The sequence below is a fragment of the Pinus tabuliformis genome, chromosome Q (assembly GCF_031772625.1).
Source record: "Pinus tabuliformis cultivar Carrire ecotype Pingquan chromosome Q, CPIR1, whole genome shotgun sequence".
NCBI classification, from domain to species: domain Eukaryota; kingdom Viridiplantae; phylum Streptophyta; class Pinopsida; order Pinales; family Pinaceae; genus Pinus; species Pinus tabuliformis.
This window is the reverse complement of record NC_142296.1, coordinates 623,304,071-623,376,159: the sequence shown is the minus strand read 5'-3', so window position 1 is coordinate 623,376,159 and position 72,089 is coordinate 623,304,071. Positions and strand designations below refer to the sequence as shown.

Genomic DNA, 72,089 nt, shown 5'->3' with positions numbered 1-72,089 from the left:
TTTGCAGAAGTTGCAAAACAATTGTTGTGGTGTCTGCACAAACTTTTGTAGCAAATGACAGTTGTCTGTTACATGTTTCCCAGCTACTTGACAAATAGCCCACCATAGCATGGGCACTGCACTTGGTCCTACTAGACCTTCCTGCCTTAGGGGCATAGCCCCCTCCTGTGATGTAATGGCGAAGACAGAGAAGTGATCTTTATCATGCCCCAGGTTTTTACACTTGAGACAACAAACTTCTTCATGTACCTCCAGCCAAGATGCTTTTTCCTTTTTCAAGCTCTACAATGCCAAGCAAAGGGTCTACAACTCCATGTGAATATCTTGAACTCCCAAAGAAGCATCCTGAATAGATGGTTCATGCAATCACATCACAATTTCCAAGGCTTCTGCCTAAGTCCCTATCTTTTGTTGTGATAAAGATACCCTTAGGTGGGGAAGGAGTGAGGCTACAAACCATTCGTGGTGCTGACTATCTGTGAGATTCATATTAGCTTCACAGGTATGGCACTTGAATCTTTGATCTAATTCCCAAGGCATTTCATCGAGCCTCGTCATGATTTCGTTGAATCCAATTACTGAATGCGATTCATACTTAAGCTTACCAAATTCTTTGTTCAGAGTGGTCTGTGTTGGGTCCCTATAATACTAGTGATTAACCCATTACTATTGTAGTTATACCCCTTATTTATATTGTTGTGCCCCCATTACCCCCATATTGTTATTAATGTGCCCATAAAATCCCTCTATTGTTATTTTTGTGGCTTTATATTATTATTGTTAGGTCGGCTGGATTATATTGTGACTCCATAGACTCCTATATATAGAAAGGAGGTTTTGTTATTTGAATCATCCAAGAATTGTTCATTTATGTAATGTAAAGGAGGTTTCCCCCTCGAAGAGGCTAAATTCTAAGGCGTGGATCTCTCTTTTCTATCTTTTTGTGAGCTGGTTTCATAACATTTGGTATCGGAGCTTTGGATTCTAGGGTTTCGCTGCTCCAAACAGGTCATCGTGCCAGTTTCGTTATAACTTTTTTTTTGTGACGTTTCAGAAGTCACAAAAAAAACCCATTTGAGACAAAATCGCACTGAACCTTGAGTCTAAATTTCAGATCTTTTCGCGCGATATTTTCGGAGATATGATCTCAGGAAGTTGGTCTTTTTGCAGACTCCTGAATTACACTCAAAACAGGTGACCTGGGGAAAATCGTCATAACTTTCTTCCTGAGCATCGGATTGAAATTCTGTAAGAAGTTACAGAAAGAGGACAGACTTTAGTTTTATTTTATATATTTTTCAGAGTCAAAGGTTGAAACAGTGACACGTGGCACTTCATACAAGTTTGCTCTACTGAACCAGTCTATAATCAGGTCACCGCGGGAGATTGTGCATAACTCTTTCTTGGAGAATCCAATTGGGTTCAAACTAGTGGCATTGGAAAGAGAACACATAAGGCTACTACAGGTCACAATTTCAGAATTGGATGATTCGAAATTACAGAGGTACATCAGATTCAATATCAGGCTTCTACAAAGTAAAAAAAGGCGTGTAGTTTTTATTTTTTATTTTTGCATAAGCTTGGTTTGAAGGAATTCAAAGGGCCTAGTAAAGCATTATTATCGGTAAATGATGCCCCAAGGAAAGAAAATGCAAACACCTAGTAAGGAACCTGAAAGCTCTAGCATGACTCATGAAGAAGAAGAAGAAATGCTACATGATATATCAAAATTACAAGAACAAGTACAACAAATGTCACGCTCACAAAAGCTAACAGATGCTAAGATAAACGGCATGGAATCTAAGATAAAAGGCATGGAAGCTAAGATGGACGATTTGAAGATAGATTTGAAGACAGATTTGAAGAAAGACATGGCAAGTTTGAAGACAGATTTGAAGACAGAAATGGCAGATTTGAAGACAGATTTGACAAATTTTCTACAAGAGATACTTACTAATGGTGAAAAGGTTGTAAAGGAAACTCATGATGTGAACAAAAGTAATGTTAATCATGATTCCATAGATTCTAATGTTGGATCGAAGACCCACCATATTCCAAAAATTGATATGAGGAAGTTTGATGGCAAGGATCCCGCCACATGGATATTACAGATGGAGCAGTTCTTCGATCTCAATAATGTGCAAAACACACAAAAGGTACGTATGGCAACTTTATATTTGGAACCAAATCAATTTGTATGGTATCAATGGCTTTGCTCTCGTAAACAATTTATCACTTGGGCAATTTTTACGGAAGAATTGATAGCACATTATGAGGATACAAAAAGCAACACTTTTTTTAGCCAATTGATAAGTCTCAAACAAAAGGGTTCAATAATGGAGCACATTGAGGAGTTCCAAAAATTGAACATAAGGGTAAAAGATATTCCAGAGGAGCATAGGATTGATGTGTTCATAGGGTCTTTAAAGGATAATATCCAACATGATCTTTGACTTTGGGAACCTGATTCATTAGAGAAGGCATTCAGGTTAGCAAGAAAAATGGAAAGCAAAATTATGGCAACCAGGAAGCATACCACTCACAACTATAAAGACGGAACTGCACTTGCCCCTAGTCTTCCACAACCTATAAGGTTGACACCACAACAATTGGAAGAAAAAAGAGCAAAAGGGCTTTGTTATAGTTGTGATAGCAAATACACTAAAGGTCATAAGTGTGCTGAGAAGAAATTATTCTACATAGATTGTGAAGAGGAAGAAGAAAAGGAGCAAGAAAGGTCAAAAGAAGAAGATATACTCCAGGAACAAAGCCTAGATGAAGAACAAATAAATCCAACCATATCTTGTAATGCATTGGCGGGAATTACCACTCCTCAAACCATCAAGATAGAAGGAAAAATCAAGAAGAAAAAGGTGATAGTGTTGATTGATTCAGGAAGCACCCACAATTTTATTCATTGTAGGGTAGCAAAAGAATTGAATTGCTTCCTATATCCAGCACCAGAGTGTCAAGTGATGATTGCAAATGGAGGAACAATAAATTGCTCTAGAAAGTGCCATAATATCAAGCTATCCATGGGAGAATATGTATTGACTAGCCCAATGCTTTCCATTCCAATGGGAGGTGCTGATGTTGTACTAGGAGTCCAATGGCTACAATCCTTGGGTACAATAGCTTTTAATTTTCAAGAACTTTTCATGAAATTTTCTGTGGAAGGAAAGGAAGTTGAATTAAGGGGTATTGCAGGGAAACCAGGAAAGATAATCAGCTCTAATGGTATGACAAAGCTTCTAAAAAAGGAGCAAAGGGGTGTAATTGCACAATTATGTTCGCTAGATGTTTCCACATTAGAATCATCTATTTCTCCAGATCTCCAAAAAGTCCTGGACAATCATTCCAAGGTATTTGAGACTCCCAAAGGTCTCCCACCTATGCGTGATCATGATCATGCTATTCATCTGATTCCAGGAAGTGTTCCTCCAAACATCAGGCCGTACAGATATCCCTATGTCCAAAAAAGTGAAATTGAACGTATGGTTGCAAAAATGCTAGAGGCTGGTATAATTCAACCGAGTCAAAGTTCTTTCTCTGCTCCAGTAGTATTGGTGCACAAGAAGGATGGATCATGGCGCATGTGTCCGGATTATAGGGAGCTCAACAAGCTCACTATTAAAGATAAGTTCCCCATTCCTGTCATTGATGAATTACTAGATGAATTGCATGGATCAATTTACTTCACCAAGTTGGATCTTCGTTCAGGATATCATCAAATCAGAATGAAGATTGAAGACATTCCGAAAACGGCATTTAGAACTCATGAGGGTCATTATGAATTTTTGGTCATGCCTTTTGGCCTTACCAATGCACCTTCAACATTTCAAGGTTTGATGAATTCAATTTTCAAACCATTCCTTAGAAAATTTGTGTTAGTATTTTTTGATGATATACTTATCTACAGCAAGTCTTGGAAGGATCATGTTGAACATGTTGACAGGGTGCTACAACTATTGGAAGAGAAACAATTATATGCCAAAAGATCCAAATGTTTCTTTGGAGTCCAGGAGGTGGAATATTTGGGTCATATTGTATCTCATGAAGGAGTTAAGGTAGACCCTACCAAAATTAAAGCCATTAAGGAATGGAAAATCCCCACATCCATAAAGCATTTGCGTGGATTTCTTGGGTTGACAGGGTATTATCGCAAGTTTGTTAAGAATTATGGGAGAATAGCAGCACCTCTAACAACATTATTGAAGAAAGATGCATTTTCATGGACTCCGGAAGCAACAAAGGCCTTTGAACATCTTAAAGAGGCAATGTGCCAAGCACTAGTCTTAGCTACACCGGACTTCACAAAAACCTTTATTGTGGAATGTGATGCTTCAGGAAATGGAATTGGTGTTGTTCTAATGCAAGATGAAAGACCCATTGCTTTTGAAAGTCGTCCAATCAAAGGAAAGTTTTTAAGCAAAGCTATTTATGAGAAGGAAATGTTGGCAATACTCCATGCACTTAAGAAATGGCAACCCTACCTAATGGGAAGACACTTCAAGGTAAAAACAGATCATGATAGCCTTAAATACTTTTTAGAACAAAGATTATCCTCTGAAGAGCAACAAAAGTGGGTCACAAAGATGTTGGGTTATGACTTTGAAATCATCTACAAAAAAGGGAAGCAAAATGTGGTGGCAGATGCACTCTCAAGGAAGGATGAGGATGTGGAAGCATTGTTGTGCGCTATTTCTATCATCCAACCAGATTGGATAAATGAAGCAAGGGAGGAATGGAAGAATGATGAAGAAGTGTGGGCACTTATTCGAAAGCTACAACAAGATTCCAGTACGTCTGATACATTTAGCTGGAAAAATGATTCGTTATGGTACAAAGATCGCTTATACCTCTGTAAGAATTCCCAGCTAAAACAAAAGATTCTTATGGAATTGCACACTTTTCCCTTAGGAGGGCACTCAGGATTTTTAAAAACTTACCACAGGGTTAAGAAGGAATTTTTTTGGGATGGCCTTAAATCAGATATTCAAAAGTTTGTGGGAGAATGTTTGGTTTGCCAACAAAATAAAGTTGAAACAATTAAGACACCGGGTCTATTACAACCTTTATCCATTCCAAGCCAACATTGGGAGGAGGTATCAATGGATTTTATCACAGGTTTACCCAAGTCTGAGGGAAAGAGTGTCATCATGGTGGTAGTTGACAGACTTACCAAGTATGCACACTTTTGTGCATTATCACATCCATTTAAAGCCAGTACAATTTCTACTGCATTTATGGAAACAATTCAAAAGCTACATGGAAACCCAAAGATTATTGTAAGTGACAGAGATCCCATTTTCACTAGAAATTTTTGGACACAATTATTTTCTTGTCTTGGTACTCAGTTAGCTCATAGCTCATCTTATCATCCTCAATCTGATGGGCAAACTGAGATAGTAAACAAATGTTTGGAAGGATATCTTCGTTGCTTTGTATCTGATAAACAGACACAAAGGGTCAAATGGTTGCCTCTTGCTGAATGGTGGTATAACACTTCCTTTCATACAGCAACAAAAATGACCCCATTTATGGCACTTTATGGGTATCAACCACCATCCATCACATCATATTTAAGAGAAAATTCTAAGGTTCAGGCAGTGGAACATCACATCTAACATCAACAACAAGTCCTCCAACTCTTAAAGGATAACCTCGTGTTGGCACAGAATAGAATGAAACAACAGGCAGATCAACATCGCAGTGAAAGAAGTTTTGATGTAGGTGATTGGGTATTCCTACGGCTACAACCATATAAGAAAATGTCCCTCAAGCAAGCTAAGAAGGATAATAAATTATCACCAAAGTATTATGGTCCGTACAAGGTGTTGGAAAAGATTGGTACTATGGCATACAAATTGGAGCTTCCTGCAATTTCTCGATTGCACCCAGTTTTCCATGTTTCATGCTTAAAGAAGGTTATAGGTGACAAGCTCCCAGTTCAAACAATATTTCCAGAACTTGACGAGGAAGGAAAAATTATATTGGAACCAGAATCAGTTATAGAAACAAGAACTCGACGGCTACGAAATCGATCAATTTCAAAGTACCTTATCAAGTGGAAGAACTTATCCGCTGAAGGTTCCACATGGGAGGATGAGAATTTTATGCAGAAGTATCCTGAACTACTCAAGCGTTGAGGACAACACTTTTTTGAAGGAGAGGGGCATGTTGGGTCCCTATAATACTAGTGATTACCCCATTACTATTGTAGTTATACCCCTTATTTATATTGTTGTGCCCCCATTACCCCCATATTGTTATTAATGTGCCCATAGAATCCCTCTATTGTTATTTTTGTGGCTTTATATTATTATTGTTAGGTCGGCTGGATTATATTGTGACTCCATAGACTCCTATATATAGAAATGAGGTTTTGTTATTTGAATCATCCAAGAATTGTTCATTTATGTAATGTAAAGGAGGTTGCCCCCTCGAAGAGGCTGAATTCTAAGGCGTGGATCTCTCTTTTCTATCTTTTTGTGAGCTGGTTTCATAACAGTTTGAGTGTCAGCTAATGATGCCAGCGGGTTATTGGTGTAGTACTTAATGTACCATGTCAATGTGCGATCCTACAGAGTAGTAACCAATTGTGCCTTCTTTATATTATCATTCGTAATTTGTTGTATTGTCCATACAAACTTCACAACAAACCAAAAATTATCTGTATCCTCACTTCCTGAGCCTTTCAAAACTAGAAACTTCATTGTATTTGACATGTTGAGTAGCATTGGAGGTGGCGGCGATGTGCGTGAAGGTGTATGTTGTGGAGGTGCCGGTGGAGGTGGTGGGGAAGGATGAGGTATCCATTGAAAATCATGCCTTATCAACTAGACAATGCTTTGCAGTGAAGCCTGTGCTGCTCCCTCGTCGTCACTTGAAGGAGGTCCAATCAATAGAGTATATTCAAGACCTGTTTTTCCTTAATTTCTAAAGCTTTTCCCTCTTCCCTTAGATCCAAACATGAAGGCAATGGCATAACCCACTTTTCATACAAGAGCATCTTAATCCAAGTATTCAAATATCTCAAGTACTTACCTCGTGGTCCCTTGAAGAACCGTCATTCTACTTCATTGTAACTTACTGAGGTATCATCTGTGAACTCTGTAACAAATCCTCTGATGACTCAATCAAGCGAGTAATCAATTACATGTGTGATCTTATCTTCAGAAGATTCCAAGCTTTGCACGAACTCCGAGGTCCACACTATTGGACCGTCAAGCCTCCACCTTCCTTGGTTGTCTCCCAATTTAGCGATGCACTCATATAGTTCAATCGAGAAGGTGCAAAAGAATATTTCATGTATTTTTGTATATAGATATTTGTTCAATCATTATTCCTTTGTCAGGTGTGGATTCTTGTTTTCTTGTGCTGCGAATTCATGGATCTTTCTATCCAACGACTTCTCAATTTCCTTGTTAGTCAGATTCTAGTGATGGGACATCACACCTCTTTATGTAGATCTCGATCCCGACAACAGAACCATTTGTTGGCTTAGGGGGTCCTAACCCAAGTTAAGGTTTAGTTGCGCCAAATAAATCCCTACACTACTGGCCCTTTCGGCATCAATTTGCGGTGTGCAAACTGAAGTGTAACCCAAAGCAATATGGGGGGATGTTGGAACCAAGTTTCCGCATCGAGATACCAATGTGATGTCCTTTTGGCAACCTGGATCTGCCTTCACGCAGACCTCTATGCTCCTACATCCTATTGCTATTACCTCCTCTAATCGTCCTCTAGACCTCCACGAAGGTCTACGGTTAGCTTTTTTGGACCCTAAATAGGAAAATTAGCTACTTGAGCGAACGATAGATTACTCTTAGACCATTATTTGCTCAGATCTACTCAAGTGTTCGATAACTTCAAAAAAATGCATTACAATCCTCATGTAATCACTTAACCTTAGTTTCATTTAGATAATAATGTAGAATAAGTAAAGTCGTGCATCAATACATCATTATTTCATAAAACCATTATTCATCACAGCATAAAGTGCATTGATACATAGAAACATTTAATACATAAAACACACGAATTTATGTAATAATCTTCTTTATTGATATCCAATTAAGCTTACAAACTAAAGACTTCCCTTCACACTCAGTTGCTAGACTTCTTCTCTCATACCCATAGACTTATTCTTACTTACTTGCCTTAGACATCCCTAAGACACACCTATTTATACAATTTCATGTTCCGCGGACCATGGGTAGCTCTTCAAAATCCTACTCAAATTACATAAAAAATAAGGTTAAAACCCTTTTTGACTCATAACTAGCTATGCGCTCTGCGACCACAATTTGCGGATACTTTACATCTTCTTACATCAAAAATTGGGCTTTTGCCCCAAAACTGACCCGGGGGACCCCATCCCAACATAACTATTAGAGGAAGCAACCCTCCTTCACCTAGTTGAAAAAAAAGGAAAGAGATAGGAGGGGGATTTAATAGAAGGGAGCCTACAGACACTAAAATAATTCATCGTCACCCTCACGTATTAGACATTTTCAAAAGACATCAATGGTTAGGGTTCTTTGAGCTATTGGATAAATATGATGATGACATTACATATGGATTTCTAATGGCCCTAAATCTCAGACAAGAGTCAGTGCCACAACTGTGGTGAGGGGATTAGTTATTTCAACTAGTATTGAGCTAATTACAAGGGTGATAACCCTTCTCCTAGGGATCCAATGGAGAAGAGAAGACAAGAATAGCAATATCATTGCCAAAAATTACTTCTTCATTTTTGATGAGAAACCTATTGAAGAAAAAAAAGGAGTTAGGAGGGAAAGACTACCCTATCCCTGGGATGTCGTCGCCTACCATACCCTGAAATGCATCTCCTAAGAAGGAAGGCTGAGTGTAGTCTATGGCTACCATTTTAGAATTCTCCATAAAATAAGGTTTCAAGAAGAATATCCCTTATCCCAAAGACTCAATGTACCCTATTTCCTCTTACATTCCATTAGGGACATGAGACAAAAGGCGAGAAAGGGAAAGCTCCAACACCTAGGCCACCATGGCCTCATCAAACTGATAGTGGTATATGATTTGAATAAATTAAGGATCTATGTCCTCTAGTCAAAATTCATGAATATGGATAGAGAGACCTTCATTGACCCTCAAACCTTCACACAAGGTGAGACCCTGACCTCTAGTGCTGGAGGAAGAGAGGGGAACGAAGAAGAGGAAGAGGCAGAGGCAGAAGAGGAATAAGAGGTAGAGGTAGAAGTGGAAAGAGAGATGGAGGCTGAGAAAACAGAGGAAGAACAAGAGGAATATGAAGAATTAGGGAAAGGGAAAGATGAAGAAGAAGAGGAGGAGCGAGAGGAAGAACGAAGCCCCGAGAAAACTACAACATCTAGAGATGAAGGGGTATCCCTAGAGAAAATAAGTTTGTCTCCAATACCCACTGAAAAAGAGGTAGCTGCCACCATGGTTACCTTGAGCACCCTAGTCAAACCGAAGAAAAAAGGCAAAGGAAAACTCCCCTCTATTTTAAAACCAAGAAAATCACAAGGATTAAGCATGGAAGGCTTCAAACTCCCACAAAGGCCCCTATCACAATTGAAGAGTCCCCGTGTAAAAAAGAGGAGGTAGGGCTCACTGAAAGGAAATTTGAGGAGGTCACCTCTCCAGAAACCATATCAAAGACTCCCATAGCATATGTAAGGAGACCCATCACTAAATCAATCTCATCTAAACAACGCAAGACACCTACCACAGTCCAAAAAAAAAAGGAAAAGGGAAGCTACAAGAAAAACAAAGGATGCTACAAGAAAAATAAAGTGTGCTACAGGAAGAACAAAAGGTGCTACATGAAGAGTAGAATGAGCAACACGAAGAGAAAAATGCAACACAATAGTTATAGGAGGGGCCAATTTTGTAGGTTTTAACCCCGTATAGAAATTACCTGCATAAGAATCCTAAAACACAGAAAATAAACAATACAAGAGCATAACACATAAAACACATATACAGAGAGATTTCCCCTAGATCCAAAAACTGAGACTACCAGCTTGATTTTTCATTATGTTCCTTTCAATGTTAAAATACATATTTATACATGTCGAAGCATCCAATACCATGGACCAAAAACCATAACGTACAAAACCATGGACTGAAAACCATTGCGTCCAAAACCATGCGTGAAAACCATGCACAAAGCCATAAGTAGATCTGCCAACCTATTATAGGGTCCAAAAAAAAATTCCCCGGGCTGCTGCCCTGGACCGCAATGAGGGGGGCTACTTGTCCCCCTCAAACTCCCTGTCACCACCCTGCCACGTAATCGGCGCAATGAATGGGGGGCTCCGCCTGCCCTCTAACACCCCAGATAACTACGTTGGCTAGTCGCGGAAAGAATAACACAAACCAACATTCTCCCACTTGTTGTTTTCTTTCCACAAGGGGCCACAATAGAGCTTATTCATTTATCCAGCCCTGGAATGCCCATCATTTGTCTACACCAAGAGAGATTCTCAGAGCTCACAAATTTTTTCAATACATCTGCAATATTCTTCAAAGTGTCCACCTTTACCAACATCACCTTTTCGTCTTCTACCATATCCCTCACAAAGTGATACTGAACATCAATGTTTTTTGTTTTTGAATGGTAAGCAGGGTTCTTTTCTAGGAAGATTGCACTTTGGCTATCATAGTCTATCGTTATAGCTCCCTGCACTAACCCCATACTTGAGCACAATCTCTCCAACCAAACTGCTTCCTTGCTTGCATGAGTGGCTGAAATGTATTATGCCTTTGTAGTTGATAGTGCCGCTACAGATTGTTTCTTACTCAGCCAACTGACTGCACCTCCAAATAGGTTAAACACATACCCACTTGTAGATCTTCTCTGATCCAGATCTCCAACCCAGTCTGCATCAACAAAGCCATGGATATCCAAAACTTTGTCCAATCCTAGTCTTCCTTGGTAGCACAAACCATAATCACTAGTGCGACGCAAATACCTGAAAACCCGCTTCACTGTTGTCTAATGATCCTTCCCTGTTTTTGACATAAACCTGCTCAATACTCCCACTCCATATGCAATGTCTGGTCTAGCACAAATCATCACATACATCATGCTACCGACTGCACTTGCATATGGAACATGGGACATATCCTCTTCCTCATCTTGTGCCTTGGGAAACTGTTCAGCAGATAACTTTACACCTACAGGAATAGGAACCTTCAATGGTTTACTATCCTGCATATTAAACCTCTATAGTATTGTCTCGACATACTTCCTCTGGTTTAACTAGAGCTTCCTCTTTGCCCGATTTCTTTTAATTTCCATGCCCAAAATATAGTTTGCAACAGCAAGAAATTTCATGGCGAATTTGGAGGACAATTGGATCTTCAAATCCAGCATAATTTCTTTGTCATTTCCAACCAACAAAATATCATCCACATACAAGAAGAGATAAATAACACGGTCACCAATTAATTTAAAATACACACAGTGGTCTGCTTTGCTTCTGGTGAAGCCATGTCCATGTATAAATGTATCAAATTCTTGATACCACATCCTTGGTGACTATTCTAACCCATACAAAGACTTCTTTAACTTGCATACCAGTTCTTTCTTACCCTTCACCGCAAAACCTTCAGCTTGCTTCATGTAGATCTCCTCTTCCAGATCCCCGTGATGAAATGTTGTCTTCTCATACATCTGTTCTACCTCAAAATCAAAAGTAGAAGCAATAGATAAAAGTAATCTAATAGAAGCTACCTTGACAACAGGAGAAAAAATATCACCAAACTCAATTCCCAGCACCTGGGAATAACCTTTTGCTACCAACTGAGATTTGTATTTCTCCACCTTTCCTTCTGTATTTGTCTTCTTCTTGAACACCCATTTGATGCTAATGGGTTTCCTTCCAGCCAGAAACTCCACCAGATCGCAAGCCTCATTCTTGTGCAAAGATGCCATTTCATCAACCATGGCCTCTTACCAGAGTTTTCCATCCTCTGAATCTACTGCTTCCTTCACAGTTCTGGGATCATCATCAGTAATAGATAAAGAAAAATTTGAATAGAAAGCATATGGAATATACCTTTCTGGCTTCCTTCTTTCTCAAACTGATCTTCTCATAACCAGAGTTTTTGACTCTTCATCTTATGATTCCTCTTCTGCTGTAGAGTCTGATTCTTCCTCCTTTCTCTCAAACTCTATCTTCTTAGGTTACTTTGATGGGACTTCATGTTTAATAACATTTTTTACCTCTTTGAATACCACATCTTGGATGTACACAACCTTCCTTGTTACTACGTTCCAAAGTTTATAACCCTTTAAACCATCCTTATACCCAATAAAGATGCACTTTTCAGATTTACTATCCAACTTGGTTCTTTTCTCCTTTGGAACATGCACATATGCATCACATCCAAATACCCTCAGATGTGAAAGAGAGGGTTTCTTACTAGACCATACCTCTTGTGGAGTCTTATCCTCCAATGCAGAAGAAGGTGACCTGTTGACCAGGTAACATGATTTCTCCACTATCTCTGCCCAAAATTCCTGTCCTAACCTGACACCACTGATCATGCTTCTTGCCCTTTCCATCAATGTCTTGTTCATTCTTTCTGCAACTCCATTTTTCTTAGGTGTGTATGGAGTAGTATTATGTCGTGCTATACCACACTTCTTATAGAATTATTCAAATTCCTTACTGCAAAACTCTCCACCATTATCTGACCTCAACACCTTTATTTTCTTCTCTCTCTAGTTTTCCACTGGAGTGCTAAATTCTTTAAACCTGTCAAAGACTTCAGATTTCTTCTTAAGGAAATATATCCATGTATTTCTTGAGAAGTCATATATAAATGATACATAGTACATAGAATTACCTAGTGATGGAACCTTCACAGGTCCAAAAACATCACTGTGATCAAGCTCTAATATATGTTTTTCCCTCTTACCACCAGAGGGGAAACTCACCCGATTCTGCTTCCCATATACACAATTTTCACAGAAATCAAAATCCAAAGATATATTACTCATTCCTTCTACCATACCTTTACCATGAAGTATTTGAAGGCCCTTCTATCCAATATGTCCAAGCCTTTGATGCCACAACATGGTCTTCTCTCCAGAGACCACTATATTTTCTGCTCCACTTTCAAGAACCACAGAACTATTGCACCCATAAACAATAGTGCTACCTTGTAGCTTGTACAGAGTTCCAATCCAAACTCCCCACATCAATACCAGTGCTCCCTAAACCATCTTGCAAGTATCCTTCTTGAACACTATTTTTGCACTTGCATCATCCAGCTTGCTTACAGAAATCATATTTCTAGACAATGTAGGAATATGGAGAACACTCGGAAGTGTTCTAACCCTTCCACCTTACAACTTCAACTTTACTTTTCCGCGACCAACGATTCTAGCTTTCCTATCATCCCTTAAGAAGACATCACCACCATCATATTTCTCATACTCGCAGAACCACTCTCTACGGGGAGTGAAGTGAAGGATGCACCTGAGTCAATCAACCATGCCTCGTGATCTACATGTGTATTAGAAGAATCCAAGTACACATCCCCTCCTTCATCTGAGGTGGTTTTCACATCTGTAGAAGGAGCATCATCAGATGCATTTCCTTTGTCAGAAGATTTAGATTTATAGTCCCTTTTGTAGTGCCCTTCCTTTCCGCATTTCTAGAAAACCACCTTTATAGGTTTTCGCGGAGATTTAGATCTCCCTCTAGATTTAGATCTCCCACTCAATGACTTATTTTTGTTTCTATTCTAGGACTGTCTTCGTACAGACAAGGCATCACGATTCTATCTCTCCATATTTTTCCATCTGGTCTCCTTCGTCAACAAGGATGAGACTATTTCATCAAACTACAAGGCAGTCGCATTCATACCTATTGCAATAACCAAACTATCCCACGAATCTGGTAGAGAATACAACAAACTGATGCACTTATCTTCATATGAAATTTTAATATCAACAGATAATAACTGACTTACCGTAGTATTAAATGCGTTCAGATGCTCTGTCATCGAGTCTCCATCTTTCATCCTCAGGTTATGCAACTTTTTCTGTAGGAACAATTTATTTACCAGAGATTCATATCGGTACAAAGTCCTTAACTTGTCCTAGAAAGCCTTCGTCGTAGCTTCCTCTAATACATTTAGCAATACTGAATCTGAGACACACAATCATATTATGTTCTTTGCCTTCCGATCCAACTTATTCCATTCTTCATCGAACACTCCCATTGGTTTAGTACCTGGATCTACTACGATCCACTGATATTTATCCACCAACAGGTCCTCCATCTTGAGTTTCCATAACTCAAAACTCTGATCGTTAAATTTCTCGATCTCTATCTTTCCACTGCTCGCCATCTTCTTTCATCACCCAAATCGATCCTGCAAATCTCCCACTGAACAGTGTCTACCAGAGGCATGAGTGAAACCCCTCAGCAATAAAGGCATCCCCTTGAAGCCAAAACAACTCTGATACCACATGTAGGTTATAATCCCATACAGAAATTCCTTGCATATGAATTCTAAAACACAAAAAATAAACAATGCGAGAGCATAACACATAAAACACATATACACAGAGATTTTCCCCTGGATCCCAAAATCGAGACTACCATCTTGATTTTTCATTATGTTCCTTTCAATGTTACAATATATATTTATACATGTCAAAGCATCCAATACCATGGACCAAAAAACATCGTGTCCAAAACCATGGACCAAAAACCATAGTATCCAAAACCATGTGCGAAAACCATGCACAGAACCATAGGTAGGTCTGCCCAACCTAATATAGGGTCCAAAAAATATTTCCCCAGGGCGCTGCCTCAGACCCCACAAGGGTGGGGCTACTCATCCCCCTCAAAACCCCTAGACAGGGGGGCTGCTGCCCCCACTACACAATCGGTGCAACAAAGGTGGGGCTCCACCTCCCCTCTAACCCCTCGGTAAACTATGTTGGCTAGACGTGGAAAGAATATTACACAACCCAACAAACTTCGCCAAGAAAAATTGAGGACTTCCCATAGCTACAGGTGCCTAGTCCACAACCTACTTTGAACTCCTATTACAAATTCTTTGGAGGGACATTTATTCCACAAAAAATTTTAATCCCACTTTTATTTGAACTTGAAGCAAAAAGATGAAGGACACACACATGGATTCAAATTACTAAATCCAAAAAGTTGGAAGATGTGCACCTCATGGAAGAGAAGGTCCTTGAAATGGGCAAGGATTTAAGTGAGTTAAGGGAGAAAGAGTCCACAATTAGAGAACAACTAGAGGCAAAAAATAAATGGTTGAGGAAGAAACTGCAAGTGAAGGAAACTAAACTCACCATAATGGCAAGCCTCTCCATGGAGGCACTACAATGCAAACAACCATCCAAGTCTTATGAACTCTTTCACAAACAGAAGTGGATGCATGCCAAATTAAGACCTTAACACAACGAGGATCCATCCCATTTCACGACTACAAACAATTCATTGAATTGTGTGACCAAAGTAGCATAGAAGACAAATCCAAATTGGTTGAATTCTACATGCATAACCTTACCTTGATTGATATGAATGTTTGGGATACCAATGCAAAGTTGGGAGACCTGCAACTGTTGACCCTTGCATCTTGGATGAATCATGAGGAGGCCAAAGATGAGGAGGTACAAAAAGTAATGGCAAAGGAAGAAAAAGAACCACTCTATATCAAGGCAGAGAAGATAAGCCCAATGGCTGTAATTAGTACTCACAACATCATCTCCAATGATGGTGATCTAGCACCTAGATACCTTTCCACCCAAGAGCAGGCCATCTCACATTTTGAAGACAAACTAAGGTTGTTAGGAACATAAAGCCAACAAGCATTCCAAAGAAGATGGAATGCCTTACCCCACAGTCTCCATATCAAGGAGTATCACTCTCCTGAAAGGTTGAGGAATGCATTGGAAAGGACACCCCTGTACAAAAGGCTCATGCAAAGATTAAAAATCAACTAGATTGGACTCAAGCTCAATCCACCTTTATTGTTGGGTCTACAGGAAGGAAGGAATGAAGAAGAGGAAAGGAAGCAATGGGAAGAATAGAGAAGGATGCAAGATTCTATACTCAAGATGGCACACCATCTACAGAACCTTGGAATATCAGAGAGGCTACGAGGGCCATGAAAGACATGGACATAAATGACTGAGTTTCTCAGAGGATGATCAACAGTTTCTGTAGGGGGTGATGATGATGATCATCAATAGGTATATCATAAGGGTCACAATGCCATCCTCCAGGTTTTAAATCATCTCATTCTAACATTTATTTTAAAAATTTGTTATATTATGCTTAGTGTGAGGATTAAAATACTCTATGTCATGTGGCCTAATATGTCTTAAAGGTAGGAATTGGAGCAATTTTGAGATAACTTGAGTGCAGGACCTGAGAGTGGACAACAAGGATATATTCTATGAGGTTTTCCACCTCCTTAAATCCTCCAATTAGTCAAATATAACTACCTTATCTCTCATCAATTTGAGGTCATTGGTAGTCAAGCAGCCCAAGGTCATTGGAAGCCAAGCGAGTACAATTAGAGGAAGATCCAGATCCACCTTTCTCGAGTTTGGGAGACAAACATCTCTATTTTCTAGGGAGCTGTTGGTAGCTACCCTTTTGTACAAATAAACATTCTAAGGAACACATAAGGATTCAAATTTTTGTTGTAGCTAAGAGATTATTTAGCTCAAGCACTTGTGACTACTATTTTTTATTATTATGTGATGTATTTCACATTTTCGCAATGATAATGAAAGGTTTCATTTTGATCCATCACTGAGTTCATCTAGATGGCTGAAGCGTGCTGGTTTTGTGCCCAACCCCAGTATCTTAGCTCCCTCTTATGTATTTGTACTTCTTTTAGTTTAGAATGTTTGATTAGTTACTACATTTCAGTAGATTATAGTTCCTCAAAAAGTCTACGATTGTGGCCTCTATCGCATCTCTCTCATGGGAGCATGATTTAAGGACTCCACCATCACAACCCAAAAAAATTGTGTGATTTTGTGTTTATGATTTCTTAGGAAAGTCTACATTTGTTATTTTGCTTCACATATGAGTTTTGTAACTTAGAAGTTAATTCATCACATAGATAAAGTTCTTAGCATCAGTTAGATAGTTTCCAAACTCAATTCATATTTTCCATCATTGATTGTAATAATTTGCAAATGAAAAGAAGAATAGTTGCATGTGATGTTGCAGGACTATTTGATCTCCAGGCAAGGAATAGTTTCACCACCTCCATCCACGGCTTCTCCACTATCTTTTGATGAATGCTAATCAATGTTATTGATCTCTATTTTTAGGTCACCATGAGCAGCCCTCTTAGCCCAAAGTTGGCATTCCTGAAGTGTTGGGATTGGCTAGGGGTGTTGGTCACCTTCCATACATTTCCTGCAAACATCATGCATCCTTCCATCACTTTAACCCATCTTCCTTACCTTCCAAACCCTCTCAGAACACTTATTGTATCATTTCGGGACTTCATGTAGCAGTATAAGAATCTTGTAGCAACTTCCTGTAGCACATGTGTAAGAGGTTGTTTTTCCCCTATTTTGACCTGCAATGCCAATATAGCTTAATATAGGGTTAGTTTAACCACCCATCTTGGACTCCATGATCAGAGGTACCACCTAGGCCATTCCCTCCATTCCTTTTCCTTTACTACAAGATAAAATTACATTAGTTTCTTCATTACATATTTGGAAATTAGAATGTTACTTAATATCCAAGTGTGAAATAGATAAATGATGCATGAATTCTTGAATTGTTGATTTGTAGACTAATATTCTATTTTCAAGTGAATTTGGTAGCTAGATGGTTGATTCTAATTGGTGTAGCTTTCCTTTCTACATTTAGCATAATTCTTATGCTATCTCATGGATTGATTCAGCAACATTCACAAGTTAGATTCGAACAACATTTATTTTTTCTCCATTAGGACTAGATTTTCAATCATGGTTTCAGTAGTTAATCTTCCCTAGTTCAGTACAAGAACCATCTTGGAGCCCTAATGATAAGGTGAACTAGTTGGGAGTGGAATGAGTGGAATTCCATCTACTATGTATATAGAAGTGCCACCTCAAAGTTTGTACAAGCCCTGGGTTGATAACTAGAGTTGAGGAGCCTCTGGGAGTTACAACAATCTTGATCCAATACCAGGGCTCACCAGAATGCAAAACCAATCATACTTTTCCTACCATCTATACATCTAACCTAATCTACATCTTTGAATGTTGTCAATATTAAGTTCTTTCCTTATAGGTACCACAGTCAATAGTTTGTATTTCTTTTCAAATATCTAAATATTTTTTTTGCTACTAGTAGATGACTTTGTTTAGGTGTTGACTAATACCTTTCCACCAATATAACTTCCAACATTATATCTGGTCTAGGGGCCATGAGAAAAAGAAAAATACTTATCATAAATATGTAAATCTTCTAGTCAACATGAGGTGATACACCATCTACACAAAACTTGCATCCAATTGGCATGGTTGTAGGGATAAGTTTACAATATTATATTTGTATCTTTTTCAACATTAACCTAGGTACTTCTCTTGAGAAATGAATGCACCTTCTCACTTTTGTAGGAATTATAGCCCTAGGTAAAGTGTAAGTTCTCCAATCATTAACATCTCAAACTCATAATCCATCTCTTGAGTAAACCATTGTACTAGATGATCTTTGTTGCTTCCAACAATAATATCAACCACATACACAACCAAAATTAGGAGTTCGTCTTCATTAGTCTTTATGCACATGTTACAATCAATTACACCTCCCTTGAAACTCTATTTTTGTATGTATTTTTCCAACCTAAAATATGATTCCCTTGGTGCTTGTTTAAGTTCATACAATGCCTTATTTAACATGCATATATTATTAGGATTATATGATAATGAGAATCCCTCATGTTATTCAATATAGACTTCTTCCTCAATTTATCCATTTATAAAAGATTACTCTACATCCATCCACTACACTTCAAAATATTTATAACAAGAAAAGGCAAGAAATATTCTAATTACCTCTAATCATGCCACATGTGCCAAAGTTTCTTCATCGGAGTAATCCCTGCATACGAGTCTTGCTTTATTTCTTACAATATGTCCTTATTCATTCATTATTTTTTAATACACGTTTTGTACCAATGACTTTCTTTCCTGATAGTCTTGGTGTCAGTTCCTAGGTATTTTTATTTTCAATAGCATCTAGCTCCTCAGTCATAACATCAATCTCATGTTTGTATTTCTTTTCTTGATCAAAATTTCTTAGTTTAATATTTAACATCATGGAAATTTGAGTGTGCTCTATTTTCTCTGCAAGTTGCCTTCTTATTTGGACTCCATATTTATCTCAAATAATTTGACTATTAGGGTGATTCTTTTATACATGTACTGGGGAATCCTTTGAATGTTCTCTGCCTTTTTTTATTCTCTGTCTCGTACTTTATTTTCTTCACGAACACGGTGATGATCGAGAGGATTGATAAAACTTTTGTTCTTGTTCTTGTGAGGAAGCTCTTCATTAAACATTAAACCTATATAATCCACAATCTTATGCAACCATTTATTATAACACTTGTGTATTTTACTTTTCGTTGGGTATCCCAAAAATATTCCTTCGTCTAACCTTGAATCAAACTATCCTAACTTTTTATCGTTGGATTTGATGTATCACTTACTTCCAAACACTTTAAAATGTTTTATAGATGTCACTTTACAATGCCACAATTCATATGATGTATTATTGCAATTTGGTCTAATATGTGGCTTGGAATATGAACTACTATGTATGTTAATTTTTCCCAATAAGTTTAAGGAATGTTTCTCTCTTGCGTTATGGCTTTAACTATTTGTTGTACAAACCTATTCCACCTCTTTGCAGCTTCATTTTATTATGGTGTGTCTACAATAATATACTTCCTTTTATGTAAACTTCATCACAAAAGTGTTCAACCTCACATAATGTAAATTCACCTCCTTTGTTTGACCTTATACACCTTATCTTGCACCCTGTTTGATTTTATGATAATGCATTGAATATTTTGAACTTGTCAAATTCTTCTAAGTGGTTTCTAAGTAATGCTATGCATGTCAATCTAGAATAGACATCAATTACTAGCATAAATTTGTTTCTCCTCCTCGTGATTATGTTATGGAATGACCATACAAATCCATTTGTAGTATCTATAGATGGTTACTACTTGACAACTTATTCTTGGCCTTTCTTCATTCTTCCTATAACATTTTCCTCTTCTTGGTCAAAGTCTGAGCATGAAAATTCCTTGTCTGCTATACACTTTTATACTTTAAAAGATGCATCACTCATAGCTAATTTTCCTTTTGAAATTCCCATCTCATATGCTATCAAAGAAACAAGTATATGATGCCTATTTAGAGTCTCAAAGTTGGCTATACTTTCTATAGCTGAAACATTAGGTTTAAATTTGAAAGTAATGACCTCAATATTCTTTAGACTATTTTACTCTCTTTGATTGTTTCTCATAGACACATCATGACATTAAAAACTTCATCTAGTCTTAGAGATAGCTTAGCAATATCCTCATCTTCACTCATTTTTAATGTCTCAAACTCCATTCTATATACTTCTAATTTTGCCATATTTACCTTGGTATCTCCATGAATATTTTGTAGTTTATCGCAGATATATTTATATTTTTTACGATGCCTTACCTTAATAAATTATGATTCACTTAATCCACTATGAACTGCATTCATAGATTTTCCATTGACTTTAAATTCCATTTTCATATTTGTCACTACTCATATTCTTTTGTTCTTCATACCCCATCAACAAACCAACCCAATCTTCTATTCCAAGGGACATTAAATATCATGACATTTAAAAACCAACCCAATCTTCTACTCGTAGACACATCATGACATTAAAAACTTCATCTAGTCCTAGAGATAGCTTAGCAACATATTCATCTTCACTCATTTTTAATGTCTCAAACTCCATTCTATATACTTCTAATTTGGCCATATTTACTTTTGGTATCTCCTTCATGAATATTTTGTAGTTTATCACAAATATATTTATATTTTTTATGATGCCTTACCTTAATAAATTATGATTCACTTAATCCAATATGAACTACATTCATAGCTTTTCCATTGACTTTAATTCCATTTTCATATTTGTCAATACTCATATTCTTTTGTTCTTCATACCCCATCAACAAACCAACCCAATCTTCTACTCCAAGGGACATTAAATATGTCTTCATTCCCACTTTCGAGAAAGCATAATTTGTTCGAGTAAACAAAGGGGATTTATTTTTTGACCATACTTCCTAAATAATCATTATAATGATTTAGGACCTCCTTCTAGTTGTTAAATTGATGTTGATTAACCTTATTTGATAACAACTGATAAATTCTTAACAATTACTGAGAGGGGGGTGAACGAGTAACTGTATATTTTTCAACTATTTAGCTCAACTTAATTTCCCTTTTCAAATATATTCTTATGTAAATAATCGCTTATGTATATGTTTAGTTATTAATTGTTCCTTTTGAAATTACTAGGGAGAGATATTTGCATATGTACATATTCAGAATTGAAAAGCATTCTAACAAGAAATACATTCAAGAAGCAACACATGAAAACACAAGATATAAGTGGAAACCCCTATAGTGATAAAAACAACAATTTTTTTGTTGAAAGTGATGTGTAGGAAATCCCCTACTCCCCTATGACATCAAATTTTATATAGGCTCCAACCTACTAGAGGTTGCTACCTCAAGGAGGCTCCAACTGCCATAAATCTTTTGCATGCTAAAATGCATAAGAGGCTCCTACCTCAACAACATATAACCTATTCTTTATCAATATATAACTTGAATGAAGACTAAAATAACCCAATCATATTACAAATCATATTTTCTAGTTACCCCATATTTGTCTCTATATTGAATTTTTTTTGTCCTCTTTTGTACTTCTTATCCTTTTTTCTTCTCTTCTTCAATATTCTTCTTTTCTTATGCTATTTCCCTTCTCTCCTTTGAAAACAATTCACAAAATCTCTCATACAAATGCTCAAGTCACAAAAAAATAAGTTTCATTTAAAATTCCATTTTTTATATACAAATAGTTGCTAACTATTTGTATTCCATGCAAGAAATCAAATTGTATACTTATCACATGGTATTCTAGTGTTGTTCATATTCTACCTTTTCATTTCCAAATATAAAATTGAGTTCAAGAGTTTTGTACTATTAAGAAAACATGAAATAATATAAGACAACATTAATGATTGCACTATATGGCTTTGAGATGTAAATTCATCATATCATATTCAATGAAAATATCAATTTCTCTGAGTGTTGTTCTTCAAATCTCATGTGCCATTATGTACATAGTTTGTTTTAAGTACAACAAATAAATAAATCATCAATGTAACCATCAAAGCCTTTGCACATCACATTAAATAAGAAACATTTTCTTGCACATCACTTGTATCAAGCTATGCACATCAAGCACTCAATACAATAAACCTTGAGTAAACCACCTCATCAACATCAAACAAACCATCAACATTCAACATCAAGCATCCTTAACATTAACAAAACTCATCATCACCATTAATGATGCCATCAATACCAAAATTGCGAACAAGGGCAATAGTAATAAACCCAACTTGTAGGTTCCATAAGGGAAATCTCGCAAAGGAATATTATCCTATTGACTATCAACAATTGGAATAAGAATAGTGTAAAAAGGGGCCAACGAGCTACAAATTTCTGGACTGATGGACAAATAACCCTTGGTTATAACCATAGGATATCTCAGGGTAAGGAGTAAGTGCCCAATTGGTCTCTCAACCATCTATCCGTTAGGATATACTAGCATTGTAAAGGATTTTGGGCTACAAAATTAGAGCTTTCTGCAGATGATATGTTCACTTTGGTGCAGAAGAACATAGGTATTATATTCATAACAAAATATATCAGTAAAATCTAAGTGGGAATGAGTGCTCCAAATCATTGCATAAATATGTTTTAACATTGGTTTTCATACTACTAATCTACTAAGATAACCATGATTTCCCATTTGGGGAGTGATTATATTAGAAAGTTTGAACAGCCATGATTTCCCATTTGGGGAGTGATTAGATTAGAAAGTTTAAACAACGCATCTTTCCAATTTTTAGTTTTTCTTTTTTTCCCTCTTAGGTATTGTAATTACGTTGAACTTCTTGGGAAAATGTTCTTCCACTGTTTATGCATACAAAATTTTGGCCAAAAAGGAATAGAACAGGGCCCTTTTCATAAACAAAAACTCCTAAAATGCAGCTTCTGCCCCTAGTGTCAGGGATGACAAAGTCCTCTTCACCTACTTGTCTCCTTGCTCGGTTGATAATTCATTGAACACATAAATAAAATATCAATCAATAGCCCCCAATAAATTGAGAATGTCAAGGGAAGCTACATTTTTCCGCTCTTCTTTCTTTTTAATGAGACGAAAAGATGTTTCCTATACTTAATACCATAACACTACACATTTCTAATTGGTTAGCATTAAATAATTAACTTGTTAATTCTTGGCTTATATTCATCCTTTCTTGGCCTATATTTATATACAAATTATTAATGCATCCATACATTTTTTTTATCTAATAATAGATGTCGAACTATTAGTGAAGCTTCAAAGTTACTACACAAGTTTGGGTTCTCATGTTATTAAAGATTCCATCTAAAGGGCTCATGTTGTGGCTTGAGATAATGTTGAAAGCAAATGAGTTGTAGAGATCCATTTATGAAATGAGCCCATTTTCTTTCTCTCTAAAGGCCCTTAGACCCATCTCCTCTATATGAGCATTCTTGATTGTATAGAGTGGATCTTAATTTATAACTCATTCCCTATATTTTGGCCTTAGGCATAGTTGAAACCCAAGATCCACCCCTAGCCCAAAAAAAATGTTAGTGCCATGTATTTCTACACTTAATTTCAAATATCTTCTATATAAAGCGTGTATTCGGGTTCATGGTACTAATCATATTGTAGAGCATGAATGTCTTATTTTCATGTTCCACCCATCAACAAGGCTTTCAAACCCATCCCCTTTTTCCACTATATTATAACAACAACCATATTACACAAAGGCCACTTGTCTCCACTAGTTGTTTTGAGGGCATTCTTCATGACTTGTAAGCTCCAAAAATTTAATTTAAAACATAACCGTCATGGACCATTTTAAGTCTTAAAAACCCATCCCTTGAGTGAAAAATCTCTTAAAAGAACCAGAATTACCATTGGAGATCAAATATCCCTTTTAAAAAACCTATGTGATACATTGAACCATTATTTATTGTTTAGAGAATAATTTTTCATGCTTTTGAAAATAAGAAATATTTACTAAAAACATTTTAAAAACGATAAAATAAACATTTTAAAATTCTTGGAGAGAAATTAAAAAATATCAAGAGTAAATTTAATGACAATATTATATTAGATTTTCTCTAATTAATTAAACAACTTAATATTTTAAGTGTATTCCTTATTTAGCAACTTAAAAACACATTATCAAATAATTTTTTTAGTGAAAGTCCGGCTATAAACCTATACTATTTAAATTTTATATATCATTTTAATTTTAAATATATCGTAGGGGACATACTTCGTCCAAACATTAGACCATTGAAAATAAATCTTAAAATTTCACTCACATTTTCAATATCAACTTAATTTATTTTATTTAAAATTTTATTTCATTTTAATCTTGAGTGAACGTCTTTTTCTACTAAGCTGAGACACTTTTAACTGGACCATTAAAAGTAAATGTTAAAATTCCACTCTAATTTTCAATATAAAAATGCTATAGTTGAAATTTTATAATATTGGTGTTCACATAATGTCCGTTTCATTATTTTAACTTGGTCGATTCGTTATTTTCTCTTTAAAAAAAATCATAATTTTGTTTTTTAACCATCTGTGGACCCTTTTATAATATATAAAATGAAATTTAAATTAGGCTTTTGAGTATATATTCTCGAATATTTCTCATGGATTTGAATTGTTTCGATGAACATACACATATATAGTTTGAATCTCAGGTAGTTTGAAGTCCACTCTTAAAATTGATGTGCTTTCGCGAAAAGTACCTGGGATTTTGGCAGATTTGAATCTGAAGACTGCAAAAACAGGTTGTTTTTCTGAGTCCTACACTTGAAATTTCGTTAGTTAACCTCAGTGATTCAAAATATATTATCATCTTCTTAGTCGGTCTTCCTCTATTGAACTTTGAATTTTTCTTATCTACAAATTTAGGGTTTCCCCGTTTTACTCTATAATATATACGCGGTAAAGAGCCATACGCCAATCTCGAATATGGCATAAGTCTGAGGGCACTCTTGCCCAGATGTCTCACATACCATTTCTTCTCTGTCGAAATGACTTAGTCAGACGTGCAATAACGGAATAGACGTTTTGGGCACACTGATTTTTATATTTTGTTACTGTACGTTATTTGTGATTTGTGATTTTTTTCTGCGTTCGTTGTGTGCCTTCGGATGTTTAACTGTTAGTAGTAATTATGTGGTGCTATCTCATCCCATCACTTCCTTTGGGGCTATAGATTTGCTGGGCGAGAGTGATTCATTTGTCTTGTGGGAATTTTGACGTTTCTTTCTTGGATGTGAAGATTTCGACCTAGAAAGATGGACCAACATGTGAACGATTCCAATTTTGGGTCAAGTGTAGTGCCAGACTTCTCTTTCGCCTTCGACAACAAAAAATTTTCAGATCACAAACTACGGATAGAGATTATGCAGGATTTAGAAAGACAGTCCCATGCTATTGCTTCTTGTATTTTTTATCACCAAATTCCCTTATATCAAACACTTCTATCGCATCCTTCAATTAATAAAAAAAACCTGAAGCTTCCTGAACAGTTAATTGATTTCACTTTCTAATATTGTTTTTTAACTTCACTTCGCCATGCAGAAAATAAAGATATCAGTAGTCAGGATGATTGTTCTAATAAGATGGATTGCTTTAATAGGGTTTCTAAAGTTCGTAGTATATATATTAACTCGGCTATACTCGCTGCAAAGAGGTTGTTTTTCATGAAAGTAAGAAAAACTTTCTTTCTCTGTATTTGTTCATTCTTTATTCATCCATTCTTAAGTTTGTTCAATCTTTAAACTTCGAGTATTTTATTTTCCTTGGTTTTATTACGTTGAAGCTTTTCTCAAATGGAATGAAAGAATCAAAAGAGCGGGATGTCACAGTTCGTATAACCTGTTCAGGTACATTTAAATCTAGTTTTCATTCACTTTTTATTCTTATTATTTAATTTGACTTAAAATTTGTTTAAAAAGGAGGTTTGTGGATAGGGTTTCTCCGTTTCACAATGAACATATTAATACACTTCCGATTCAGTTTGTGAAATAAATACAATATTACACAAACTTCTTTCAACTCTTTGTGAACGTCAGAATAAAAATCAAAATTGATGTAAACCAACAGAATATATCCCACTTTTATATTTCATATTACCTTTATTTTAGTTGTGTGGTATTCTATCTTTGTTAACATTATTTTGTGTGGCATTTTATTGCAGAGGAAATGGCGTTCATGTACTTACTGCAGTTCATGTACAAGGGAAAACTAGAGGCGAATTCTACAGCTGAGCTGCTGGATGTTTTAATGGTTGCCGACAAGTTCGATATAAAATCATGGGTCGATCATTCTACGCGTGCCTTGCAGAACAAATCACTTTTGACAATAGAATCCGCATCAGTTTGTCTACAGCTTCCTTCCACCATGCTCACAAACCCTGTAGTTCGGCAGTTGACAGAAGCTACAAGGTGGTTTCTTATTCTATGTTTTGAACATAATGAGAAAGGGTAAGTTCTTTTCTACGTTGTACTTCCTGTCTTCTACGTGTTAGAAAATGCTAACAATAAGATCTTCATTATATTCACATTTATATATTTTTAAAACTCCGCATCTCATTAGCGATTGTTGTTGTTCTTGTCTTGTGAATGATATACAGTAACCTCTTTTTGGAAGAAGAGCTTCTCAATCTTCCCTTATCTGACATGGAGGTGGTATTATCAACCGATGAATTTGCAAGGTGGGCAAGTGCAGATGTCCTGTATGACTTTGTGACAAAGTGGGCCAGAAACCATTATACCGATGTGGATGAAAGTACAGAAATTTTCAGAAATAAGCTTTGTCACTTAATACGCTTTCAAAATATGAGCCATGAAAAGTTGAGAGAAGTTGTTTCATCGAATGAGCTAGACAATGTGTGCACAACAAAGTCAATATTTATGAAGGCAGAAATACATAATAAAACTGTGAGTTTTAAAAGAAAGGGTTACTACACTACAACACAAAGGGGGTTTTAAGACAATATTTAAGACAATATTTGGGTAAATTATCTTAATTTGAGACAAAAGAAAACTTTTCTATTGTATTAAATATTGTGGTGTCTCACATTAAATTGTCTTATATAACACAAGCATTTTTGTCTCTCTAGAGACAGTTTCATTTTTGTCTCTCCAAAAACAATTTCATTTTTGTGTAGACAATAGTTGGAATTAAAGACAAATTTTCTTTCTTAACTATTGTCTCTTAAAAAATTACATTCAAAGGTAATACATGATCACTTTTGTCTCTTTAGAGACAATATAAAATAATGAATCTAGAAAAATATCTCACTATTGAAATGAAACAACATTAAAAGTAATTAATTAAAAAAAAACTACAATATCTTTTATTAATTCATATTAGGACAAAGTGGAATGGAACCACCAACCTCCTTCAAGTAGGTGCTCTACCATTGACCTAGAACCCTTTAAAGAATTATGTGAGAATTATGGTAGTCCTTAAAATTGCATATATAGACATTGATTTTAAAACTAGCAATTGCACAGAGAAGTGCAAAAGGAAGGCCCATAAAAGTGGGAATGTGAAATTGCATATATAGGCATTGATTTTAAAACTAGCAATTGCACCAAGAAGTGCAAAGGAAGGCCTAATGTGGAAACCAATAAGCAAGTGAAATATATGGAAAGTGCAATTATATGAAACTCAAGGACACCATATCAATCCATTTTACCCCACCTTGCTTGCCCAATAAAAGTTTTGGAGTACCTATTCCAGCATTTATAGGGGACTTGAAAAGGGAAAAAGAAAAAGACACAGAAACCAATGTAACCTGAAACTAGAAATTTATCAACAATTACAATCTTCTTAGAAGGCACTAGGTCAATATTAATCCAAGCTTGAACTTTTCTTTTTTAAAACTTGACTATTATCCATATATAACAATCAAACGCTGGAAAAGAACAACTCAAACACTATTTACTAAGGACCTGCACAAATAAGGAATATTCTCCACAAGATTCATAAGCTTTCATTTATGATTCACCCAAGTAGAGGAATGATTCAGCCCGGTAGGGATTCATCTTGGCCAAAACTAAACACTCATTTTTCCTTTCTAACAACTACTCTAGCTCCTTTTGCAAAAATGTCCCACTAAAAATTAATACCTTCCATAAAATGTTGAATCAACTAATGTGTCACTAAAATTAGTACCTTCCATAAACTGTTGAATCAACGAATGTGTTAAATTTGAGCCATCTGCAAAGTGGAAATTTGGAGGATACTCGAATTTACTATGCTCGAAACGCTGCTTTATGGATTTCGGATTATTCTTGTCCAGAATATATGGTAAAAGCTGACGAGTGCTTGCAGAGCACAGAGTTGACAATTATTTGCACTCTCGCAGCAAGCATGGGTTATTAGAGATAGTCCAAAATGAACTCCTTGACCGTTATGAAATTCAACTTTTAGGGAAACATGATTCAGGTTTCGAGGCCCTGCTTAGGGATGATAAGAAAATTGATATTTCTAGGATGTATAGGTTATTTTGTAAAATCCCCAAAGGTCTCCAACCAGTGGCAAGTATTTTTCAACAACGGCAGAAAACATCACTAGGAACAATAACGCATCAAATACTACAAGAATATAGGGACTTGAATTCCTAGAGAAGGTCATTGAAATTTATGACCAGTATGTGGATTATTTGGAGCATGAATTTCAAAATGATAATTCCATTTCTAAAGCTCTGCATGAAGCATTGGTGGTAATTTGCAATAAAAGAGTTGCAGGAACCACAAGCGCAGAGTTGTTTGCAGCTTTTTGGGATAATTTGTTGAAGAAGGGTGGCAGTCCAAAAAAGTCCGGTGATGATAATATTGAGAGCTTGTTGGAAAAGGTTGTAAAACTTGTTCGCTATGTGAGTGATAACGATTTATTTGCGGAATTTTGCAGGAAATACTTAGCTAAGAGATTGTTGCATGATAGAGGTGTAAATATTGATGATGAGCAGAACAAATTGTCGAAGTTGAAGGAGCCCTGTGGTTCTAGTATTATATAAAAAATGGAGGGCATGGTTAAAGATTTCGCAGTTTCGAAAGAAATCCAAACTGAGTTTAACAATTCTTCATATAACGATCTGAAACTAACCTTGGGTGTCACAGTATTGAATGCTACACGTTGGCCAACTTGCAAGTCTTCCAATCTTTATATACCTTCTGAGATGGCTGCATGCCTTGTCGAGTTTCAGGAATTTTATTCTCGGAGATATGAACATCGTACACTTACATGGGTATACTCCTTGGGAACGTGTGACATCACACCATGGCAATAGAATTGGCAATAACAACATACCAAGCAACTCTGCTATTGTTGCTCAATGAGGGTACGAAGCTGAGCTATGAAGAAATTAAATCTCAACTAAATTTGGAAGATGAAGATGTTATTCAACTTCTATATTTAGTTTCATGTGGAAAGTACAAGATTCTTCCAGAGGAACCTAGCACTACAACAATATTTACAAGTGATAATTTTGAATTCAATCCTCCTTTTTGCACAAGTTGAAAAAGATTAAGATTCCACTTACAGATATGAATGCGAATGAGAGGAATAGAGTGATCGAAAATGTAAAAAAGACAGACAGTGCTAAATAGATTCAACAATAGTTTGCATCATGAAGGCTAGAAAAATCTTACCTTAGCAACAACTATTGAGTGAGTGTGTTGAAGAGCTCCAAAGCACGTTCAGGCACTAACTTGAAGAAATAAAATCTAGAATTCAGTACTTAATATCAAAGGAGTACGTGGAATGTGACAATGAATACAATAATTTATTGAGATATATAGCCTAGTATCGCTAATTGAGATGCAAGTCGAAAACAAATATGTAATGCAACTTATGGTTAATTTTGTTTTATTTTATTTTATTTTAGAGAAATAAAACATATCACAGATTGGATTTTCCATGTGAGTTCGATTGACTAACATAGAAATACTCCTTCTTGCGATAGAGGATGAAATTTTCCACGACACTTGCAAATCACTCACCCGGTTCTACCTTCTAGAGGAGGGACTTTAGATAAAGCATGGTTTTTGTGCCACAACTCATCACACGGGAGAACACTGCTCGACTCGTGCTACAGTTCCTTAAATTTTGTTTTATGTTTCAGACAGGGAGTTCCATCCCTTCGTCTACAAGGAAATAACATACAGTGACGATGGATCGATATAGAAGTTGAAACCATTAGGATCTAAAGGAGTGGTGGTTTTATCCACTACTCTAGCTACTGCCTAAAAAATAGAAAATTTGTGTTTGGTGGTTGTGAATTCCATTGTCACTGAAGGTAGGTACCGCCAAATTTTGTGTCCACGAGAAACCTATCAATTATTTTGGCTATAACCTCCTTACCCTTCCTTCCATTACGCTAATCTTACAAATATAATGCACTTTCAGAGCCTAACAACATTTTTCCAGTGTAAGTCAACAACTAGGATCAAATTCTCATTCTCTTCTTTAGCTTTAACGGGCTTCTTCCCCTTACCTTTGTTGGTAGCTACGTTTTCGAAGTCGACCAATCAAAGTGTAGTCAAAGAGCCCCCAACTCGATGTCGACCAATCAAAGTGTAGTCAAAGAGCCCCCATCTCCAATGGTTTTTCAGACAGGTTTCCCTTGACCTCCACATCCAAACATTCATTGTGCGAATAGATAACACAAAATTATTGGAAAGGTGGCCAATTATAATTTAAAAGGCCGTCTTGGGAAACATCTATCTCTATTGGACACGCAGGTCTCTTAGCTATCACGATTCAAATGTTTCTACCTCCACCAATCTCCTTAATCAAGTGTATGTGATGGACACTGCGAGTGAACCGACTTGAAGTTAAAAACTCAAAGTGTCGATCTCTAAGAAAACTGTACATAGCAAGTTTTCTTGCCAAGAACTGGATCCATTAGAAAAACACATTGCCTCACAAATAGCTTTGTTGTTGTTTATATAATGATCACAATCCAGTTCAACGGAAAGAGGCCATTTGTGAGGACAGCAGACACTCGGACCTAAGTGGAGCAATGGATAGCAATCATGAGCGTCAGCATAATAATTAATGAATTTCATATGAGTAAATCAACAGAAAAAGAGAGATGTGTACATAGTTAGGAATATACCAATGCATTCATTGCACATGCTTCCTTGTGGTGTTGGAAACCAGGCCTCTTTTCATGGGATACATAAACCAACAGTGACAATTCATTGCCAAAATTGTCAACTCCCCCTGATTCAATCACTAATGGCGGCTGCAGAGCATTTTCAAATGGTATGCCATTAACAACCTTATTATTATCTTCTCTAAGCTCATGATTTGTCAATGGCGTACTACATTCTGGCCCAAATAATGTGTACAAGCAGGGAGATATATCATGGCCCTAAGTATGTCCAACCATCTTCAGTGGACAGTGCACGTGACGACAAATTCTGTGAAACAAATTGTTTACTTATCTCCTGAAAAGAAAAAATGAAAAAATGTCATACATACAGTGCACCAACTGTGTACTATGTTCCTTAAGATGAATCTGATAAAGAAGATCGAAAAATATGAAGTTCATACATAATTTAACTTGCCTTTCCAGAATCCTTTGCTGTTGTTTCATTTTCTTTGCGTATATTATGTAGCTTCCATAAACTAAGTTGTCCCATCAACTTAGCACGACTCTCCTTCAATGAACTATGCATAGCCTCATCACTGCTTATGCATTGCCTTGGCCTATAAACAGAAATGGTATCTCTGGTTTTCTCTGTGCTTCCATTACGTTTTCAATTCATCGGCCTTATGGAAGGCGTAACATAGAATGACTATGGTAGTTGTCCTGGTAAGTCCAATTACAAAATGTGCAATCTATTGCTCAAAGTCAGTCTTCTGTCTACAAGTTTGCTGGTTTTTGAATCCCCTTTACTAGGAACATTCATATCAGCCAAAATAGTAGAACCCTCAGCTACTTCTCGAGAGTCTAGAGGATTTTCTATGAGGAGAACACTTTCAGAATGCTGAGTCCCTTCCAAAATCGTAGCATCCTTCTCCATGAAAGACACATGGTCTCCAAGTGGGACATGCGCTGACAAATGTTTAGTCTCTGATGTCACATCATTTTTTGTAAGCTCAAGCTTTTTCACTCGAGTATCATATTCTAGTCCCTCAACATGTTCAATCCTCTTCAATGGCTTATCCAGGGAAAGTTGTCGATTGCACACATCCTTGTCTTCTAGAAGAGATTCATTCATACTTAAACAAGGGGATATATTGTAACTTTTTCTAATTTTTAACGAATACTCGAGTCCAAGCCAAATAAGGTGCTTAAACAAGGAGATATCTTATATCCCTCTGTAACCTCAGGGATCTTCAACAGAGTATCCAATTAGGAAGGTTCCTGCTTGCTCACCACAATCTATATATTTTCTCCAAATTTGAAATTTTGGGTCTCTCCAGCTTCCTGGCCATTGTTTCCGTGAATTTTGCCAGGCTCAATGAATCCCTCATGCTTTTTGTTGTTTACCGTATCAAACAATTGTTCTATAATTGGATTTTCATCAGTTATGCCATCAACAATAAAAAAAATTTCCTCGCATGCTCTATCTTCAACTTCATTGTTTTCCATAGTTATATTAAATCGCTCTGTAACCTCAAGGGTCTTCAAAGGATTATCCAATTGGTAAAGTTCCTGCTTACAAGCAGCTTATGTAACAATCTCTAAGATATTTTCTGGAAGAGAATCATCAATACCTAAAAAAAATAATGCATCATTACTCTCCATAGGATTGGGCTTATCTAATGGATCACTAAAGTCCAGTCTAAACAAAGAATTCAAGAAAGGAGATATATCAAGGCCTTTTGTAAGCATATACATCTTCAATGGAGTATCGATGTTAGAAGGTTCCTCGTTGCTAGCCACTGTGTCTACTTTTACAAGTTGTATATTTTCTCCAACTTTGAATTCTTGTGTCTCTTTAGCTCCGTTCTGTACAAAATGTTCTTCATGGTCATCCTCTTTTCCCTCAATTTTGTCAAGCGCAATGAATCCCTCATTTTTTCCATGGTTGTCCATATCAAGCAATTTTTCTTTAATTGGACTTGCATTAGTTATGCCATCAACAATACTAATGATTTCCTGATATGCTTCATCTTCAACTTCATTCCTTTCCACAGTTACATTGTAAGATCCATGTTCCACTTGATCACCATCTGTTAAGGGAATTTGAACATTCTTGGTGATCTGCTCAACTACATCTTCCTCCTTTTGAGGAGTTGAACCATACAACTCATTGAGGTTATAAAACTCATTTCCATTGTCTAAAAAGTTGTCTTGATGCACTTCATCCTCTGAAGCTTTAATGTCCTCATATGTTCCTTGAAGTTCATTGGACATATCTACCTGTTCAGGATTTTGCACTTTCATCCAAACTACATCACGAGTGCCATCATTTTTCTTCTCAAAGATGGCTTTTTCAACATCTCGAGTTTCAGCCATTGAAAAAAGTTCATAATGCTCCTCTCTTTGATATATAGAGTCATGAAATCTTTCGCAAGTTTTGGGATCACTCAATTTATCTTCTTGAGCTTCACCATTAACCAGTGAGATGTGACTTTCTTGAACATCATTTAGAACTAAAAGCTCCTCTTCACTACATTCCCTAGGCTCTTGACCTTCATTATATGATGCCAACTGTGACAGATTTTATAGAGACAAAGCCTTTGGTAGGAGTTCGCATTAATGAGCACCATTCAAATTGTCTCCATCAAATTGAAGCTTATTTTTTAATTCTGGAGTGTTTCCACAATCCATTGATTCACCTTCATAAGCTTCATTCTCGTAAATCTTTTGGCCATCATCTTCCTCCTTTTGAGGACCATTCAACTCATCAAGGCCAAAACACACTTTGCTTTTGTCTAAAAAATAAGACTTGATTTCATGAGCTTCATCCTTCACAGCCTCTTGAGCTTCCTCATTGTAGTTCTTAGGAGATACAGTTTCTTGAGAATTCTGAGTTTCACTCTTGGAAAACTGTTCAATTTTCTCTTCTTTTTCAACTACAGAGACCTGATACCCTTTAGTGGTTTTTGAATCATTCAATTCATCCTCTAAACCTTCATCATTAACAAGTGATATGGGATTTTCCTGAAGATACTCTTTACTACATTCTTCATTGGCTTGAGCTTCACTGTTTGATGTCTGCTGCACTAGACCTTCTAGAACTTGATCCTCTACTAACAAATTACCTTTTTTCTTACCTCCAATTGAATCCACAATCTGCTCTTCATTGGTAGTTTCTTCAGCAATTTCCAAATCATGTGATTCATCTTCATTATCTATGTCTCCTAGCAGTGGACTATTTGCCAAATCTACATTTGAAACTAGAATCTTCTCTTCCACATCATAATGTCCAAGCTCTGGTTTTATGGATGTAGTACTATATTCCAGTACGAACAAAGTGACTAAACATGGAGATATATTATATCCTTCAGTAACCTCAGGGGTCTTCAACGAAGTATTTAACTGGGGCATTTCTTGCTTACAGGCATCTTTTGTAAGACTCTCTGGGAGTTTGTCTGGTACAGAATCATCCATTGGTGAATAGAGAAACATGCCATTAGTGTCCGTAGGATTGGGCTTGTTTAAAAGAGTACGAGAGTCATTACATCAGAGGGAACAACACACCAGTACTATCATTACTGAGGCAGTCCATCTTTCATCTAGAACAAAATCATACATTACTTGATGGAGGGAACACGTTGTTACAGTCTACAAAATAGATTGAAATGTCTGCTTCTGTTTTAAGAATAGAATCAGGGAACATATCATTATTATCTGGAAGCTTGGATCGTTTAATTTGTTCTAGAATTACTGTAGTAGATCATTAGTGGCTGGGTTGTGTTTGATGGAGTAAAAAGACTTATAAATGTGGATAAAACACATCATTACTATAAATATAGAGGAAACCCATCTTTTTTCTTGAATAATAATACCTGAACAAGGGAACAAATCAATACTGTACTGTCTTCAGAATTGATTTTAGTGTGAATAGTCTCCTCATTCATGACTATTTTTTCAAGAACACATTCATCTATACCTGAATAAGGAACACATCATTACTATTGGTAAGGTTGGGTTTTGTTTCCTGGAAAACTAGTGTTTTTTCGATCTGCTAGTCCCACTAACATTGGCAGCTACCTTAGAAACAAAAAATCAAAGCAATTTGTGATTTCCTCTATGTATGATAGATAAGAGAGAAGCAAAGAGACCAACCTGGATCTTCCACTTGACTCCTTTCTTGATTTCTCTCCCCCTTGATAGAGCTCGCAACTCCTCTCCTACTTGTCCTCCTTAGAGAATAACTATAGAAACAAAGTAACAGAACAACATCAAAGCATCTCGATCTATTATATCATAAACAATGCAGAATCAGAAATACATTGAACATACAATGGAATTTACAAATAACAAGATTCACAAGTACATGATTGTATAGAGGAAAACTCAAAGAACTTTATTAATCTAGAAGGGAGAATTACAACCCAGCTGTCTGATCCAGCATCATCCTCCCAGCATCAAAGCCCTCTTCACCTCATGAAAAGCAAGATCACCGAACAATACAATGCTTCTTCTCAAAGACAAACTATCAACACTTCCTTACAAATTACAAAATTTCGGCCTCAAGATCTCTCAAATGAGGGATCCATTTATACATGTTTGCAAAGGTGTGAGTCATCTCTAGGTTTTTGATTAGTGTCATTCCACTTGTAGTTCTTAGTTCCACTTGGAGATTTCTTGGATCTCTTACTCATCCCTGGGCGAATTCAGAGAGGCAAGTGTCATAGGAGAAGTTTCTAGAAGATTCCATGAGCATCCACTTAGCAAACTGTCTCAGACATTTGTCCATTCTCACTCATCGCACCCCATAGAAGGCTTCTTCAGTATGCATCGCACCTGGCTAGTGTAGGAGTCAGTATGCATCATACCCTGACAGTGGAGCAGTTAGTATGGTCCAGTTTTGGCCAATTCCGAGTGGTTTTTCAAGTGGAACTTCTGGGGAATGATGTAATCACTTGACTATGATCCTTTAGGGTATGAAATAACACTTTTAGGGGTTAAAGAGCCCTTGGTTTATCGACATATAAGATTAGGGTTGCAATGCCCAAATATGTCTATAACAGTTGCCCCCTAAAGCATGAAGTCGTAAATCTTTTGATGTCAGGTGAAATGCTTTATCATGAGGATCCGAGGTATTCGAACTGGAAGGTGACCTGTATAAGATAGAATACAATACATCATCATCATATTACTTTCATGATATAGCTGAGGAGGGCATTCCCATGCTCAGCTTTATAAATTCGTTTTCATATACATATGACAGATAATCGTCTGCAGTTGCAGACTGGTGATTTTTTATATGTAGAGTCATCATCCCTTAGCTTGGATGATCATCTGTGCAGCTTCTGTGTACATTTGATGTCTTTATATTCCTAAATATATCACAGCCTGGATGGATGAAACTAGATCTGGGGTCTTCAAAATCGTTCAATCTTCGCCCGATGTACAAGTCGATCCATGTGAAAAGATGTTCTAAAGTCGAACATGGAAGGACATCGCCTGATTACCAGCCAATAATGTAAGCTGTTAATAGGCACGAGAGGAATCACCGATAATGATAATGATCCTCAAGGTACTATAGTACAATTCACGTGGTGTGAATATATGATCTGATGTCGAACACCACGTAAAATCTTTCGGTCGAAGGCCATTGATGTAAACCTGTCGCCGGAAGTGAGAAACTTGCCAATGAGGCATTCAAGTTCCAAAGTACTGAAAGGGTTGTTTCTAAGTCAACTTCTTGGATAATGAGTTGATTTCGACAAGAAGTGACTCGTCGTAGGAGGACTTTAATGTATCCCACATCTACGACACGAAACATAGAAAATATTTTCTTGAGGTGAAAACGATCTAATGGTACAAGGTTCAGGAATGGCAGTGATGAAAAATGGTGGGTGAAGGTATTGTAGCGGATGAGGCATTAACTAGATGGTGAATTCTCTAAATGACTTCTCTTCAACATATCGACGACACTGAGATGGATTGGTAGCATTAACCCCAAAAATGGATGGTACAGAGGACCAATGGTGAAATGACCGGTGAACAGAATAACCCAACCCGACTCAATCAGGGTGATGGAGTGAAAGTGTCATGTTCAAGAGCGACCTGCTACCAATAAAGTTCTTCAAGTTTTCTTCCCTTTTTCCCCAGTCATTGTTGACTAGTACTTCTTTATTTTTGTCAAGCTTAAGGAGGATAACATATGCTTGTTCTATAATTTTCCCTTCGAGCAAACCTATCGCTATGTTTTAGCGAGCCTAGCAACAGTGAAACTCATTCTTGTCTGGGTGGACAAGTTTATCACTATTGTTTTAACGAGTTTAATGACAAGGATAACTTGGTCCTTTTCATGTTTAGAGAGTTTGGAAAGGGACGAAAAGGAAACTCCAGCAGCTATTTTTTGTAGCATAATCCATTAAGTTCGAAAAAGGATAAAATAATACAAAAGGGATGAGTTTTCAATAACTTTAGTGAGCCGAAAAGACAAGCACTCGAACTTTTTCGTGGGATAATCCCTCGGTTCTGAAAAAGATTAAAATATACAGGAGGGATGGAATTTCGATTAATCTGATGAGCTAGAAAAGCCAATAGCTCGATGATCTTTTCATATTTAGCGAGTCTGAAAAGAGTTTAAAGGAGGCTCATTTTTTAGGAACGAGTGGCATTTAGGGTAACGACTAGTTCCAAGTAAGCTTGGAACTTCTCAAAACATGGTGATGTGAAGAGGTTGATTAACAGGGCCACTCGTCGTAGCTGTTCCTCAAAAGGGGTAAACAATCAGGTGGAAGCATTTGATCGGCCAAAAGGATGGAGGTGATGGTAGAACATAACCAGGGCTCAAAAGGCTGATAGCATGGCAATCACAGAGGTTATTTACCAAAGGTGGGTTCATTTTTTAATGAGCTTGAACCCTCGGGGAACATATGCTTAGCGGTGGGTTTATTTTTTAACGAGATTGAACCTTGCAGAAACATTGTTCATGCAGTAAAACATGTCACTCATTGGTAAGTTCATTTTTTAGTGGGCTTGAACTCTACGATAACATATGCTCAACTTTCTTTTTATGTAAGCTAGAAACAACCAAACTAAAGGGTTAAGAAAACTAGAAAGCTAAGGAACCACTGAGGTTAGGTAGGATGGTTTTGTCTTCTGTCTAGACAAAACACTTCCTCTGCGTCATCCACGCGCTGTCGACAAAGGTGAATGGTGGATCAGAACAATCACCTAACCTAAGAAGTTGAAAAACTAAAAAGCTAAAAAAATCTAAAAAGCTAAAAAATGAAATTGGTTGTTTTTTGCTTGCATAAAGGTTTGCATGCCCCCGAGCATCGAGAAAAGTAGAATTTCTAGTAACCATATGGAAATCACTGTGGTTAAGTAGGATGGTTTTAGTCAGCGATTAGACAAAACACTTACTCCTTGGCTTTGCGAACTAGGCAAAGGTGATTGGTGTGTCAGACCAATCGTTTGACTTACAGGGAAATTCATATGGTAGGATGGCTTCGTCAATGGTTAGACAAAGCTCTTCTTTGGCTTTGTCCACAGAGTGGACAAAAGTGAATGGTGTGGGCCGGAACTTCTAATCACATAAACTACAAGGAAACTTATCTTTTCAGCTGGGTTCATCCGTCAAAATGGACAAGGGTGCATGCCCCCTAAGCTTTGTTGCATTCATCAGACTACTCGCTACAATTAGGTGGATAGAATGAACATTGAAGAGACACTCTTGATGCAAAGAGACTGCTTAGGGATGATGTTTGACTTGAAGCTGTGTTTGAGCCTAGAAATGAAAGCTTGTCAACAGTGACAATTTTTCCTTCATGTGGGAAACACATCACTTGAAAGAGTGTTGAAACAATAGCTTCCATGTTGTGAACATAGTCACGTTCAAGGAGCATATTGTAATCTAATGGTCCTTGGACTACCATCACGTTTAAGTGAACGGTTTTCCTTCTCAAAGTTATGGGTAACTTAGAAAGGACCCCTAATGGTCGACTGGTTCCTTTGTTAAAGCCTGACAAATTCTGAGTAACAGGCATAAGCGATGGCAAATCAAGTGCTTTCCAAGTAGTTGAGGAAAGGATACTTACTGAAGCCCCTTCATCTATGATGGTGCCAGACATGGTCATTTTGTAAACTTGTACTATGATCCGAAATGGTACATTAGAAGGAAGGCGGGATCTTGCTAGTTGATTCCAATTGAAGGAAGCGACTAGACTGCTTGGAGGGGGTACCTAATAAACGACGGAATGAACCCCTTGAGTAGCGGGAACTGGGGGGTTCTCTTCCTGTTGTGAAGGAACAGGCGGATTTCCCCCAAGTTCATCGGACTCTGAAGTGACAAAAAGAATTTGAACTGTATCTTTCTCATTCTCTTTGGGAATGGTATCATCTGAAGGTGGATCTTCTGAGGGTAAAACTGGGTTGACTGCCATATCGACCTATTGACTTTGGTCCGGTATGGATCTAGAAGATTCACTTTCAACAATAGGTGTTTCGACCGATGGTTGAGTTATGTCAGTTAGATTTTCAACTAGTACAAGACTTGAGGTGAGTTTCTTGTATCTAGATGGAAGTCTCTGCGGTGAAGTAGGACAGTTACGCAAAACTCTTTTGGCCTCATCCAAAAAAGGACAATGAGGAAGGTGATGGTCCCCTTCACATAATCCCCATAAAATTTTGACCTTTCTTATCTGTCCATGAACTTCATTTTCACTAGTTGATGGTGTGCTGTCAACATGGTCGCTAGAGGTTGATGACACTGGACGATGTGAGCAGGGAGACCATTCTCTCAAGATTCACGAAATGCAAGGACAATCTTGATGAAAATGGTTTCCTATGCAAATTACACAAGGATATCTGGGAGATTTAGTGTGCTGATTTTCACCAGATGATTCATGGCTGCCACCTTACTTAACTGACTTCCTCATCTTCTTCTCCTTCCCTTTATTCTTCTTCTCAGTCACTTGGTTAATAACATCACTATTTTCACCAAGTGAAAAGGAAGAAGGGGAGGGAGAAACAAACAAAGAAGAAGGCGAAGGGTCAACACTAGTATTAACTGGTTTCTGATTCAATTACTGAGGAATTACAGTATTTTTAATGACAGAGGTTGAGAATAGCCATACCAGTAGGCCAATTGTGATTCACGGAAGGGAAAATGTGGCCATATACGGAGTGCCAATATCTCCCCAAGAGGAGAAAGGACTAGGATTCCTCTCAAAAGGGATTTATTGATTGGTAGACTCCTTATCTCAACCTAAGATCAATGAAGGAACAGGGATGGTTATTCGGAATTTAATAAATTTTAATGACACTTTGACACAACTTTTCTTTTTCAATTTTTAAGAGTCGAGAAAAAGCTAAAGATGATTGTAGTCCGCTTCAATTTTTAATGAGCTTGAAGTGACAAGTGCTCAGACGGACCTTCTCTTTTAAGGAGACGAAAAGGAATGAAAGTGACTACTCTGGAAATCTAGACAGAGAGATTACAAAACCAATCGCAAAACTGCAATATACACCTTGGTGATAAATTAAAGAGAAATTATCAAGGACTTATGTATGGCAGTCAATCTTACTGAATGTTGTGTTCAGTGCATTGTGATTGATAGGGCGGCAGACACGGCTTCCTATGGATAAAGGATATAAGCCTATTGTGGTCTCGCAATATACACTTGACGGTACAGGGAGCACAAGTCCATGCTAGCACTTTTCGTATCAAAGAGGAGGAATCACCCAACCTTCAATGAAAATGATAGTTACTAGATTTTAGGATGCCGAAACATGTCTCTAGCCTAGACCTCTAGATGTGCTACGTTGGGTTCCAAAGCGTTGTTAAGTTCATTGAAATTTATTTTAGAGTTGATCTTGCTTAGAAGTTTGCCTTTCAAGGTTTAGCATGTGATCTATATGTAAAATTCCTAAATATGCAATCTAAAATGATAAATAATCATTTTTTACTTTTTAGCAATGAAAATCCTAGCTACTAAGGAAAGAAGATTATGATTCTTTCAAACAGAGAACAAAGAGCACACACTAAATTCACTTTTCCTAAATCATTTTTTGCACACAGTCTAAAAGCAAATGGAAATGCATGTATTTGTTTTTTGTTCCCCTTAATGTGAAGAATGCCGAAAAGGAAAACTAGCAAATGGAGATGCATGTATTTGTTTTTTGTTCCCCTTAATGTGAAGAATGCCGAAAAGGAAAACTAGCAAATGGAAATGCATGTATTTGTTTTTTGTTCCCCTTAATGTGAAGAATGCCGAAAAGGAAAACTAAGTATAGATCTTAACTATTTTGTTAAAAGTGACATTTCGACAATTTCTTTGCAAAATGAAAGGAAGACTAAACGACACTTTTCGATTTCGAATAGAAAAGTGCTTTTGACACTTCAAACATTAACAATTCAAATCAAATACATGTCAAAAGGTTCAATCAACTATCTAGAGAAGGAAGACTTTACGACACTTCTCTTTTTTGACACAAAACGATGTTGAGTTGTGTTATATTCTTTCCACATAGTTAACAAGGGGTTTGAGGGGCACTCGTAACCCCACTTTATGGGCTCTGGGGCGGCGCCACGGAAAAATTTTGGTTTTGCACCCTATGTTTGGTTCGACGGACCCACCTATGGTTTTGCACATAATTTTAGCACATGTTTTTTGGACGCGATGGTTTTCGGTCTATGGTATTGGATGCTTCGACATGTATAAATATGTATTATAACATTGAAATGAACATAATGAAAAATCAAGTTGGAAGTCTCAATTTTGGGATCTAGGGGAAAATATCTGTTTATATGTTTTTTATGTGTTCTGCTCTCGCATTATTTATTTTCTGTGTTTTAGAATTAATATGCAGGTAATTTCTGTACGGGGTTAAAACCTACATTTGGTATCAGAGCAGATTTGGTAGACGCCTTTGTTGGTGAGGGGTTTCACTCAGGCCTGTGGTAGACCCTGTTCAGTGGGAGATCTGCGAGATCGATTCTGGTGGTGAAAGAATATGGCGAGCAGTGGAAAGATAGAGATCGAGAAATTTAATGGTCAGAGTTTTGAGTTGTGGAAACTCAAGATGGAGGATCTGTTGGTGGATAAAGATTAGCAGATCGTGGTAGATCCAGGTACTAAACCAACGGGAATGTCCGATGAAGAATGGAAGAAGTTGGATCAGAAGGCAAAGAGCACAATACAATTGTGTGTCTCGGATTCAGTATTGCTGAATGTATTAGGGGAAGCTACAACAAAGGCTTTGTGGGACAAGTTAGGGACTTTGTACTAATCTAAGTCTCTGGTGAATAAATTGTTCCTGCGAAAAAAGTTGTATAACCTGAGGATGAAAGACAGAGACTCGGTGACAGAGCATCTGAACACATTTAATACTGTGGTAAGTCAATTAGCATCTATTGATATTAAAATTTCAGATGAAGATAAGTGCATCAGTTTGTTGTGTTCTCTACCAGATTCATGGGATAGTCTGGTTATTTCAATAGGTAGCAATGCAACTGCCTTGCAGTTTGATGAAATAGTCTCAGCCTTGCTGATGGAGGAGATGAGACGGAAAAATATGGAGAGCCAAAATGTTGATGCCTTGTCTGTACGAGGACGGTCCCAGAACAGAAACAAAAATAAATCATCGAGTGGGAGATATAAATCTAGAGGGAGATCTAAATCTCCAGGAAAACCTGTAAAGGTGGTGTGCTGGAAATGCAGAAAGGAAGGCCACTTCATAAGGGACTGTAAATCTAAAGCTGCTAACAAAGGAAAGGGATCTGATGAGGCTCCTTCTGAAGAGGCGAAAACCACCTCAGATGAAGGTGGGGATGTGTACTTGGCTTCTTCAAGTACACATGTAGATCATGAGGCATGGTTGATTGACTCAGGTGCATCCTTTCACTTCACACCCCATAGAGAGTGGTTCTGCAAGTATGAGAAATATGATGGTGGTGATGTCTTCTTGGGGGATGATAGAAAGGCTAAAATAGTTGTTCGTGGAAAGGTAAAGTTGAATTTGCAAGGTGGAAGAGTTAGAAAACTTTTGGGTGTTCTACATATTCCTGCATTGGCCATAAATCTAATTTCTGTAAGCAAGCTGGATGATGCAGGTGTAAAAACAGTGTTCGAGAAGGATACCTGCAAGATGGTTTGGGGAGCACTCGTATTGATGTGGGGAGTTCAGATTGGAACTCTGTACAAGCTGCAAGGTAGCACAGTTGTTGATGGGTGCAATAGTTCTGTGGTTCTTTAAAGCGGAGCAGAAAATCTAGTGGTCTCTGGAGAGAAGACCATGTTGTGGCATCAAAGGCTTGGACATATTAGAGAGAAAGGCCTTCGAATACTTCATGGTAAAGGTATGGTAGAAGGTATGAGTAATAGCTCTCTGGATTTTGATTTCTGTGAATATTGTGTATACGAGAAGTAGAATCAGGTGAGTTTCCCCTCTGGTGGTAAGAGGGTGAAACAGATATTAGAGCTTGTGCACAGTGATGTGTTTGGACCTGCGAAGGTTCCATCACTGGGTAAGTCTATGTACTATGTATCATTTATAGATGACTTCTCAAGGAATACATGGATATATTTCCTTACGAAGAAATCTGAAGTCTTTGACAGGTTTAAAGAATTTAAGGCTCTCGTGGAAAATGAGACAGAGAAGAAGATAAAGGTGCTGAGGACAGATAATGATGGAGAGTTTTGCAGTAAGGAATTTGAAGATTTTTGCAAGAAGTGTGGTATAGCACGGCAGAAGACTACTCCATATACACCTCAGCAAAATGGAGTTGCAGAAAGAATGAACAAGATGTTGATGAAAAGGGCAAGAAGCATGCTTAGTGGTGCTGGGTTAGGATAGGAATTCTGGGCAGAGGCGGTGGATACTGCATGTTACCTGGTCAACAGGTGACCTTCATCAGCGTTGGACGATAAGACTCCACAATAGGTATGGATTGGTAAGAAACCCTCTCTTTCACATCTAAGGGTATTTGGATGTGATACATATGTACATCTTCCAAAGGAGAAGCGAACCAAGTTGGATAGTAAATCTGAAAAGTGCATCTTTATTGGGTATAAGGATGGTTTAAAGGGTTATAAGCTTTGGAACCCAGTAACAGGGAAGGTTGTGTACAACTGAGATGTGGTGTTTAGAGAGGTGAAAGATGCTATTAAACATGAAATCCAACCAAAGGAACCTGAGAAGATAGAGTTTGAGCTAAAGAAGGAAGAATCAGACTCTACAACAGAGGAGGAATCAGAAGATGAAGAGCCACAAACTCCAGCTATGAGAAGATCAATTCGAGAAAGAAGGGAGCCAGAGAGGTATAGTCCATCTGCTTTCTGTTCAAATTTTGCTTTGTCTATTACTGATGATGATCTCAGAACTGTGAAGGAAGCAGTGGATTCAGAGGATGGAAAACTCTAGAAAGAGGCCACGGTTGATGAAATGGCATCTTTGCACAAAAATGAGGCTTGGGATCTGGTGGAGTTGCTAGCTGGGAGGAAACCCATTGGTAGCAAATGGGTGTTAAAAAACAAGACAAACGTAGAAGGAAAAGTGGAGAAATACAAAGCTTAGTTGGTAGCAAAAGGTTATTCCCAGGTGCTGGGAATTGATTTTGGTGATATTTTTTCTCCTGTTTCCAAGGTAACTTCTATTAGATTACTTTTATCTGTTGCTGCTGCTTTTGATTTTGAGGTAGAACAGATGGATGTGAAGACAAAATTTCTTCACGGGGATTTGGAAGAGGAGATCTACATGAAGAAACCTGAAGGCTTTGCGGTGAAGTGTAAGAAAGAACTAGTATGCAAGTTAAAGAAGTCTCTGTATGGGTTAAAACATTCACCAAGAATGTGGTATCAGAAATTTGATACATTTATACAGGGACTTGGCTTCACCAGAAGAAAAGCAGATCACTGTGTGTATTTTAAATTAATTGGCGACCGTGTTATTTATCTGGTCTTGTATGTGGATGATATGTTGCTGGTTGGAAATGACAAAGAAATTATCCAGGATTTGAAGACCCAATTGTCCTCCAAATTCGACATGAAAGATCTTGGTGCTGCAAACTATATTTTGGGCATGGGAATTAAAAGAGATGGGGAAAAGAGGAAGCTTTGGTTAAACCAGAGGAAGTATGTCGAGACAATACTGCAGAGGTTTAATATGCAGGATAGTAAACTGGTGAAGGTTCCTATTCCTATAGGTGTGAGGTTATCTGTTGAACAGTGTCCCAAGACACAAGAATATGAAGAGGACATGTCCCGTGTTCCATATGCAAGTGCAGTCGATAGCCTGATGTATGCAATGGTCTGTACTAGACCAGACATTGCACATGCAGTGGAAGTATTGAGTAGGTTTATGTCAAAACCAGGGAAGGAGCATTGGATAGTAGTGAAGAGGGTTTTCAGGTATTTGCATGGCACTAGTGATTATGGTTTGTGCTACCAAGGAAGACCAGGATTGGATAGAGTGTTGGATATTCATGGCTTTGTTGATGCAGACTGGGCTGGAGATCTAGATAAGAGAAGATCTACAAGTGGGTATGTGTTTAACCTATTTGAAGGTGCAGTCAGTTGGATGAGTAAGAAATAATCTGTTGTGGCACTGTCAACTACAGAGGTAAAATACATGGTAGCCACTCCTGCAAGCAAGGAAGTAGTTTGGTTGCAGAGATTGTGTTCAAGTATGGGGTTAGTACAGGAAGCTATAAGGATAGGCTGTGACAGCCAAAGTGCAATTTTCTTGGCAAAGAACCCCACATATCATTCAAAGACAAAGCACATTGATGTTCAGTATCACTTTGTGAGGGATATGATAGAAGGCAAAAAGGTGTTGCAGGTAAAGGTGGACACTTTGAAGAATATTGCAGATGCATTGACAAAATCTATGAGCTCTGAGAAGTTCTCTTGGTGTAGAGAAACAATGGGCGTTGCAGGGCTGGATAAATAACTAAGCTCTCTTGTGGCCCCCTGTGGAAAGAAAACAACAAGTGGGAGAATGTTGGGTTGTGTTATATTCTTTCCACATAGTTAAGGGGGGCTTTGAGGGGCACCCATAACCCCACTTTATGGGGTCCGGGGTAGCGCCCCAGAAAATTTTGGTTTTGGACCCTATGTTAGGTTGGGTGGACCCACCTATGGTTTTGTGCATAATTTTCGCACATGTTTTTTGGACGCGATGGTTTTTAGTCCATGGTATTGGACGCGATGGTTTTCGGTCCATCGTATTGGATGCTTTGGCATGTATAAATATTTATTATAACATTGAAAGGAACATAATGAAAAATCAAGTTGGTAGTCCCGGTTTTGGGATCTAGGAGAAAATATCTATGTATGTGTTTTATGTGTTCTGCTCCTCCATTATTTATTTTCTATGTTTTAGAATTTGTATGTAGGTAATTTTTGTACGGGGTTAAAACCTACAAACGACTGCTATGACACTTTTTACACCAAAACGACAGTTCGATTTAAGCAACTTTTCAACGAAGCATTTACTAATCCTAACCAATGGAGGCTGATATATGTAAATCAAGGAGGCTTCAGCAATGAGATATTATTCATAAGCAGCAAAAAAATTAAACAGAGCTAAAATCAAGGACAAAAAAAACAAATTTCAAGGAGAGAAATAGGATTACTCAGTCATCACACCTGTGCTTCACAGAAACAGGGATGCATCTCACCTGCTACACTCAGGACGTGCGATGCATACCGGCTTCCAGTGATAGACAGTGAGATGGGCCAGGAGCGAAACCGAGGTGGGTTTTTGCTCAATTTTGTAGCTGAGGTCAATGATTTAAGCTAAGCTATGATGGACAATAAAAATCAAAGTACAGAGGAATGATCTTGGGAGGTTACTGAGCTACCACAAGGGCATTTAGAATGCTTGCAAGTCAGATGTTCAGTTCATAAACTAAACCGGAGATTGACTGAAGCAACATTCATCTACTATGCACTTGCAGAGCAAGAGCAGTTCGAAGGCTATCTGGCTAACTTCAGACTCCGTCTGTAGTTTATAAAGCAAACAACAATAACAAACAAACAAACTTTTCTCTCCCTAGCAAAGTCGCCATTTTGTTTATGAGAAAACTAGTGTCTTTTCGATCTGCTAGTTCCACTAAGATTGGCAGCTAACTTAGAAACAAACAATCAAAGCAATTTGTGATTTCCTCTATGTATGATAGATAAGAGGGAAGCAAAGTGACCAACCTAGACTCCTTGCTTGATTTCTCTCCCCCTTGATAGAGCTTGCAACTCCTCTCCTACTTACCCCGCTTAGATAATTCCTGTAGAAACAAAGTAACATAACACCATCAAAGCATCTCGATCTATTATATCATAAACAATGGAGAATCAAAAATACATTGAACATACAATGTCATTTACAAACAAGAAGATTCACAAGTACACGATTGTATGGAGGAAAACTCAAAGAACATTATTAAAATAGAAGGGAGAATTACAACCGAGCTGTCTGATCCAGCATCAAAGCCCTCTTCACCTCATGAAAAGCAAGATCACCCAACAATACAATGCTTCTTCTCAAAGACAAACTATCAGCACTTCCTTACAAATTACAAAATTCCAGCCTCAAGATCTCTCAGATGAGGGATCCATTTATAGATGTTTGCAAAGGTGTGAGTCATCTCTGGATTTTTGATTAGTGTCATTCCAATTGTAGTTCTTAGTTCCACTTGGATATTTATTGGGTCTCTTACTCATCCCTGAGCGAATTTAGAGAGGCAAGTGTCATAGGAGAAGTTTCTAAATGATTCCATGAGCATCCACTTAGCAAACTGTCTCAAACATTTGTCCATTCTCGTTGATCGCAACCCACAGAAGGCTTCTTCAGTATGCATTGCACCTGGCTAGTACAGAAGTCAGTATGCATCACACCCTGATAGTGGAGCAGTTAGTATGGTCCAGTTTTGGCCAGTTCTAAGTGGTTTTTCAGGTGGGGCTTCTGGGGAATGATGTAATCAGTTGACTATGATACTTTAGGGTATAAAACAACACTTTTAGGGGTTAAAGATCCCTTTGTTTATCGACATATAAGATTGGGTTGCAGTGCCGAAATATGTCTATAACAGGCTTGTTTAATGGAGTATTGAAATCAATATAGCAGAGGGAACACATCATTAATCTTAATACTAGGGGAACTAGAAGAGAGTCAAGGCATACTCAAACTAGTGAACACATCAATATTGCCTTCAAAACTATTTGAAGAATCAACAATCTCCTGAGCCGAGTCTGGTTCTGTTTCTTTATAATTGCATGGACATATTAATTTCTCCTTTGAAGTATCGCTCTCTATTTCTGTGTGGACATGAATCCCATCAACCTTTTAATGAGATGACTCACCTGCATGGTGGGAAACACTAGGCATTAGATCAAACATACTATATACATTGTCCACTTTTGAACCATAAAATTCATCAAGGCCATAAAATTGTTTGTCATTGTTTGAATAATGCAATTTGTCTTCATGAACTTCATCCTTAATAGCTAAGTTATGAGGATTCAGACCAACATCTGAAACTAAAATATTCTCATAAGCTTCTTTAGGTTCATCGTATGATGAATGAATCAATTGATGATCTCGAAATTTCAAAGAAACTCCATCAAACAACATGGGACAACCATCATTTTGGCTATTGTAATAATTCTTATGTGATCGTCATTCTTCATCATCGTGAGTTTCACTTTTGGAAACCTGTTCAATTTGCTCTTCTTTTTCAACTACGTGATCTTGATATCTTTTAATTGCTTCTGAATTCTTATACCCATACTCGTGAGTTTCATTATTAACAAGTGAGATGGGATTTTCCTAAATAGAAGTAGATGAAATGTACTATATGGTGCATCCTTCACCTTCTAGAACTTCACTGGATGATTCCTCTTGTGGTAAAATTTCCAGAGCTTGTTTCTCATAGAGAAGTTCATATTGATCACCCTCATTCCAATTCCCTGCATGAAAAATCATGTTCATTCAAATTCTTGGTTGCTACTGAAATCCATTGATTCAGCTTTATGAGATTTGAGAAGTAAAAAAAAGTCCACTCAAATTCTTCATTATTGTCTCATTCATCTTTAAAAAGAAACTTGTTATTTTCCAAACAAACCAATTGTCATTAGTTTAATACTTTACTAGCACATGTCCAATTTGCATACCTGCAATGGAATCCAAAATCTTCTCTTCATCGGTTGTCTTTTTAGCAATGTTGAATTTATGCGATTCATCTCCATCATCTGTATCAACAAGAAGTGAATTATCAATTTCCAAATCTATATTGAAACTGGAAACTTCTCTTCCACACCATATATTTCATTACTTAAGAAGCAAGTAATTAATTTGCAGACACACATCTAAAACTGGATTCTTCTCTTTTACATCACTATGGTCAATTAATACTTTTGTTTATTCAAATTCTTGGTCGCAGCTGAAATCTATTGATCCAATTTGATGGGACTTTTCAAGTAAAATTAAGTCCATTCACATTCTTCCATATTACCTGATTCATTTCACTCTTGATCATTATTTCATCCTCGGAATACCAAAAAAATATATTTTCAACCTACTATTTGCTTGGAATTTTGGGAACCCAACTACCATAATTTTTTGAAGGTATTATCAGACCAAAAATCAATGCAATGTCATTTCTTAATTACACTCCCAAGCCCAATCCCTATCAGGGGTTCTCTAGAAAAAGTTATAATGTAGGTTAGTTTCCAACTGAAAATACAAAGTGGGTACCCTGATAAAACTAAAATGAAATATCCCAAGTTAATATATGTTCAGATCCAGGTCGAAAATTTGTCATCCAACATTACGTCTTGTTAATACCCAACCTAAAACCTGGAAATCAGGGCCAGATATGTTCCAAAACAGTGGAAGAACAACCTCAAACTCTACATAAGTAGCATAGGGCTTAATCTCGTTGTGCTAAGATTCCCATTGCTCACATCCTTACAACTAAAAGAAATCATAGGAATCCCACATCTATTAATAATGTAAGCTTAATTCCTTATGAAAATCCAAAAGGGTACAAACCCAAATTCCGGATCCAAAAGAGCAAAAAGATAAATTCTAGGAAATTAAGTAAACTACAATTGAATAAACTTACATGAATCTCTACATCGTGCCAAATCAAAACCAACTCATTCCTCTTGTGAGAATCTGTAAACATACCAGCTAGCCTCCATTGTGTGACTCTCGAGTTAATCTCCTAATCTGAATGCTTTTGTTTTATGCAATCTCAGGAAAAGTTTCAAAAAAAATTGTATTAGTGGGCAGAACCCATATCCACATTGTGCTAAACACCCCCGCTCTGCACCAGCTGTGCATAACCCTGAGAACCATTCTATTCCCAATAACACTTCATAAAATGAACCAAAAATATGTCCGACGCTTCTCGTGAATTAGAAAAACAATTGAAAAACCCATAAAATTTATGCTCTTCATTCGTGGGTTCGCAAATCCAACTCATTAATGATTTTATATATGATTATTGAGATTAATTATAAATCTAATTTACATCTTTTAAGAAAAAATATAGATGAATAAATTTGTTAAATTAGGATATTAAAAACATAAAAAATATATGTTTTATTTTTTATTCTAAATTATGATTATAGTTAATATATGAAAAGTTAACTTATTTGAATCTTATGAATTAAATCATAATTTTGATTAATATGGGATAATTACACATAAAAAAAATAAAATCAAAAGTAAGTCATGCTTTTTCTTTTTTGAATCATGCTTTTACTAAATATGTCATCTTTGTAATAATGTTTTTACCATACATGTCATATTTGTAATTGAATTTTGATTAGTATGTGCTAATTATACATTTAATCTTTTTCAAAAATAAATGATACTTCAATTTTTATTTTCAATCATGTTTTAACCAAACCTTTCATATTTTCAATTATATTTTTACCAAGCATCTGATATTTCTATTTGAGATTTATTGGCAAACACATTTTTGAGTTTAGCTCAGAGCCCTAACTAATGTTTTATATTTGCATGTACAACCTTATTGTAAAGTTGTGAACGCCTTATCCCATTAATTTTAGGTTGTAATTTTAGTTAGAACACTCTACTTGTGTATTAAAAGCTTTAAGGATATACACATTATCTTCTTCTTTGTTTTGATCAAGTAAGAGTAGGACATTCTATTAATCTAGCCAATCATACACAATTTACATGAAGCTGCACCTGCTCTATGAGAGTTCAACAGTCAGCAGGGCAGGCAGAAACCGAACCACTCACCCAAAACCATGAGAAGCCAAAATAGGAAAAACCGGGGAGAAACCGCCAAACAATTAGGGCAAAAGAACATCTGGTAGTGCTGACGTGCACCAAATGAACCCTGAACTCCTTGGAAGACGAGTCCACCTACCCGGGGGCCAAAAAAGGCCACAAATGACCCGTCGAGGGTCCACAAGAGGTCCCACCACAAACCACACTTGAAACTTCCAAACAGACTCGACGAAAATTATAAGCATAGCACTCTAACTTTTCAGGTCCGACCAACTAACAAAAACAAATCACCACCATTGATCATCTGACTTAGATCCAACGACCTTCGTGAATATCGGGAGGACAAGAAGCACGAGAGTTAACCGCTTGATGAGGGCGTTTTTCTCCCACCTCTCGCTGTAACGTGTTGCACAGAGGGTGGAATCAGGGGCCAACCAAAAAAACCAGAAACCATTCAAACCCCGCCCGATATACCACTTGTGGTTTTGAAACGGTTGTTTCACGAAAAATAAATATGTTCTTTTGCCACGTGATGTCCATTAATCCAGTCCACCAGGTAGTTCTTGAGCCAATCTAGTCCACCCAGATTCTCTTTCAAACACCAACTAATCAATATTAAGATGGATGACCAAACCTACGGTACTATCTGAGTCAGTCCTTTCAGCGTTCAATAAAAATTACTCCGAGCTTTGGAAAACAACCAAACCAAAAAAGGTCAAATGATTTAGGGTTCTCCATCCTCCAGTCTGTCTCTTGAATCCCTTCGATCCATCCTGTTAGTCCATAGTTCCATATCTTGGGTCACCTAACAGAGAGAGTCCTCCCACAATTTGGCGTACGTAAAAAATCCCAAGCATACCTAGAATCCCTGTCCCTATTAGTGACTCCTTTGTTCACCAACCGACCTGCTAACATGTTAGCTTTCCTTTTCACATGAACAAATATGATAGTTTTAAGGGTTTGCAGGTGGGAGTAGATACAGTGAAAAACCTACAAAATCTTCCAATGCTTCGACACCTTATCTCGAGAGGTTCCATTGCATATTTTCTTGGCCGCTCTAATAATCAATTCTGAATCTGCTTCAATTATAACATTGTGTGAATTTGAGTCCACCAGGATTTCGAAGCATTGCTCTAATGCCATGAGCTCAACCATGTTATTAGTGGCCTTCCCCAAGTGGCCATGGAAGATTTGCTTTATTTGCCCCTGATCATCTCTTATGGCACCCCTAAATCCTGCTAATCCTAGGTTTCCCTTAGAAACTCCATCAATGTTAACCTTTAAGAAACCATAAGGAGGGGGCTTCCAAATGTTAGCACCTATATTTATTAAGCTCACTTCCTTTATTATTCCCAGAGGACTGATGGACTGGAGACCCAAGTGAAGTATAATACACTCCTCTTGGGGAAGAGGAGGATCCTTAGGAAGAGTCCTCAACAAGCTTCTAATTGTGTCTTTGAGATGCCTTAGAATTTCGTCAATTATGTGTTGGCACTTGCTTGTTTTGTTTTTGAAAATCTGACTATTGTGTTCTTTCCAAACATTCAAGATGAAAAAGTCGGGAACCAGAATCTAGGCTCTATTAATAATTTCATTTCGTGAGAAATTATCCCTCCAGTTATTCAATGTGTTAGATATGCTAAGACTATCCCTATCAGATTTTCTAAAGATTGAGGCCACCTAGTCCCACACCTTGGAAGTGAAAGGACAGAGGTTGTGAAGGTGTTCAATCATCTCCTCATGTGAGCCACAGAGGTAACATTTGGAAGGAACGATGAAGCCTTTCTTTAGGAAATTCTCCCAAGTTAAGATCTTCCTTTGATGCACTAGCCATATGAATAACTTTATTTTCATCTAGTGGGGGCTTAGTCATAGTTTCTTCGAGATTTGATCAGGATTAACAAGGTTAAATCGTGTAACTTCCTATTTAGCCTCTTTGAGGTTAAAGTTACCTTCGGTGTTCTGTCCCCATCTTAATTGGTCAAGCAAGGAGGAAACCAGAATACCTTTGTGCTCCAGATCTTAGGTGAGAGCGTCTGCTTGGCCCTTCATAGGACTCTCATCACTGTATCTTAGAGCCTTCCAATTCCTCCATTTTCCATTGTTCCTTCCCTGGTCCCAATTTTTTTTTACCAAAAATAGACCTTTGCTATCTGTGTCACTTTTGAGATCTTCTAATTCATCCCTATAAGGGTTAGGTTCCTGTTGCCAATTGTCCTCCCGAAATTGAGCAAGGTCCCCTCCTCGGATTTCCTAGAAACATTGTTGTTGAACAACACTTTTATTTTCCCAGGCAAGGTTCCAAATATGTGAGCCCTTGATTTTCCCTGACATTCTAATGTGATCCTTCTCCTACCAATGCTTGGCGTACTTTTGTTTCCAGAGCTTAGCCAAGGGGGCATTCAACTCCTTGATCCATCTGCACCAAAGCTTAGCTCCCAAAACTCTTCTAAGGGTCTCAGGATCATGAAGCCCCAAGCCGTCATGGCTTTTGCGCTTGCAGAGCTTGTCCCAGGCTACTAAAGCCCACTTCTTTTTCTCTTCCCCTCTACCCCACAAAAATTTCCTTTGTATTGTTCTTATCTACTACTTAATGCCTTGAGGAGCAGGGAGAGCTGAAAACATGAAAATGGGAATGGCCTGCAGGACCGCCTGTGTAAGCACAAGGCGCACTGCCAAATTTAGTGACTTGCATGTCCATTTTCTGACCTTGTCTTGAAGTTTATTTAATATTCGCTCCCATACTTTCTTGCTTAGAGGTTTATCAGTAACATGAATGCAAAGATATTTGGAAGGTAGTTGTTCCCTTTGAAATCCAAGAATTATGGTAATGTTTCTCTGAATAGAAATATTAGTGTTAAAGGAAAAGACTTTGGACTTGTTAAGGCTTACCTCTGTGCCTGTTGCCATAGCAAAGTCATTTAATATGTTTTTTATTTCTCTAGCTTCCCTAACTGTAGGTATGCCCTGCAACATTGTATCATCCACAAATTGTTGATGAGTGTTTGCCGCTCCATCCGAGGTGAGTTTGATGCCCTGGATTCGTCCTTCCACATTTTCCCTTTTGATCGCTCTACCCAGCCCTTCCATCATGAGGACAAAGAGGAACGGTGAGAGTGGATCTCACTGTCTAAGTCCTTTGGAGGGTGTGAAGGTTCTAGATGGAGCTCTATTAAGCAGTATGGAAAAACTGGTCGTGGTGACTAGTGCCATAACCCATCTTATCCAATTTTGGTCAAAGTCATAAGCTTTTAGAATTTCTCTTATGTAAGACCATCTTAGCTTGTCATATGATTTCACTAGGTCCAACTGAATGATCATAACTGCTTTTTTGTTGGTTTTGAGAGAGTGTACCACCTCATGAGCTTGGATGATATTGTTGAGGATTTGTCTTCCTTCCACATAGCTTGTCTTCTCCTCCAAGATGAGAGAAGTTATAAGGGGCTTGAGTCTATTGATTATTACTTTGGAAATAATTTTATACACCACATTACATAAGGCTATGGGTCGGAAACCATCCGAAGTCATGGAATTTTCCTGTTTTGGGATCAAAGCTATGAAGGAAGCATTAAGAGCCTTCAGAAACTTTTTGGACTTTCTTGAGGCTTCCACCACCTTGAGGATATCATGTTTGACTGGCTCCCAACAGGCTTTGAAGAAGTCTACATTGAATCCATCCGGGCCTTATGCTTTTCCATTCTACATTTCATTAATTACTTCACTAACCTCCTCTTCCAACACTCGCCTGTTAAGATTGTGGTTGTCCTCTCCGGTAACTAGTTGAGGGATATACTGAGTGAAATGTTCAATGAACCTGGATCTATCCTCCCATGGCTCCTTTGCAATATTGAAGAAGTGTCATACAAAGACCGATTCCATATCTTTGTGAGGGACATGCTCAATCCCTTGAGAATCTTTGATCTTTGTGATTCTATTGTGTGCCCTGTGAGCCATAGTGGATTTGTGAAAGAACTTTGTATTTCTTTCTCCCTCTCTAATCCATTGTATCCTTGATTTCTGCCTCCAGAAAATTTCCTCTTGTAGGCATCGATCTTCCCATTCTTCCTGCAAAGAGTCAGTTAGTTTTTGCCGCTCTTCGGTGAAGCCATCTGTGATGTTGATTTGATTGATCTCCTAGAGCTTCTGCTCAGTTTCTATTTTGGCTTTGAAGATATCGCCGAATTCCTTTTTGTTCGAAGCTTTAAGTTTGAATTTGATATGTTTAAGTTTGTGTTGGAGCATGAACATTTTAGTGCCTTGAATGTTCAAATCTTGTCTCCACCATTTATCAATGTTACTAGTGAATCCAGGGTGTGAGAGCTAAGCATTTTCAAACCTAAAAGGTCTATTTCTCGGTGTGCCCATAAAGGTGGCTTCCAGCTGTACCAACGAGTGATCCGATCCTCCAAAGGGTAGAATGGAAGCTGTCATAGCAGGACCTGTGAGAAGGAGGTCCTCTGAAATAATAAATCGAACAAGTTTGGAAGCAACTTGAGAGGACCCTCCCCTCATGTTGTTCCATATGAAGGTTCCATTTATTGTTTTAGTGTCGACTAGTCCCATGTTCATAATGAAGTTCTAGAAGGCCATGGAGTCTCTACCTAGTTGTCTAGTACCTCCTTTTTATCTGAAAGAGATCTTATCATATTGAAATCTCCTGCAATGATCCAGGGCATATTGGGATGTATTGCTCTTAGATCCTCCAGTGAGGTGAGAAGCTTGAGTTTGTCTGCTTGTTTTTGAGGTCCATAAGCATTTGTGATCATGTATATCTCCTTATCACCTACAGGTTGACATATCAAGGAAAGATAGTTCTTGGATGCTGAAGCATCCAGGATTCCAAATTTCTGTGGATCCCACAGTGTGAGAATCCCCCTGCAGAGTTATTTTATTTAACCTCGAGATACTCATACTTGATTAACCACTTATTATGAATTTCTCTTATTTTATCCATCAAACATTTTGTCTTCTGAATAAAAACCATATCTGGCTTTTCTTCTTTCGTTCTATTACTGAGATTTCTTTGTTTCCTTCTATTTCCTATGCCTCTAATATTCCAGGTTGTGAGCTTCATTAAGAAAGGTTTGTAAGGAAATAACTGGTGAGATATTTCATCTTACCTTAGTTAATCAATAGTTTCCCACATTTGTTCAGCATCTCATTCTGTCTTTTTCTTCCTCTTTTCCTGCCTGAGCTCTTTGGAGATTGTGCTTGTGAGCTCTCCATCATTTTGAACCCACTTGGTTCCTGGATTTCATGCTTTTTTTTTACTCCAGATCCCTTCGATTTTGACCTCCATAGAAAGAGTTGTTTTACTCTATCATAATCCTATTTCGGCAGGGAGTCCACTCCTATGTTCTTTCCTTGTTCCAGAAATTTCTGTAGATCTAGATTTTCCCTATCTAGTATCTCCTGTAGTTCATGGTCCTCTATTCCCGCTTCACTTGGTGTCATCTCATGGTCCCTACCGATCTCCATGCAACTTGGTAGATCGTCCTTTTGCTGGTTGCTTACTGTAATATGCTCCATTTCAGCTTCCTCATCCTGCTCCTTGGTTATATTCTCCATGACCTAGACTATATCCTTGTTCCCCTCTTCTTCCTCTAGGATCTTAAAACTATTGTGTCTTCTATGTCTGTCCTCATTTATCTTCTTGTGTGGATGTTTACCCCCTTTCCCTTTGCCCCCAACCTTGGTGAAACCCTCGTGATCTCTATCCACAGTAGTTTTCCAACTACCTTCCATATTGATTGTTGGGCAGTCTCTCAGTAGATGCCCATGTTCATGGCATTTGCGACACCTAAATGGGATGTGCTCATAGTCCACAGTCTGCACCCATTACTCATCATACACTTCTAAAACTATCACTTCTGGAAGGGCTCTAGATAAGTCCATTTCCACACATATTTGGGCGAAGGAGGTATATTTTCCTTTCAGAGTTGCCTCCGAGATTTTTAGAAAATGCCCCAACTTGTTACCTATTGTTTTCAAAGATTCTGGTAGCCGATAATCCAAAGGAAGGGAGTAGAGCCTAATCCAAACCGGTACTGATGTGAATGTTTCACGTTCCGGGACAAAGTTCATCATCCATGGCCACATGTAGAGTCCTGCCACAACATAGAAATATGGCCCCCCTTCGAACACTCTATCCTTGTCCTCTAGGCTTGTGAACACCACTGTGAAGAAGCCCTTAGAACCCAGATGTAAATGTATTTCTCCCTTTGGCTTCCAATGGCTCCTTATCCAGATGTGTAACACCCTCTTCGTTGGCCATAACCCCATGAACTTGCATATGATCGCATGTTTCATCATATGATCCCTATGCGCTTGTATCATCGGATCACTCAATATGACCTAGGGAATAATGCTCGAATTGGGTTTGCAAACCCTAGTTGTCCTTATGGAAGTTGGTTTTTCACCACTGCCTCCATTCTCCTTTTCTTTACTTTTTTCCTGTTGATCCCCTTCCCGATCCTAAGGTCTGTTTCTTCGAGATGTTCCCTTGCTTCTTGCCTCTGATACCTTCTCTAAAGGTTTTTTGAAGTGCTTCTTTCCCACTTCCTTGCTTCCTTCTATAACTACCTGACTGTAGGAGGGATAAACACTCCCGTGTGCATGTCCTACCATGGTACCCTGAGTCAAAACCCTAGCGCCAACTCCAACCCTAGCTCAAGCTGCAGAGCCCCTATCTTCCCAAATCAAATAGTCTTTTTCATTTCAAGTAAGATTGTGAATTTTTTTTTCCGGATACACATTATCTTCTTCATTTTCAACCATAATGATCATTAATATGTCAAATTTTCATAAAACCTATTAATAAAAAGTAAAAAACTGATGCTAAAAACACTTATCATAATCACGTTTTAGGTTACAACACTAGCCAACACATTGGCATTGAATATAAAACATCTTTGTAAATTTATATAAAAAATCTTAATTAATATAATTTTTTTATAAAAATTCATTATTAAAACAATTATAATAGTTCTTTATTTTTAAGTCACAACCCTAACCAACACGTTATAATGGCATATAAAATGTCATTATAAATTCATTAGCAAAATGGGTGGAGAGGATAACACCCGAGTGTGCCAATTACTAGGTCGTTCTACTAGGAGACAATGAGATTTGAAATCAAGACCCCTTCCTAAATAAAGTAATGTTTAACTAAGTGAGATAGTGCCAATTATAAGACCATAGAATAAGGACTCGACCAATTGGGTTAATCCTCAAGGATAACCGAGTGGTTAAGACGAGACATTAACTTCCTCTCCACCTAAGTTCAATTCCTTCAAATGACATGTTAAGCATGTTGTGATGAGGTTAGAGAAATAGGCGGCCCCATGGAGTTACTCTATTTGTGGTCAATACAAGACGTTTAAACTCTTGCTAAGTCATATATTCCTTGTATATTCGTCTTATAGGTAGATCGATATACTCTTAGTGGCATAGTGGCAGTTGGAAGGTTTAATCCTAGTGCTAGCCTTGGTGACACCAATGAGTTATCGATCCACCATGGTAAAAAAAAAAAAGAATCATAATTATGAATTACCCTCGATCGAGGTGAGAGTCAAGAGGAGGAGCACGGTGGGATTCGCACCACCTCCATGCAATTATTGAAGGTACAATGAGGGTTGTTCCATGGCCACCCCCACAGAAACCTTAGCATGCATAAGATGTCAAGGCAATTAAGTCACAGAGGGAGAGGGTATTCTGTGTATTTGGATTTGAATCTGTTCAGACTTGTAGCAACTGGAAAACTTGTTTCCTCCATAGGCTTTCGGTGGCATAGGCATATCTCTAAGGAAGTTCTCGGAAATGGAAGTTGCACCCAAGCTCAAGAAGTTGAAGGTGTGATGCCTCCTCTCCTTCTCAGTCCTTCCTCGTATGTTCAGATTGGCTTCCCTATGAATTCAATGCTTTCTGTGATATATATGTTTTGTATATGGTGGGGGATGGTTAGTTGAGACACGACATTATGGACTAATGTAGAGTTTATCCCTCCTATGAATGGATGGGATGGGGTTCACCCTCTTTCCTACATATCAGGGGCCTGGAGGCCTCTCAATGGGAAGCCCTTGACTGATTTTAGTAATCCTGACTACCCAGGAGCTTGGAAACATTTGGATATGGATACTTCTCAACTTTTTATAGAATACAAGATAGAGGCTTACATTTCTAACTCTACTTCCATGCAATTTATGAGAAAGGCAATTTGTGACTGGTTTATGGGTGGTATTTCTTATTCTCATGAGTAATTCATGCACCAGACATAAAATAACCTTCAAGAGAATATGGGTTCATAATTCAAATCCATGAAGATAATGAGGATATGTTCCTTAGAGTGAGGTTTAATGGTTTTCTTTGTCATTTTTATGTTTCTGTAGACCCTGCAGGCTCCTTAATTAGACTAACTTGTGGGCTCATCCATCCTGGGTGTCCTCCTGATAAATTTTTTGTTGTTCGCATTGCGAGACTTGTAAGTCAGAGCCCTGCCTTATTGGTACATTTTAATTCTCCATACAACAATAATCAATTGAAGTTCATGGCTCACCCAACCACACATTGATGTCGCACTCATAATGCAAGTCAGGGGGGAGGTCAAGGCTGACGCTGTGGGAGATCTTGTGCTAACAGAGGTCAAGGACATGGGACCAGAACTTGATTCATATTAGCAACTTCGACATACATAACTAATACCCACCCCTGTGCCCACCATATGACTGACTAATGGGAAGTAAAGGTTGTTAACAAGGTCAACGACCAGTCTTGGAGAAGTTGGTGGACATGATTCCACACCCGGGCCATACCCATGGTCACTGCTCCTAGTAGCAACAAACTTTATTTATATTTTGGTTGGTGAAGACCCTTCTAGCGAAGGATTTAATAATGAGTATTACAAGCATTTCAGGACCTACAGATGAAATTCAAGAAATTCATAATGAATTTTAGTTAATTCAACACCAAATCCAACAACAAAATGCTTTCCTTGCATGCATAGATAAACATATCCTCTACTTGCCTCAAACTGAGTTGTCGGGATCCAATGCCAAAGACCTAGCACTAGTTAAATCTTTTGATTATTATCTTGGGAATTATATGAGCATGGTTATTTTGTTGTTTCAGTATATTTTCGGTGAATATTAAAGAAATACTAACAAAAAAACCAAACTCGTGGAGTTATGTACTCTCTGTTATGTACAAGTATCATTACACCAGAATGTCACAACTAATCACCAATGAACTTATTTTACCAAGGCCCCTTAAGATTATGGTAAAAACTTAGTGGGAAGAATTAAAGTGGAACTTCAAAGTTTAATTTGTTTTACTGTGACTAGGTTAGGTAGGAGGCACGATCTGACATCCTCACAACAATATCAACGGATTTGACCGAACAACTATCTCTTTCACCAGGTTTCCCAATTGAGGCCCTAAATTTCATTGAGCCCTGGTTAAACCTTAGCAGTCCATTACAAACTTTCAAACCTGACAGAATCGGCTCTAATGTTCAGAGGAAGATATTTTTATAGCAGTAGCTGAGGAGATGACCATGGCAGGGAAGAAAAGGGTTTCAAGGAACAACGAATTGATATCGAGTAACATATTTAATTATATATATCCAGTTGCCACATATGAACAATCACAATCTAAATACTAAATAAATACTAACAATAATCGATACCGCCTAATACAAAAACCAAACTCATGGTGTGATGTGCTCTATGGTACGTACAAGTATTATTACACCAGAATTTCACGACTAATCACCAACGGACTTATTTTACCAAAGTCCCTTAAGATTGTGGTAAAAACTTAGCGGGAACAATTAAAGTGAACTTCAAAGTTTAAAATATTTTATTGTGACTAGGTTAGGTGTGATTAGGTTAGGTAGGAGGCACCATCTGGATCTAGACAACAATATCAACAGATTTGACCAAACAACTATCTCTTTCACCAGGTTTCTTGATTGAGGCCCTAAATTTCATCGAGGCCTACTTAAACCCTAGCAACCCATTACAAACTTTCGAACCTATCAACATCGACTCTAATGTTCAGAGTCTTCACGCAAACATAGTCGTGTTCTACTAAGGACTACAGATTTCGGGGGCATTTTTAGGGAACGTGGATGGTCATGCGGAAGACCTGTCAATAGTTCAACAAGGAAAGGCTCAAATCTCTCCCAATTCCATTGTTGGCTCATTAGGTTTTCCCTCTTGTTTCGGTCATGGCGTAGGGCATGAAGGCAGATCACCAAACCTAGGTCTTCCTTGCACTAAGGATCTGTCGAGGGTAAACCCTCAAGACACAACCACGACCTTTGAAGATGCTTCAACGACAGGCTAAAAGAAGAAGGCAAGGAAGATAAAATGCCCCAAGGTAAAAGATAGGAACCAAGCATTAGTACTAGGGGAGGCTATCATATTAGATGAAGTTATGTCTATAGTTGAAAGGATTTTGGTCAAAATAATTAGAGGTAGGCACTACTATGTAACGCGTCTGAGGAGGTGGGTGCAGGAGAATTGGGAACACATTCTAGATGCGCTTCCATCTGTATGAACCATTCCCAAAGGATGGTTTTCTTTCAAATTTAGTAAAGAGGGACATGTGAATTGGGTTCTCTCGCATTACTGGAACATAAAAATGCCCCCTTGTGTATTTGAAAAGGTGGAATCCCCTCTTTGACATTGAGTGAGAACAACTAGGTGTAGGGCTAATATGTTTAAAGCTCCCGAGCCTCCCCTTTCAAAATTAGATGGAAAATGTATTTCAGTGTATAAGGGATGACCTCGATACTTATGTTGACTTCGACACATCATACTTGGAGACATGGGAAATGTCTTATGCAGGGGTCATTGTCTATCTCGAACCAGGGATGGATTAGTTGCAAATATGATACTCCACTACCTAGGATATGTGCGCAAAAAAATATTGGATTTTGAAGGGAAATCATTTTGATGTCGATGCTACCACAAAGCAAAACATGTTTACAAATAATGCCCCTTGTTAGAATATATAAGTATTTGATATGTAACTAAGGATTAATACAAGACATGACACAAAGTAACCCTTAAAATACATGATATAAAGGAATCCTCCCCTCTGCATTTTCCCTGCAACATATCACCCACAACTAGCTTTCCTAAGAAAAGATGAGGACCAATTGGACTCAATGCAACAACTAGTTCATCAAATTGTTACTGAAATTGTCCAGATGAGAGAATAGGTACAACAGTCATAACAAAATAATAAGAAACAAAAGACATATGAGCTATCCTTTATACTTGAGTAGGAAATTGTCACATTTAAAAAGGTAAAGAATAAACTATGAGAACCAATGGATAGGCTAGATACTCTTAACATTCTCCTCAATTACTAGCTAACGAATTTGAGAGTCGCCTACAATGGATTTCATATTCAAAAGGTACTTAATAAGGACTTGTGTTGTAGGGTACAAATATCTTAGTGATGGGAAGCTAATAATGTTCCCAACACTCCTAGTTCTTCCTAGACCACTCTCTTGGCCATTATGATTCTCACCCAAAATAAAACAACATTTGGCCAAGTGTATAGACCCTTCCCTTACCTCAGATTTGATCACTGGGGTTGATGGATTATGGTTGGTGTCTATACACACAATATAGTTCCACTAGGGTGTGGTTTCACCAGTGTCCACTAGGTGTTGGACCTACTAACATGTCAACAAAGTCATGTTCTCCCACTTCCTCTCGACCTTAAAAACATAGCGTATATGGACTAAAAAGAAACCTAGGATAGGTTCATAAAGAAGAACTACAATTGTTGTTCTCCCACCCTCCTGTAGTTTTAAGGAGACTCATGGCCCAATTCCTGATACCTAAATTCTTAGTTTTGACAGAATAACTAGCATAGGGATTGGTTAAACTATGTATACCCATAAATTTGGAAATCAAGTGAATGAATATGAATACATAATTGCGCATTCACTATGCACATAATCATGAATAGCATATCCTAGGCACACTTTAAATTCATGTGCATACATGACACCGTTCTAATCACAAAGACATATTGAGTGTCAAAACTGAGACATTCATTTACATTTATAAACACACAAGATATTTCACCATTCACAATGTAACAAGATTCATCGCAATCCATAAGGAAATACACATAAGCAATGTACACTTATCAATCTGTGTGTTTAATGATGACTGGAAAATGAAGGAAGGACTTCAACTCTCCACCGAATTGTTAACTAGCCACATTGCAATCCTTCCTACAGCGGATTACCTTGAGATAGATCCAAAGTCTAAGGGGATGCATGCTAAGGGAAATTTAAACTTGAGGCTTAATGACATAACCAAGAGAAGGAGTCTACAACTTAGTTAGTTGATCAATTGCTCAACAATAGTAAGCACCAAAGTGACTCACTCACTAAATGCAATGACAAACAAATTGTCTCTAATCGTATCAACAAAGATCGAAGGGACAAAAATGGGATTGATGTCCAGGAAATTTTGCAAAGGAAAAGTTGTCATGTTCTTCACAGTCGGCTAAACCCACAAAATGAAGATCCCAACAAATTGTTGTTTATATAAGATAACGTGAATGGTAAGTGAAAAAAAACCTCAGTATAGGCGCGAGATAGTAGTAGCCTGCAAGCTCGCGGACTTAGGGTGCACTGCTAGAGTCAATATTGCAGTTGTTAGATAATATTTTCTTAAATTGATATGTTTCTATTAATTGTTAATTTTCTTAAACGACTTTCATTTTAATTGGTCATTATCTTAAATATAAAGTTGTGTTAAAATAATTTTGTGTTTTTTCCTTCAAGTGTTTTTGTCTAAAAATATTTTTGTCTCAAACTGTTTTTGTCTTAAATATAAAGTTTTGTCTTAAAATATTTTTGTACTGTGTTTGTCTTAAATTTAAAGTTTTGTCTTAAAAAAATTTTATCCTAAACAATTTTTCTGTTAAATATAAAGTTTTGTCTTAAACTGTTTTTGTTTATTAAAATGTTTTTGTGTCAAACTTCTTTTGTCTTAATTTTGATATTTAAGACAATTCAATTCATATTAAATTTTAATGTAAAATAACTAAAATAAAAATTAATTATTTTTTAAAACAATTTTTTTTTTTTGTCTTAAAAAAATATCTTAAAAGTACCATTGGTGTACTAATGCCAGTGATACCGGTTACAGTGGAGGAGTATGATACCCCGCATCCATTGGTGTACTAGTGCCAGTGATACCGGTTACAGTGGAGGAGTATGATACCCCGCATCCCAGTTGCATGTCCGTTTTGACCCTCCACAGAGATGACTGTCAACTATTTCCAAAATTTCATGTTCCAGGGGTATGTTTCAACCACTAGCTTCCCGGTATTCCGAAAGGGATGGATTCTCGATAGATTTTCATATTATTTACCCTGAGCGGCGCGAGGAGGATTACAATGGTTCTGAGGCTCTCGACCACAATAATGTTGACGCCCAGGATGGTGACACAGATAACTATGGCGAAATCGTAATAGAGTTCGAAGTACTGTCAAAAGAGGAAGTAGGGTTTGTGAAACAGTATAAGTTTGGGTTTCCAAAGAATCTTCGTTCTCGACGAGCTTATGTGAAGGGAGATTACGTTTATGCACCCGCACATACAAATAGATGCTTCATCATTGACATTATCTGCTTCCGTCTGTGGGTAACACTTACCAATAATTCAATGTACACTCTCACACTAACCTTATTTGAATAACAGTATAGTATAGTGGGATTCTATATTTACAAAGTCAGACTTTCAATGTATTGAATGATGTGATTGTTTTATGGTAATCACTCGTTGAATTTAAGGACAAAGTCAAATAATGTGTCAGCTTCACAGCAAGAATTTTTTATTTGAACATATTTCTACGTTCGTAACAATTTTTTATTCTAATATATTTTTAAGTTCATGATATAGATAGTTGGTTTGAAGAGAGGGTAGCAATATCATATTTTTAGATTATGATTATTAAGTATGTTTTTAGATAAAATTGATATTTTGAAATTTGCATTATCTATTTTTTTTATTTACTGTAATGACTATATAATTTTGTTCTTTAATTTAGTTTATGTGTTTTTCCTAAATGATTTGTGCTTTGTGTTTAAATGTTTTGAGTGAATTGTGTGTGTTTGTGTTTGGATGATTTAAGTATTTTTGTTTTTGTGTTTGTGTTTGAATTTGGATGGTAATATTTGTGAATATTACAATTTTTGTGTTATATTTCTATGTGAATTAGTAATTAGTTGGTGATGAAGAAGAAACACAATATTGTCAATAGCTTGTACTATGATTGATATTGCACATCCATTTCATTTAATTAAGTATCACTAATTAATTCTTAATAATGTCCATAGACCTATTAATAACTAGCAATTGCACCACATTTTGCAAAAGAAACTAGTAAGGAAGGAGCTTAGAATGTTAGAGTAGAAGATAGAAGTAAAATCAGTTGAGACTTGAATAAGATGTTAATCCATAAAAAATTCAGGTCATTTGGGTGGGCCAGATCACACCAAAAATGGAATCTTGGTGGGCAAACTCTATCAATCTCACTATCAACTAGTTGTTCCATTGGCAATTTAAATTCTTGTGATGATATAACAGTAGTCAAAAGAATGATTTATATTTGGAAATTTGTGTAATGTATTGAGGACCATTTGAAAATTTAGGCCTCTTAGTGAATCCACCATCCAGCAATGCTCATTTTTCAATCCAAAATTTTTGCTTTTCATTGTTATTTTATCATTTATCATTTCTATTATTTTCTAAAAATGGTTTTAGTTCTTAGGATATATGCTTCTGTTGCATCAATTATTTGTGTGCACATTTCTTATATCACAAAACAATTCATTTTTATGTTTTTAATTAGAATTTTTTCTTTAAAACATAAAATGTTGAATAAACTTATCATATATCTAGATATTGAATTAGTAGTTTCTTTCAATTTCTTCCTTTCTCCTTGATGCATTGGACCTATGTCATGTTTGAGGGTCAAAGACCTCTTGGAACTTAATTTGAGAAAAATTGAAGTGAACAAATTCATGGATCACATGAAGAGTATTAAGAATCACTTAAATAAATTTACATTAGAAACATCAAATAGATATAAAGTGAATCAGTTAAACTGAATTAAGACACATGGAAGGACCTTTTTAATACCTAATAGATAGTTGAAATTAGATTATCCAGCTTACCTTATCAGTTATAGATATATATAGTCATCACTTGAATTTGAGATTATTAACTTGGAAGGGAACAACTTTGCACAAGTTATATATCCCATCACTTGAATTTGAGATTATTAACTTTGGAGGGAACAACTTTGCACAGGTTATATATCCGTGTTTTTTTAATATATTGGTGACTTCATTGAGAACAGGGACGGACGAAAATAGATATTGTAGTCATGTGATCAGGCCATCATATCCCGCAAAGTCATTGACTTAAGCCAATCTGGCCATTTTTTAGTGTTGAAGGTGCCATACGCAAACCAACGACACCTGCACCATCGATATATTATAAGACTGTTCTATATGTTGCCTTCGTATGAAGCGACGACGCGCTGATTTGAATTGAACTGAACTGTTAAAATACTAATTTTGAACAAGAATGTCGGTTGAAGAGTTGAATCATAGAGAGACAAAACGGCTCATTTCTATCTTATGTACTCTGTTGATTATAAATACCTCAACCTGTATTCCCGAGTCATTGTCGACATGCATTGCAATTTGCATTTGTCTTCAACTATCGACTATGACATGGTATTCCTTAAAATGTTTCAATTCTTGGCCATGACCAGATATACAAAAAAAAAAAAAAAGGAAAAAGAAGGCCAAGAATATTCTCCATGCTAAGATTCGGCAAAAGCAGTGCTAATGGCGTTAAACTTACGTCTTATATATGGGTTTCTATTTTTTAAACTTTGTTATTCCCGCCCTCCACGCCTTTCAACTTAGAGATTTTGGGAATATATTAATTATGGGTCTTTTGGTGTAATAAGGTCTTGGTGTAATACCCATAGAGTCTCTGGGGCGCACACGACACTTTACCCATGTGAATGATTTGAAAGGAACCATCAAAGATTTATTTTAGTCAACCCCGCAACACCCAAGTCTTTTTCTCCATGGTTAGGGTAACCACCCCCTTGAATGGAACAATCAAAGATTTATTTCCGTCAAACCGAAAACACTCAAACGCTCAAATCCTTTTCTTGGCAATTATGATAACCATCCCACCGCCTCCTTCGACCTAGTTGCCATTTGCACTTTGAGGTTGTGTTCGAGGAGCTCTACATACTTGTTAGCAATGTGGGAGTGGGGATTCTTTTCCTTGTTGCCTTGGTGCTTTAGCCATTGAGTTTTATGATGAGGACTTATTAGGCTACAACCATTACTTATTCTCCAATAACCATTGAGCTCTAAAATATTTCTATTGCCTCATATAACCTTCCATCATAATAATTCTCATTACAGTGATCCATGAGCAGTACTACTAAAACAAAGGATGAAATAACGTTTCCCAACCCATGAGGGTGCTAAGATGCCACATCTACAGTTTCATCACCATCAGAAAATAACATGCCTCTGAGTTTGTGATTCATTGTTGAGAAACCATATAAAAATTCTAGTCGATAAAAGCATGACCATATTTGTGTATCATCGAACAAATTCCAAATTTAAATGTAAAACCAAGGATTCAAAGTTAACATAAACATATACAGTGTTAATATGATCTTAATACTAGCCCACCTCATAACGGAAAACTGAAACAAGTGGAAAAAAATCATCTTGTGTGAGCCCCTTAATGTTTCACATGCCATAAAAGGCCAACAAATGTCGAAGGATTGTTCTTGTTATCATTTCATCATATGTTTACTTCTCTAATTTACCAAATATTATTAGTCTAAGTGTCTTTATTCTCACACTAGGTTTGTAAATCCAAATCAAATTGTGTTTTGAACTAAGAGAGAATATGAATATATCGAAGGAGAGAAAGACTATTGGGTTTTATCTCCCAATGTCTCTTCATCTTCTCACTTTATTTATCTTTTGTTATTTAAAATATTTACATAAGTTTTCCTAATCCCAAATATTAGGTGTCAACATTCAGCCCCTTAATCTGAAGGGATGTTGGTGAGTCCAAACATCATTTTGAATCTTTCAAACTTTTCCCTTCCAAGCACTTTGGTTAAGATGTCTGCAATCTACTCATTTGTGGAACAATGTTGTAGGTGGATTGTTTTTGCCTCAACATGATGTCGAATCAGATGGTATTTTGTATTGATGCGCTTTGTTTGATCATAAAACTTTGGGTTCTTGGCCAACATTATTGCAGAAGTGTTGTCAATCAAAAGAGAAGTTGAATGTACTTTTTTATCCTACAAATCTTCCACACTTTGCTTGAGCCACACAGTTTCCTTTATTGTTTTAGTTGCTGCCAATCAAGATGAAGTCACCCATCTCTATATACTTGAATCCAAAGTCTTGAGTTCTCTTCAAGTACTTTAGAACTCTTTTTGCAACAAACCAATGACCCTCATAAGGATTTTTCAGAAACCTAGATAGGATTCCAGCAAGAAATGAAATGTTCAGTTTCGTAGTAGTTAAGTAGTTGATACTTCCTACAAGTTCTTTATACTTTGTTGCATCCTCAAATTATTTTTCTTCAATGGATGTTAGCTTTAAATTTTGTTCCATTAGAGTAGTTAAAGGATTGCACTCATCCATGAAAACGTGCTCAACATATCTCCCATGTACTTATCGGGGAGGAATATAAACTTCAAACATTGGGCTACTTCAATACCAAGATAGTAGTGAACACAGCCCAAACTTGTCATTTCAAAACCTTTTCTCAATTCTTTCTTTACAAAAGTCATGAAAAGATAATCTACATACACCACAAGATATACAACTTTTTTTCCAACGTTCTTGACAAAAAAAGTTGCATTATCAAGATCATAATGTTTGAAATTCGGTTTGAGAAGATGCCAAGTCAAATTCTTGCACCAGGGTCGTGGCGCTTTCTTGAGGCCATACAAAGATTTTACAAGCTTACATACTTCGTGTTCATGACCCTTCATGACAAATCCTTCTAGTTGGGACACAAATGCATTCTCTTTCAGATCTACATTCAAGAAAGTAATTTCTACATCCATTTGAGAAAATTTTGAATATCCCAAGGGTAAAGTGAAGGATCTTTCTACAATTATATAAGTGGTACATTAGATTCAACCCCTTGTTGGATACGCCTAAAAATGACATTTTGTGGGTTAAAATCTGAGGGCTTCTTGTGAAATTTTGGACCAGAAGTGTTTTGACAGAGAGAGGGAATTTCGATGGCAGGTTCATATATTTAGATCTGAAGGTTATTGGTGCACATGAAAAAATGGTGGCCTGCATTTTGGTAAAGGTTCGATTCTATGGGTCCTTCCAGAAAATTTAGATTTGGCTAAGGGTTTGCTGCAGATTTGGCAACGACTCGACTATTGGGGCATCCCCTTCAAATTCCTTTTCTTCCATCAGCCTCACCATTTAATGAATTGATTCCTTTTTAGGAGGATATCATATCATAACACTTTTGTGGGTTGTTTTACTTGCTATAACATGCCGCAACATCACCATCATTCTAGTATCGATAATAAAAACAAAGGTGCCTTCTCTACATAGTTTCATTCTTTTGAGATTTACTTTTCATCATCTTCACTGAACATATCTTCTCGATCTCCTCTTGTAGTAGTGGAATATGCACTGGCTTTCGAAGACTCCCTCCCTCGTACATTTCTAGTTTTCATTTTGTTAATCCCTATAGCCTCGCATTGAGACGCCCCCGCATGCAATGTGATTCCTCATCTTGCGAAATCTCCCCCAAATTGTACCTTATCGAGGAGACCCCATATTAACGACCCATCCCATTCTCTTTCTCTTACAATTTCACCCTCTATGCATCCATTAAAGTCTCTCATATCCCCAACCCCTTGATGTCCTGATGACCCAATCTTAATATCTTCTCCTTATAATTCAATAAGGAGCAACATTGATTTCCTTCTCCTGAATTTTGACTTAGATCTAAAATCTCTGACCATACATAAGGCAGATGCCCCTACAACATCTCCAGATATCATCTTGGAAGAGGCATTATGAATGATGTATGTATAAAGTATTAATATTGCTCACATGGAAATTATTTTGAATGATGTTTACTAAGATTTACCAACTTGGACAGGTATGGAATCATGAGCACAATCACGAACAAAGGGGAGATATCATATTGGAGAATGAATAACCACTATAAAATTTACTCAACATATTTTATTTTAGATTTCAAATTTATCTTCCACTCTAAACATATATATAAAAGTCAAACACACCTTCTCAAAAATTTGCTTTGTACCAACCAACCATTTCAAAATTTTGATCCATCCCAACCTAATTGGACCAATGGATGCAAGTCCATCTTGTAGCTAAGGCCAAACTCCATTGAGCACTCAAACAATGGTCTATAAGTAAATTGTATTTTATAATATAAAGAAATAATACAGATTGATTTCCACTTTATTAGCTTCATATTAATAAGGTAGTATTCGCATTCTTTGAGAGTAAACATTGGTTTAAAGGAAAGGATTATGAAGATGAAGATTGGTTTATAGAAAACGACAATGAATATAAGGAGTTGACGTATCGAATTAAATATTTATTTAGTATTCACTCTGAAAAGTAAATGTTTAAAGGAAATCAACTCATTTACACTTTAAAGTTATGATGTCTACGAAGAGGGGAAAGTAATAATATAACCTAAATCTAGTTTTTTTTTGGAAATAATTCTCTATTATATGAAAATCACAGTCATAAAAATATCAATCTAGTGTATTTGTGACAAGAGTATAAATTTTTTTGACTAAAGGATCATCAAAAGTTTTTGATATGGACTTATTTTCTCACCATATTTAAACCTTTGTTGCTTTATTTTTAGACTTTGCAAGTTGTTATCAATTTTACTGCATTCTCCCTTTTTCTTAGTTATTCTCATGAGTGTTGATCATGTCCTTCCACATTGTAGTTATGTTATTGTAGTTATTGATTGACTGGGCAAAAGCTTCCCATTTGAAAAAAAGAAGCATTCAAATTAAGCATTATATTCCATCCACGATCTCCAACTACCAAAGATACTTTCATAGTTATGCAAGATAAGCAAGAGGTTTTGAAATTTGAATTTTCTTCAGAAAATTACATGTTCACATATGTGGTACTAACATTAGTGTATAGGAATTAT

At 37.1% G+C, this 72,089-nt stretch overlaps 1 protein-coding gene across 1 annotated transcript; it reads left to right on the top strand.

Annotated features, from left to right (window-relative positions):
- The first annotated feature begins 26,645 nt into the window (after window positions 1–26,645).
- On the top strand, window positions 26,646–30,638 carry LOC149220987 (BTB/POZ domain-containing protein POB1-like). Its single transcript, XM_089387281.1, has 3 exons — window positions 26,646–26,926; window positions 27,076–27,230; window positions 30,577–30,638. The coding sequence occupies exons 1-3, from the start codon at window positions 26,646–26,648 to the stop codon at window positions 30,636–30,638; spliced, it is 498 nt and encodes a 165-aa protein (XP_089243407.1).
- The last annotated feature ends 41,451 nt before the right edge of the window (window positions 30,639–72,089 follow it).

Bases quoted from the DNA above. Each gene is read 5' to 3' on its own strand.
- LOC149220987 (XM_089387281.1), top strand. From the start codon at position 26,646: ATGGCGTTCATGTACTTACTGCAGTTCATGTACAAGGGAAAACTAGAG. The intron at 26,927-27,075 runs GTAAGTTCTTTT...AATGATATACAG, and splicing joins TTTGAACATAATGAGAAAGG to TAACCTCTTTTTGGAAGAAG. The intron at 27,231-30,576 runs GTACAGAAATTT...TTTATGTTTCAG, and splicing joins TTATACCGATGTGGATGAAA to ACAGGGAGTTCCATCCCTTC.